The sequence below is a fragment of the Nicotiana tomentosiformis genome, chromosome 4 (assembly GCF_000390325.3).
Source record: "Nicotiana tomentosiformis chromosome 4, ASM39032v3, whole genome shotgun sequence".
NCBI classification, from domain to species: Eukaryota; Viridiplantae; Streptophyta; class Magnoliopsida; order Solanales; family Solanaceae; genus Nicotiana; species Nicotiana tomentosiformis.
Window position 1 is genome coordinate 1,900,601 of NC_090815.1, and position 64,878 is coordinate 1,965,478.

A 64,878-nucleotide genomic window follows, 5' to 3' on the forward strand; every position below is an offset into this window, starting at 1 on the left:
CGTGCTAACTTAGAATAATTCAACAGTATCTGAGGCCTCTTTACAATCAACCTCGAATACTGGGGGGCATTACCCTCGAATATCAAATTTGATGCAAGGAAGTTACTAAATGGAAACAAGGTCTCGATAGAAAAAATTTGTAAGGGCCAAACGGTAAACCGAACCATGCCCGCGTAGTTTGCTCGAGCCCTGGCACAAAACATGTACGCATGTATAATGATTTATAAAGAGAAATTTCTTCTTTACCGATATCTCATATCTCAGAAAAGTTTTTCTACTTCATATTCTCGATCTATTATGCAAACAGGCTCAAGGGCCGACCATGACCGGAGTTCAGATGATTACCCCCATAATGTGGACTGTCGTCCAAAAAATAAACGAGATCGAATTATATAAACTCTAAAGATCATAAGACCTCTTAGGCAATCCTCGATTTTTATAGGCCCAAGAGGCAAATCTCAAACTAAAGAGGCTACGGCTAAATTAACTCGGATCGGAGACGTACGAATTCCGTAACAAAACAGGCCTTCGAAATCTTTCATAAACCAGTTAAAAAGGCTACCCCTAGCAAAATCATAAAAGGCTTCGATAATATCAAGCCTCGAAAACTCTAATGGGTACAAAATTGTTCGAACTTTCGAACAATTCCCTATTTCATGCTAAGGCATTACAAGTTTTGCAAATAAAAGTCGAAAAGGGGACAAAGCCATAAACAATCTTTTTACAAAAGCCTAATGGTTGTTTTCTGCTTTGAGTTCGAGAGATCATCCTCACTCAACTAAAAACCTAAGGGTTACCTTACTTCAAGTTCAAGCAAGCACTCACTCGATCGTAAGACCTAAGGGCTACATTAGTTCGGTTTTAATCAAATTGTCTGAACCCCGGACCTTAGAATACAACTTCATAAATTTATAAGGCAAAAGGGAAATAAAGGCAAGGTTTTCCCGAACCCTCGAACACAATTTTATGCTAAGGCATTTTCGAACTTTGTAAAGTACAGAAAAGCAAGGAAAAACACAAAAAACCAAAAAGGCAAGAAAAGCCTTACGATTATATTCAAAGGTTTTTACAAGAGGCCAAATCGGTCCCAGAATAAATACAAAAGAAAAACAAAGAACTTAATGTCCTAAGTGGCTTGGTCTTCATCGGAGGCCGTGTCCTCGAGATTTTCCTCGTCTTTAGATCCGCTCGAGCTATCGGCGTCTTTCTCAGGGAAGGCCAGCCTTCGAGCCCTGGCTTCCTCCGACTTGGCATTTTCAATTTCGGCCTCAACATCGAAGCCTTGAGCACTGACCTCCTCGAGAGCTTCCCTCTGAGCCTGCCATTTAGCATGTTCAACCATGCTCTTGGCTTTGGCATCGATCCTAAACTGGGCTACTTTAGCATCAGCTCTTTTATTAGCCTCAGTCACCTCAAATCTGGCTACGACCACTTCAGATCTGGCTACGACCACCTCGGATCTGGCCACTTCGAGTTCATTAGCCAAGCTTGCTTTATCGGAAGTGGCCAAATCTAGCCGATGTTGAAGCTCCTTAATCCTCTTGACCTGCACCAAGGTGTTTTCTTTTGCAGCTCGAAGCTGGGCCTCAGTCAACTCCAATTGAGCTTGAACGACTTCCTTTTTCGAGGCGAGGATATCCATATTCTTTTTAAATTTTTCCTCCTCGGCCATTAGCTCATCTACTTGCGAATTTAGCTGTCCGATATGTTCAAGCCTCTGCCGAACCTGCAGAATTGGATCGTTAGTGGTTATCTCCAATTCATCTTTACTATCGTAGAAAATTCGGAATACCTGCACAGCCATTTCCTCGTGCTCTTCCCGAACCGCTGCCAAATTTGCTATAAGTTTTTCACTAAGAAGTTTGTAGGAGTCACTCTTCTTAGTAAGGTTCCGAACCTGAGCCTCATGCTCCTCTCGGATTCGGAGGAAGGCATCGTGATGCAACACCGAAACCTACAAACATGGGAAAAATGTTAGAATTATCTACAACTCTAAGTGTAAAAGAAACAGCAGAAGTGCCATCAAAGTTACCCGATTCAGAGCATATTGGGCCTCGTTAAAAAGGCAGGCGGGTCCTACCGCATTCATCACGGTTTGATCCTCTTTGGTCAACAAGGACCGAAGGTAACTAGAAATTCCCACGGGCAGGGGAAGGGGGGGAGAAAACTCGGGCATCCTCCGGGACGGAGAGTACTATTTTCCACCTACGGTCAGGATCAACACTCGGGGCCGGGAATCGGTCCACCAATTTTAGGCCCGATGAAGATTCGACAGTACCCAACCATGATGTTTTCTTCGGTACCGCGGTAATCCACTGAACCCGGTAATATCTTCCAAAGCAGCGGACTCGAGCCCGTCCAAAAAGCCATGGATATCGGTCGACTCCTGAATACCCTCGTAAGATCGACCTTCCAAGTTCCAACATGCTGGCCTCGCGGATCATAGCATCCAAAAACTGAGGGGATCCAGTAATATTAACTATCCCGAGCTCATCCCTCGAAATATCTTCTGCTGCCCGAGAAGTCCTGCCCTCGGTCTCTACTTCAACCATCTCAGCTCGAGACGGAATAGTCTCGGCTTTTCCTTGTTCAGGAATTATGGTCAAAGCTCCCTTATCTACCTCCGTCGATTCGGAGGATTGTTGTATCACAACATTAGCCCATACACAGGCTAATTCCTCTTCTCCTTCTTTGGGCTCGTACCTTAATCGGCGGATCGAGTCTAAAGGCATGACACCGGAGCCCCCATTTGGGCTTGCGAGTTCTCTTCGCCGACTTTTTCTTTTTCGAGACCGGGGAACTCGGTACATCTTTTCTCTTGTTCTCTTTAACCTGTTTTAGGGCAGGGACCTCTTCATCACCAGATGGATGCCTCATGACAACATCCTTCCCAAGTCCTACAAAGGTAAAAAGGGGGGTAAGCAAGTGAAGAAGATCGAATGACAAACAAATTAAGAAAGAGACTTACCATGACTACGGGCCTCCCATCGACCCTTTGATAGTTCCACCCAAGTGCGCTCGAAGTACTATCTCTGCAGCACCATACCTTCAACCCATTATTTAAGGTCCGGAATCGGTTCCCGTCATCCGAGCCATAGTTGTAACAGGAAAGAAAAAGTGGATGAATAAAATAAAAGGCAGTCACAAATTAAAACGCTCGAAGGGAAATAAGTACTCACGGTTCATATTCCATGTCTCAGGAAATGACATGTCATCGGCAGGGATCAGGTCCGAGATTTTGACTCGAACAAATCGGCCCATCAAACCTCGATCACGAGTCTCGTCTATACTCGAGAACAGCGCTTTGGTCGCTCGACGAGCAAGCTTGATTAACCCTCCTCGATAGAGTCGGGGACTATAAAGGCGCATAAGGTGATCGAGGGTGAAAAAACATCCCTTGATTTTGCTTGAGAAGAATCGGAGGAGAATCACTATTCTCCAAAAAGAGGGGTGGATCTCGCCAAGGGTCACGTCATACCTTTTGCAAAAGGCGACGATGACAGGATCTAACGGGCCCAACTTGAAAGGATAAGTATAAACGCTCAAGAACCTTTCCACATGGTAGTAATTGATTCCTGAAGTGATGGGACTACCACGTGCTTGTCGCCCCAGTTGCATTCCTGTTTTACTTTGTCGAGAATTTTCTTGGTGATTGAAGACTGGTACCTTGAGATCGGCTCACATCAGCCCGGTACCGAAGAAGGTTTTTCAACCTTAAAATCGATGACAGTTGAGCACTCTACCGAAACGAACTCCTCGGGGCGGGGCTCCACCGCATCCTCGCCTCCGGCAGGTCGTGATGAAGAAACGGCCTCTTTTTGCGGCACCGTTTTGGAGGTTTTCGCCATTGATGAATAAAGGAAAAGAGAATTAGGGTTGTATGCGATATAAAGTGTATGAAGCAGAGGGATTTTCTGAAAAAGATGCAAGAATATATATGAAGGTTTTTAGTGAAAAGTTTGGATGAGGATGAGAGTTTGAATATTTATAGCATGGTAATGACGGTTCAGAATCGGAAGTGACCGACCAACGACTGACAGACATTTAATGCCTTTGTAACTGGACCGATGGGATATTTTGTAACATACGTCATAATCGGGCTCGTCGCTGACATCATCATCCACCAAGTCGAAGTTCGGAAATTCATATCGTTTCTCATCATCTCCTTTCCGAGAAACGATGAGACTATCTGTATACGGTCAAAATCGAGTCTGTCCTTCTTATAACTAATCGAGATTGGAACATGATGGTCTAAGATTCATCATTGTAATATCGAGCCATGATACGAAGTTAGGTTATCGAGTTCGATCCCCAGAGACCGACCAATACCGAGACCGTCCAAGATCGAGACCGCATCAAGGTCGAACTCGAGACCTAGAGATCGACCAATACCGAGACCGGTCAAGATCGGGACCGCGTCAAGGTCGAGCTCGAGACCCAGAGACTGGCCAAGATTGAGATCAGTCAAGATCGAGATCGGGCCAAGAAACAAAAAACTATTATAGCCGCATTTGGGGAGAGAATCTCGACGAAAATCACGGCTTGAATCAAGGAAAAGCTAATTAATTAATATATTGTGGGATCACCACTATGTATTTTTAATTATATCCAAAGTAGGATTCCCCCACTATATTAAGAGTGGTTATCATCTGTACAAAGGAGATTCATTCATTCACACATTCCCATTTACTGAGATTTACATAACATCTAACAAATATTATCCTTTGTGGGCTTTGATATTTTTATCTTGTTCTCTTTGTACCAAGTTATACCACGTATCCTTAGAACTACGTATAAATTCAACTCCATCCGTTTTTTGGGTAAACACACTTCATTTCATACCATACCTGTAAGGTACATTACAATGTCATGTTGCTCTAACTAATAGCACCATTTGACTTGAATGTAACTCCTCACAGCCTTCTTTTCTTGTACATAACTTAGTAGTTGATATGTGATCTTGTAAGTTACAATTCCAATATGAAGTTGTTTAAGGGGGGGTAAAAAGGGGCAGCCCGGTTTACTAAGCTTTCGCTATGCGCGGGGTCTGCAGAAAGGCCGGACCACAAGGGTCTATGGTACGCAGTCTTACAAATATCAAGAACTCAAGAAGACTTCACTGTGCACATGACCATCTTCCATTCGAATCCATGACTTTAAAGAAAAAGGTTGCTTTGTTATCTCCAAAATCCTAGCTCCTCTTGGCCAGTTTCCATACCCTCCATAACCCGAGTGGCGAGCGTAGCACAACCACAGCTTCTTGTATGGGCAACACCAATCCAATCCATGGTTATGACCTACAAACACAGCCTGCCACCATCCGGAAAATCACTAAGACTTCTAATTTTTAGTGACAGAAACAGAACTACTGCAACATTATTCTTGTTATTTCTTGACAGCAATAACTCTGGGAGTACTTTGCTGTAAACATCTTTCTTGCCAAAAATTTCATCTTAAACAGAGGCAATGAATAAGTAAAATATGTAGCTTTGATACAACATAATGAAAATGCCCACACAGGTGAATATTAGTGTAAACAAAATCCTTTTTGTTCCTTTATTGATATCTTTTTTACAAGACTCACCGGGAGTAATTAGTGTTAACAATGGAATGCACTCATCTGGGCTTTTAAGAAACTGCAATCTTTGTAAAGAATCTTTTCCATGCACTTTTAAGCAAGCGAGAGCTTTTGAATTTTACTCTACAACAACAACTACGCCTCAACCCCAAACAAGTTCAGATCGTCTATATGAATCCTCTCTGTGTGTGTCGCTCCATTCAAATTCATTTCAGTCCAATATTATAAAAACTAAAAATAAAAAAAATGCTAGAATTTTTTTCTTTTTCTACTGATTTATAATCTCTGATATGACGAATTCTTAAAAGACATTGGATCAAAAGTAACCATACTAATTTGACTAAATCTTAATCCCGACTCTACGCATCTAATTTATCCAAGTTATAAGCCCCGTCTTGATTATTCAGGATTACTCAGCGTTGTTGAGTCAGCAGGTATGTGTAGATGCCCAAAGTCTTTCACTTGGGAAAGAAGAGACAGAGTTCGGGTACAACAACAACAACAACAAACCCAGTGGAGTTCACAAGTGGGTCTGAAGAGTGTAGTGTGCATGCAGACCTTACCCCTACAAAGTTCGGGTGCAAAAAATTAAAATGTAGAAGATGGAAAACTGAGGTCTGCAGTTCTTTACCTTCACAGAAGACCTTCCTTCAAGAAGCTCCATCATCCCCATTTCAGCTCCTTGAGCAGCGACTTCCTCCATAAACAGCGAGCCAATACAATTCCCGTGTGCATCAAACTTTGGAGCAACCTCCTTATAAGCTTGGCTTGGTATATGCCAAAATATTATCTCAGGCACCCTGTTCAATATCCTTATATGTTTAATTTCACACAAAATGAGGAAAGTATCATATAAGGCATTCTTTTAATTCATAGCATTGAAAGTATAAACAAAAAGAGGAAATTGATGCTCGGGCATGCTGTCTGCTGCCTTTGCTTCTACTTCTATAGATAACATCCAAAAGAGCGTCGAAATTATACAATACTTCACTTTTTTTTTTGGCGTCAATGAAATGGATTGGATCATTACTGAACTCTGATTCGGTTCAATGTGCATGGTGTACACTTGTGGAAGTGGAAAATTTAAACACAAAATGTAGAGGTTAACACTCGAAATTTGATTACCTTGAGTTAGGATTGATCTCTTGAGATGTGCAATTGAACCATTCTGCTTGGGCATTTGATATAACCTCAGGGTATGAACCACCACCAGAATCTAAAAAATACATGTATGCTATGACTGATTCACGGTTATTTGCATATGAAAGTTTAAGGACATAGTTGGAAACACTTGGCCACAAATCTTTAGGACCGAATTTCGAGTAAGATAATTTGTTCATCTCCAGTTCATTCATCATCAGCTCGGAACGCGTTGTGCCCTTGAAGCTGCAATCACCTGACACAGAAACTTTCTTGGATTGAGCAATTTCTTTCAAAATCAAATCTTACCAGCAAGCAGAATTAGGATTTCTTTCAATCAATCAAGTCCACTTTGTCAATTCTTAAGGGGGACGAGAAAATGTGCATGTCAAGATTCTAGGTTATGCACAATAACATATGAATAGCACTGGAATCTAAGACGACAGATTAAGAAATAGTCGGAAACACTTGGCCACAGATCTTTAGGACCAAATTTTGAGTAGGAAAATGTGTTCATCTATTGTTCATTCAATATCAGTTCCAAACACTTTGTACCCCTGAAGCTCAAACATTCGCCTACTTATCCGATATTTTAGTCTAATCCCTCTCAACTAGTATCCGACATTTTAGTCTAATCCAAAAGTTCTCTTTGTCTGAAACCTGCCTCTAGAAGAGAAACATAACATTGTGAACTGACCCTTCGAGCGATAAAAAGGTCATTTCATAAAAAAGTATGGAGATGCAATAAGCCAATAATCAAGTTTCAAGCAAAAACGGAGATTTATCCTCTTGCATCTCTATCTACTTTGCCAAGTCAGAGAAAACATAGGAGAAAAGTAACATATATCATTCTATTTACAAAATAGCAATCAACTGAAATCTTAACAAATGAAGTATTAACTATAAATGTCTTTTTATGCAACGTAAGTTCATTGTAATACCTTCAGATTCACAAGGGCAGGAAACATTCACTCGACAATGAAGAGGAGGAATTCCAGTGGATGAAAACCACTCCATTGGCCACTCAAAGTACATATCGTCATGGTTTCCAAACACGCTAGCCCATGGAATCCCCCTATCTCTGGTTGGAGAGATAGCTTGATCCCAATATAAACTTGCATTTTTTATTGGTATGTTGTTAGCTGTAATGACATCGCCAAGATAAACTACAAAGTCTGCCACAAAATTCTTGAATTAGACAAGAGTTCAGAGAACATACTGATTAATGAAGAACATTTTAACTCCAAATTTAAGCTTTTAAAAAAAAAAAGCAGTCTGGTGCACTAAACTCTCGCTATGCGCGGGGTCCGAGAAAGGATCGGACCACAAGAGTCTATTGTACGCAACCTTAACCTATATTCCTGCAAAAGGTTGTTTCTACGGCTAATTATTTCACATAATTTTCAATTAAAATCCAAAACTTGAGTCTCTCACACAAATATACTCTCTCCGTTCCGTTTTGTATAACAATTTTACACATTTCTATATTTTTATTTTACCTTAATGACGTGATTTTACAGCCACAGAAATGTAACGGTAACACAATCGTCTTTCTTTCTTAAATTTCGTGCTCAATCGAAACAAGTTTTCACGTAAAACTAAACTGAGGGAGTAACTGTTTAACTGTATTAAACACAAAACTTAAAACACATTGCGGATAAATATTACCTGGGTGTTCTTGATCGAGCACAGTAGACATAACTTTAATGGAGTTCACATCTTGACGTGGGCCCCAATCCGTCCACGTGTCTTCTCCAAAATGCAAGTCAGCAAAAAGAACAATCTTAAACGATGAAGAACCCGGCTGTACATGTAGAGTATTATCTGAATGGACGGTCAGGATTAATCGGAGTATCAGAGAGATTAAGAAGACGATGGATATATGAAATGGAAGAGACATAATCGGAAGTGTGCAAGGAATTGATAATTAGCCGTTAGTTACAAGAGATATAATTAATTAGTGGTGGAATGATATAATTACCTTTCACTAGTTTCGATTTAATTTATTACTCTGTATGTCCCAATTTATCTTGATATATTTTCCTTTTTAATCACTCCCAAGAAATTTTTCCATATTTTAAAAATAGTTTATTTTAATTTTTTTCTATCTACATTTGACACGTGCAGTCATGCAGGAGCATATTGCTCAGTGACAAAGGAATATGCTAATTAGCATTGCAATACTTAATATGCAATGAGCAACACTCATAATCATAACTATTTTTTTGTTAACATAAATATTAAAAAAGATTTAAAAATTCACACCATGTGAGGAAGCACCAAATCGAAGGGTTCATCTTCCTTTTTATGATCGTAATATTCGATTCAACTTATATGCATCTCAATTTATTTTCTTGAATATGTAAAAAAATATATAATAGACGAAGCATTTCCGTGTATTTCGTTGAATATGTAAAAAAAAAATATAATAGACGAAGCATTTTCGTGTATTCTCTCCACGGAATGAAAATTTTCTTATTATTACGCCACTAAATCTCTTAACCTTTTGGTGCCGTCATCTTCATCTAGATCACATATGGGTGGAAAGAGGGGTAAAATTGAAATATGAATGGAGAGAATTATAAAAACTAAAAAGGGCTAAAGTTGCACAAAATTTTAATTTACGACCATGTTTTAAATATTAGCCTTAAAAGTGCCTATATTAATGGGAGCTCTGGAAGTAGGTCTAAGCTCCGGTAGACAAGTGAATCTTAATAACATAAACGAGGATGCTGAAGTCTTGTCAAACCTTTTACTGATTGTGAAACACCATAAGCAACATGATGTTGATGAGGTTCGAAATTTAGAGTAAAAATAAAAAATTTAATTTATCTATCTAATAGTAATATATAACTTTGCAGGAATATACGACACCGTGAAAAGATTGAGAATGGAATGGAGAGAAAGTTAGGAAAAGTTTGTCACAAAATTTATTTTCGCAATTAATGTCATAAAGGGCTTTTTGTGAAACAAGATAAAAAATTCATCTTTCTAGTATGTGACTAATATCATAACAAGAGGGATTAGTGTTATCAAGAAAAACTTAGAAGGATGTCTCCGAAATTTTTCTTTAAAAAAGGTACCAAGAAACATGAGAATATGATTCATGGCTTTGTCAAGAAAAACTTACAAGAATGTCTCCGAAATTTTTCTTTAAAAAAGGTACCAAGAAACATGAGAATATGATTCATGGCCAAATATATTTGTGTATATAGACATTGAAAATGACACATATTCTTAGGGGTCGTTGGGTTGAGATTTAAGAAGATTTGATCTCATAAAAATCAACATTAATTAATAAATTATTTGATTGTCATTTTTATATTTATTTTTGATAAGGAATACCTAATATCAGTTATGGTGATGGCAAGGGCAGATTTGATCAAGTAGGGGCAACTTGATCCGGAACAAGCGACTGTGACAGCAGGCGCATGCGGCTAAGTCATGGAGACAAATTGTACAACAGACATGGCGAAGCTGTGTCAAAAAGGATTGCAAGGTTGGGCGCAATGCCAGTTTTGGGTGCGTGACAACTAGGCTCGTGGCAGTGCACCTGATGGGACTACTAAGTGTGTTGAGCAAATGATTAAAGTGGCAGTCTTATTCAGTGCGTGGGGCTCACAACTGAGTGGAAGACAAGCTTAAGTGTGAAGGGCACTATTAAATGGAAGACAATCTTAGTGTGCGGGCCTACGGCTAATTGGCAGACACATTGAGTGTGCGGGGCACACCATTAATCATGGCTGATAATGGGCAAAGTTGTATGCACGTTTTTAATATTGTCCTATCAGTTGGGGGTGTCAACTGAAATAGGATGGGGCTGACTGCACTATAAATATGTGTGTCAGCAGCTCATAAGAAATTGTCTAAGTACCTGGTGAGGGAAAAATGGGCAAGATGTAGGCATAGGGTTGTCTATGTCAAGACTTGAGCATGGAAAATTTTGTTCCATTGCCTTGTCAAAATCCGAGGGCCGGAATGATCTTCTTTAGCTTAGGAAGGGTTTCCTAAGTGTGTTTTCAACAGTAAAAATACCCGAAGGCTAAGAGTTAGTCTTGAGGAAAAATATGAGGGCAGTCTTTCTTTCAGTGCAGGTGCAACTTAGGAAGGGGTTCCTAAGTGTGTTTTCAAGAGTGAAAACACTTAAGGCTAGGGGTAGCCTTCTTTTTGTACGAGGTAGTACTTAGAGAATGAGCTTCTTTGTATGCTCGAGTTAAATACAAAGTTGGGAAGAAATTCCTGTAAATCTCGTGTGTGCCTTTACTTTCCTTGCTACCTAAATTCATCTTCCAAGTCTAAAACGTCCCTGAAATAATCCAACTGTTGGATAGGCTGATGTCAAGGTTGGGCTTGACTGTCGCACAAAGGGTGAAAACTCGGACGGGACTCGAGTTGCCAACCGTGACACCTATCATGGTGGTGACGGGTGACGGGGAATTAAGGTTCGATTCCGGAGAGGGAGTCTGAGAAACGGCTACCACATCCAAGGAAGGCAGCAGGCGCGCAAATTACCCAATCCTGATACGGGAGGTAGTGACAATAAATAACAATACCTGGCTCTATGAGTCTGGTAATTGGAATGAGTACAATCTAAATCCCTTATGGCAGAAGATTCTGGATGTTGGAATTTTGCTCTAAGCCTAATTTGACTAAACAAAAGGGGAATCTTCAGATTTACTCGAGCCAGTGTGCTCAACTGAGTTGTGGTAGTACGGGTAGGTGCATGAAGTGCTAAACAGTGATTTCGGACAACTCCAGCGCAGTTCTTAGCACGTCGAGGACGAACGTATATTTAAGTGGGAGAGAATGTAACGACCCGACCGGTCGCTTTAAGCTCTAGCATGTCGTTCGACGGTTTAAGGCCATGATCAGCTTCACTTCAAGTATTATGACTTGTACGTGTAGTCGGGATTGAATTTCGGGAAGCTCGGAGTTGAATTGGAAAGAAAAATTCTCATTTCAAAAGTTTTAAGTTGGAAGAATTGACTAAGACTGGATTTTAGAGTAAACGGCCTCGGAATTGAAATTTGAAGGTTCCAGCAAGTTCGTATGATGGTTTCGAACTTGGGCGTATGTTTGGATCGATTTTTAGATGCCACAGGAGCGTTTCGGCACCTATTGTGGGAGTTAGCATTTTGGAGGAATTCCATAAATTTGGGTTGAAGTGCATTTCAATGTTATCGATGTCCGTTTGGAATTTTAAGTCTGAGAATAGCTCCGTATGGTGATTTCAGTATTAGAAGCGCACCCAGAAGTGGATTTGGAGGTTCGTAGGTCATTTTGGAGTCGTTTGGCGAAAGTTAGAAATTTGAAAGTTTTTGAGAAGTTTAACTGGAAGTGAACTTTTTGATATTGGGGTTGGAATCCGATTCTGGAAGTTGGAGTAGGTCCGTAATATCAAATGTGACTTGTGAGCAAAATTTGAGGTCAATCGGACATGATTTGATAGGTTTCGGCATCGAATATAGAAGTTTGAAGTTCTAAAGTTTATTAAGCTTGAATTGGAGTACGATTCATGGTTTTAGTGTTGTTTTATGTGATTTGAAGGCTCGACTAAGTTCGTAATGTATTTTGGGACGTGTTGGTATGATTGGTGGAGGTCCCGAGGGCCTCGGATGGAATTTGGATGGTTAACAGATTGAAATTCAACTTGAGGGATCTGCTGAAGTTACTGTCATGACTATTGCTGGTTTCCTTATACGCGATCACGAGTGGAAGTCCGCGATCGCATAGAGTTGTTTGGGGGCGACTGTGAAATGTGCTATGCGTTCGCGATGATGGACCTGCGATCGCGGTGCAGTGGGTAGTTGTGCTACGCGAACGCGGCTGTGGTAATGCGTTCGCGAAGAAGGAATGAGGAATGGCGTGATGCTACGCGTTTGCTCATCGCGATCGCGTGAGAGTGCGATCGCAAAGTGTTGGGTTACAGGACGTCGCGTTCGCGTGGGCTTGTATGCGGTCGCGTAGAGGAAAATGTGGAGGCAGTGTGCTTAGCCTTCGCGGTCGCGAAGGCACTCCCGCGGTCGCGAAGAAGGGCGAACCTGGGCTGGGCAGAATATTTTAAAAGCGGAGTTTGAGTTCATTTCACCCATTTTCACACGGCTTGGGCGCTGTTTGGAGCTTTTGAAGAGGGGATTTCATCATCAAGCATGAGGTAAATGATTTCTACTAGTTGTGAGTTACATACAAGGTTTATACATAGATTTAGGGATGAAAATTTGTAGAAATTTGGGGTTTTGAAGAAAAACCTAGAAATTTATATTTTTAGATTTTTACCACGAATTTTGGACATGGAATTGAGAATAAATTATATATTTGATTATGTGATGTCATGGGCAAAGTTTATCTTCGAAATTTTTTGAAATCTGGGCACGTGGGCCCGAGGGTGATTTTATCGACTTTTCAGGCGGAGTTGAAAATTATTGTAAATAGGATTATAATGAGTATTTGAGAATATATTAATGGGTTTGCATAATTATTGACTAGTTTTGGAGCGTTGGGCATCGGTTTGAGTCGTCGGAAGGTCTTGGGAGCCGGTTATGGAACTTCGGAGCGAGGTAAGTCTCTTTTCTAACATTGTAAGAGGGAATTTACCCCATAGGTAAAATAATTCAATATGTGCTTCTATTTGTGGGAGCTACGTACGTACGAGGTGACAAGAGTCCGTGCGTAGCTACTATTATACTTATGTTCGGGTAGTCTAGGACCCAAATCATATTATACTCGCGATTCTTATATCCTACTTGTTAATTTAACCATTTAAAAACATATTGGAACTTGATAAAGAAATTTCAAAAGGTTAAAATTCACCTACTTGGGTTTCAGATGGGTCGCTTGACCATTTATGAGAATTGATATTTCTTTGAACATCAAACCTAAATAAATCCTTAATTTGGTGGTTTGAATGTGTTTATCTTTGTGGAACGGGCCGAACGCCTCAACAGATTAAATAGATGCATCTATGGTTCGCGCCATTCGACCCTCTGGCAGTGCACAATTTAAATATTTGTTGGATCGGGTCGTACGACCTCGACATGATTTGTGCATGCTTGTATTGCTTGCCTTGAAATTTATAAATAATGATATTGCCTCATCGGCCTAAGTTAAACTGTTAAATAATGGGAGATAAATTTGGAGATTTCTTAATTATAAAAGAACTGCTTACTTACTTCAAAATAATGAGCTTTCAACCGTTCATATAATCCATACTTAATCATATCATTGATATCCTATTTATAGCTCATAGTAAGTGTCGAAGTCAACCCCTCGTCACTACTTCTTTGGGGTTAGGCGGGATACTTACTGGGTACGCATTGATTTACGTACTCATACTATACTTGCTGCATATTTTTGTGCAGGTACACATATGTCTAGAGGCCTAGTAGTTGCGGGGACTTAGGCGAGCTGCATTCTCTACTACGATCCGCAGTCAGCAGAGTCTCCTTCAGAGTATTTATATTTCTCCCATCCAAATTTGTATTTTCGGACAAATGCTGTATTTTATTTTTCTTCCAAGTTGATGCTCATTACTTGTGATACCGAGTTTTGGGATGATTATGGGTTGTTCTGTATTGAATTTGTTAAAAGCATTATGATTTACTCTGTAAATCCCCATTTTTTACTAATTAAATTGAAGGAAAATATGGTTTCAAAAGTAACAAGAAATGAGAACCCAATTAAATATTTATTGTTAGCTTGCCTGATAGCGGTGTCCGGCGCCATCACAACCTTTATGGATTTTGGGTCGTGACAAGTACTTTTATCACAATTATACAAAGATTTATCAAATAAAACAGATTAAAAATGAATCTTTTGGCCTTTTAGAAATGTGAAATGAAAACACTGGACCTGTCATTTGTTGGAATAATGCAAAAAGAAAATAAATTTGATGACAACTCATTTAGAATATGTGTTTTCTTCTATTTCATGCTTATTGCTTCAAGTTTACCTTTTTTTATCACTGACTCATGATATAATACTATAACCAGTTTTGCTCTATCTTCTAGTTCCTTTCATCGTTCTTCTTATGGAGACAAATTTATGTATCCTAGGGTTTTATCAACCTGAAATATAATCTTACTTGTATGATGAATTTGGAAAATAATTAAAATAATTTTTTTTTCTATTTAGTTTATGTAAACACTTAATTTTCTTCTTAATATTAAATAAAGTTTAACTATTTTTTTCTCAATATTAAATATAGTTTAACTTTTTTGGGTTCAAATTCTTACTATTAGCTTATCCTTTATTTTAAATATTTAATCGTAATTATTCTTTATTCAATAATAATTTCTATTTTCAAAGATAAAAATTTATCGAATATTTTACTTTTGACTCTTGCCAATCACTTTTCTCTCTCCATATATATATATATATATATATATATATATATATATATATATATATATATATATTGTGTGTGTGTGTGTCTAATTATTACGTGTAATTTTTGCATATTATAAAAACATTAATAAACATAAAATATTGTATAAGTATAAAAGTAGTCCCAATATTATGTTAAAATGTATTATCAATATAGGACGTTCTAAACAAAATGTTTGATTAATCTTTTATTCTTATATTGGATTAAATGGTAATTAGTATGATTTTTTAAAAACAATATATCCGTAGAGAAATATTATACCAAAAGTCAAGAATTTTTTGCCCGATAGTATCAAGGACTTAAAATCCAAAATTTGATGCCAACCACTTGTACTTTGATTTATGAATTCACTGCTTGTTCTTTAAAAAGAAACGAAAAGTTGGGCATATATATGAATGAAAATTAATATGAAAGATATTATATAAGGTAAAATCTTAATAGAATTTATGGTCCTAAATATTAGGAGTTTTTATTTAACTCAAATAAGGAAAGATTTAATAACCATAATTTTAGGTAATCTCAGGTTCCTAAATATTAGGAAAATAATTTAAATTATAATTTTGTCCAATGCGAAATCTAATTTAGGGGGTAAAAAAGACGAACGACATTTCACTAAAGGCCTTCGTGCTTTTAATATAACTAGCTTTAGGGTACGCACGATGCGCGTGAATTCTGTCTCAATGAGTATAATTTTTTTAAAAAATAATATTAAATTATAAAATAAAGTGTATGTTCCTAGAGATGATCATGAATATCAATGTGTATAACTATCTCAATAATTAAAAAAACTATCTTAGAAGTCCTCAACATCAATAATTCAACTTAAAATTTGTTCCAAGTTTATAATTTCGGAATTTCAGTTTCACGGGCAAGAACTTTGGAAATCTAAATAATCTTGAAGTATACAACTTACAACATATAAGCAGGTAATTAATAATCTACGAACTTTAAATAACACAAAATCAAAGTGCAATAATAAACAAAAAAAGGCATTAAAAATAAATAAATAAATAAAGTAAGCTAGTAAGATATTCTACAATTGAAAGCTAGCTAATAAACCCACTCATATTTAGCTAAATGTATCATGGATTAAAAATCAAAGAATAATCTCATAAATTATATTGTTAATTTTGTGCCCTTTATTGATTTCTGCTCAACATTTTTCATAATTATAATAGCTCATTTAAATTTTTTGAAAGTTAAAAGTATAATATTGAATAATATTATTAGTGCAATAGCCTTATATAATTTTAAAAAGTGAATTATCTATGCTATTGTCCAAGAAATCGTACCTCTTATTTCTTAAATATTTTACTTCCTTTTTTTTTTTTTTAATCATTTATGTATAGTTTACGTGTAAGACTTATACAAAGTTCGAAATGAAAAATAAATAAATTTTAACTTTATTCATGGTTCAAATAAGAAACAAATTAATAAGTAATTCTTAATTAATTTTAGGCTCTAAAATTTTAAAAATAATAATTAAATAACTATTAAATGAAGTGTTTCTTATAATATTTAACATAAATTGAGGGACTTCGGAATATTTATATTTGAGTGATTAAGATAAAGTTTGAAATGAAACGAAAAGGCATTAATTTTAAATTTTAGTCCTTTATTGTAGGTAAATATTATTTCCTAAATAGTATTCTATTTGGTTTAAGAAACTCACGTTTTCTTGTTAATAAATATGTTATGATGGCCAAAGGCTAAAAATTAGGATTCTTACTTAGTTTAATAAGGAAATATTTAATAACCAAAATTCTAGGTGATTTAAATACCCTAAATATTAGGAAAGTAACTTAAATTACAATTATGTCCAATGTGAAATTTATTTTTAGAAGATAAAAAAGGCGAACGACATTTCGCTAAGGGCCTTCGTATTTTTATATAGTATAGACTAATCTCTATGTACGTGCGTTGCACGTATATTTTTTGTCAAATATTACAACACGCGTGCCGAAAGTAATAAACAAATTAATTCAAGTCAATACACAAGAAACACACAAAAAAAATCTAAGAAACACACAACATAATCCTAATCACCATTTACATATAATATCAGATATCCATATACAAAATATAATTATATATCTAAAACAATGAAAATTATTGTATCATGTATAATTCCAACAATGCATGAATATATATCAACAAATAGTACTTATCAGATAAAATCATTAAATCTGTATAAGTGAATGAAATAAATAAAAGAGATAAAATTAACCTATTAATTAAGAGTCAAGCTTTTGAATTTTCTTCCGGAAAATACTAATCACACTAACTACAAAAGAGCATATGTAAAAGTTAGATAGCGAAAAAAATAATTTAAGAAATATTCATTCTAAGAAGTTTGTTCTTACGCAGCCATACCATAGGCTAACAATAGAAAGCGCAAAAAGTAGTAGCAGATAAAAGTTTAGTTGATTTTAAATTTTAATATTACCGGTTCTATCCAAATCAAGTTAGTTTTTTGAATGAATAATTTAATTTTGTAAGGGCATAAAAGTCTGTCAATATTTCAGAGATATTTTCGTCGATCAACATTTAGTATTCTAAAATTTATGCTTTTATAATAATAACTAGTTTCTATTCACGTGCGTTGCACGTCATTTTCCGCGTTAATCTATAAAAATATATATGATAAGAAAACATTTTATAAATTCATATTAAATTAAAAAAATATAAATGACAAGAGATATAGTTCTTTCAATAATTGTATCAATGAGTGGCAAAATTTTCAAATGAAAAGACGTTTTCTAGAGCATCAAAATCAACAATTCGGCAGTACTATTACTTGTATAAAAATATAATTAAATAATACTTTTTACATCGAGTTGCTAAATATCATTAATCATTTATTGGGGTAACTAAAGGAGAAAAATTATTGTTTGAGAAAAATTATTCAGTTACTCAACAATAGAAAGTGTCTGCTCTTAGCAACCTCAATTTTTATTTTTAGAATTATCGCAAAATTTCTTAAATATCTTCATTTTACTCTAACTTATAAACTATTAAAAATCGTTAAAGCGCATAACCAAGCAAACAAACTCAAAGAAGTCCTTGCACCCAATTTCCTTCCAACAAATCATACTCATATCATATGAAGTAAAATCTTATATAAACTAAAATTTTTAACATTAAAATATGTACTTATGATTTTTAAATTTATAAGTGAAATTTTACAATCTATTTTTTTAATCTTTAATTATTGATTCCACTATATGCTAATTTTTAGCTCTAATTTAGAAGTTACCAGTATTTTAAGTTACACATTATCCATTAGCGTCTAGTCTGTATAGAGTTTCATGCAAATAGTATAGTAAAAATACATTCCTAAGTATTACAGTAATTTTTGTTAACTTTTAAATTGCCTTTTCAGTTCGATATTGGTATTAAACACACTATAAAATATTTCAGCCTACGAAAATTTAAACTTATAACCAATTCATATGAATAATTTGAAGTTACTAAAAATTGGATGAGCAATTACAATCCGTAAAAATCACTTAAATTTCAAGAAGTATCAATCACCAATGATATTATATATGTAATTCAAAAACTAAAATATAAAAATATCAAGCTCCGAGAAAATACGCAGAGGAGTAAAGAAATAATAAGAGAAGAGAACTTATATAAAATAATCGGATTTCCCTTGAACTATGTGGCACATGACAAGAATTCTAAGTGTATAAATTATAAGAATCCTAGTGAAAAGTTTAACTTTGATTGAATAATGTAAATCGTATCTAATATGAATCCTAATGGAAATAAACTATAAACTTTGTAGGGTTGCATATGTGCAATTTAAATCTAAAAATAATTATAACCCTGAGTAATTAATTACAATTATCTTCTTAAATTATACAAATATTTAAGGGCATAAAAGTCAATCAAAGTTTCAAGGATATTTTTATCGTTTAACATTTAGCATAAAATATTCATACTTTTATAATATATATATATATATATATATATATATATATATATATATATATATATATAAAATAAGAATATAAAGATTCGTAACTCATGGATTAAAACACTAAAGTAACAAAAGTAACCATCATAATAGATACAATACTAGAGGGGTTGAGATTATATACATTATAATAATCCTAAGTGGGTTTACTAACTAAACTCAAGCTTAGGAGAATTTTTTTCAGCACAAAATAACAAACTGAATAATACCTAAAACATTATCTCCTCATTACACTCTCGATTGAGTTTTAGGAGAAGAAAGACGAATGCATTGCAACCTAAAACCTTCAAATGTTCCGTTCCGTTATTATGAGTTTACTTCTTTTTTGATTTCTTTATTTATTAAAATATGATCTTAATAGACTTTAATGAGTTTATTTCTTTGATTAACTTAACTCAATCATAAACATCCGGTTTGAATAAATTTTTTGTCATTATAATATAAAGGATAGTAACAAATCACACTAAATATTCAACAAAAAATAATCACTATATTACTAAAAACAACAATATAATATTTTTTCAGTTATATTTCTTTAAGCTTCAGCGTTATATTCTCATATTTTTTCTCTCTCCTCGTTGATAAACCCTCCCCGCTGCCCCTCCGCCGGACCGCCACCGCAAATCCGCCTCTCCTTATCAACACCGGCCAGTATCTTCCGGTGAGCTCGTAAGTCTCTCTCTTTGACTCTCTCTGTTTATAAACTTCCATGGTAAAAACTAATTGCTATTTCAAGCCAATGTGAATCACACAGCTTTGCTATTTTTTTTTACTTTTTGCTGATTATTGTGGTGAAATAACGTTAGTATAAGATTATTGTTGATTCTAAACAGTTTGTGAGGTTCTATACAGATTTACATATATGCAACAGAGACATGATTTGAAACTTATGAGTTCGAGATTCTAGTCCATGTTACGGGGTTATAAATTAATCATTTGTACATAATTCAATGTATTTCTTAAGATAAATATAGAGTTTGAACTAAATCTACTAGACCCGTACCAGCATTCTAGATTCGTCCCTGATGCTGAAGCAGTGGGTTTTAGAAGAGGGATTTCTCCAGTAGTAAACTTTGGATCATTATAGGTATTGGCAGAGCCAGGAATTTAAATAAGGAGATTCAAAATATACTAGTATGTCATAATTTAGGTTTGAACTTGTGACTTAAAAGCAGCTTTTGAACCTAGCTTAGCATAGGTGCATTTTATTTTGAAGTTTATTGGTTCCTACAACGACCTTAAGTTAATATACAATAATAACTGGATACACAGTCAAATATTTATAGATATTTAATGGATTTCTTAATACATTTACGGGATTTGAACAAAAGCAATTGGATTTACGTGAACTTGTCGCTAACACTATAGATCCGCCCTTGCCCTTTACCACTTCACTATAATTTTCACCTACGTCAATGGGATTCAAAAGTGTATATATAATAAAAAAAAATTTCTCTATTTGCATAGAATAATCTTTTGACAAATGGGTTCAATTGAACATTTGAACTCCCTTTCTCCAAGCTAACTCTGATTATAGGATCTCTTTTATAATTTTTGAGGCCCATATGCTTGGTTATTTCCTTTTTTTTTGCTCATATGCTGACAATGGAATTTATCAAAATTGAAAATTGTAGTACATTGGTGCTTTCCCCAGACCCCATATATGGGATCAAACTGGGTGTGTTGTTGTTGTAGTATATTGGTGCTTTCATTGTTACATTGTCTATTCAGTTGCAAAACTTGAACATTGCCGTTGATGCTGTTATTGCTGCTACTATGTTGGTATTTGTGTAGTTTCCTTCACTGCTCAGATGAACATGACCTCTATGACATTTGTGTTGTGCTACTTGAACCAGAGGCGGATCCAGGATTTCAAGATGATGGGTGCTCTATTATGAAGATGTGGATCTAGAATTTACATTTGACGAATTTAACTTTAGTCTCTTACTATGAATCCACTACACTTTGAAATTACCGGTTCAAAATTATATTCTTTTTGAAATTTTAGTGATTTTCCTATATATATATATATATATATATATATATATATATATATATATCTCTGTGCCGAAAATAAGACCGTTCGAAGTAGGATTTGAACCGTCAATTCACTTGTAGAGGTGCGCCTAATAACTATTATACCATATGAGTCTTTAAGCATGGGTGCACACACATATATTAAGTAATATTAAAAAAATATAATATTGTTATATATGCCCCTGACTTGAACGTGGAGGACTTATTCTTATTTGGGGGGGGGGGGGGGGGGTAATTGTTTTTTTTTTATTGGTTGAGGATAGGGGTATTGTTACGAACATAAATAGCCCATTGGAGGACATGGATGGGAAATTGGCAAATTACATGTCGGACTCGGGTTAGAAAATAGCTAAATAACAGTAAGGTAGAAAAAAAGGGCAAGCTATTGTATTGTGAACTCTCTAAAACCCCTCACCTCCCTTACAGTTTCTCCCGCTTTTTTCCATCATCTTCCTCCTCTTTCTTGGTTCTTCTCGGTCTCTCATCTCCTTTCTATTTCTCTATTGCGTATTTCCCTCACAGTTTTTTTTTGATAAGGTAATAAAATTTATACAAGAAGTTCCCTTTACAGCTTATTTCCCCTCTTCACTCTTGTTATCGTGATTTTGTTGTATATTTTCTAGTAAATTGCGTCTGTTGGAATCTATTGTTACATTGTCTGTTGTCAGTGTGCTTGTTAAGATTTGGTTTATTACACATTTTTTTAGGTAAGATAATAATTAAGATTGTAGTATTTTACGAACAATACTTATCCCAATTTTTACTGTGAATTATTTTTTAGAATGAATTTTTACTGTGAATTTTCTGAGTAAGTACTTTTTTTGGGAGGAATAGTTGGTAGTTTAATAATGGTTTGTTGTTTTTCTTATTTGTTTGTATTTGAATGCTGCATTATAAGTAATGTTTTATTATTTTAATAATTTAAGTATCAAGTCTCCTTGCCTAAATTCAGTTGGTGGGTGGATCACAGCCATGTTGTTGATTCTAAGTGAGAACTTGTAATGGAAAAATCTCTTTTTTGCTTCTTTGTTTTTGTTATCTCTTCTTGTTTTGGGTTAGGTAATTAGGGGCCTTGGTAGTAATTGAGAACTAAGTTTAATATTGATGTAAATTAGCCTGTTCAAGATTTTTTTTTCCTATTAAGGTTTGGATATTGGCTTATCTTAGTAGGACCCTGATGTTTGTCATTTACCGCACTTGTCCAATACATGCCACTCTAATATCCCTTGTAAAGTGTTTCTCTCAGTTTTGATTCATCTTGAAAATTAGACTGCTTGCTCCCATTTTTCTTTTTTCCCCCCTCCTTTTTATGAATCTTTGTCATGTACTATTTTGGTGCAACTTTTAGCTTGTTCCATCCACTTCCTACAGTTGATCTGAACATTGAGCATTATTGTTCCTTTAAATATGCTGCACAAGTGTTCATTTAGCTGATTAGTTTAACAAATTCTGTCAAAACTCAAAAGAACTGAAACTTGAGGGAGATGAGTTGGGAATTCTTTATTTTGTCTGTGGGATGAATTGCATAAATCAAAGAGAAGTGACCAACTAGATATTCTGGAAAAATATAGATAGGGCATAATCTGAACTAAATAAATTCTTAAACTTCTCAGACAGCAAGTAGGTTTATATTATTGCTGACTGATGTCTGAAGTGAATGGTTCTGTTTACCTAAATTTATGTGTTCATTGTTTGGACTTCTCTTTGATCAGGGTATGGACGCTGAGGATGAAATTCCTGCTTCAACGGAAGAACCTTCGACTCTAGTTGGTGATAATTCGACTATGGTTAATGCTATAGGAGCGATAAATCTTCAACCAGTTCCACCTGTCACTCCACCGGTTGCTCCAACAGTTATCCTTCCTCCAGTTGTGCCTGCAATTGCTCCACGGCCTGCAGTCCCTACCCCTATTCCTCCCCCATTAGCTCCGTTGCCTGGTCGTCCACCTATCCTTAGGCCTCCAGTAGCTCAGAATGGAGAAGTGCGAGCGAGCGATTCAGATTCTGATGAAGAAATGGGATCTGATCGTGGTACTGGGGGCTCAGCTCAAGAATATGAGATATCCGAGGAGAGCAGACTTGTCAGAGAGAGGCAGGAGAAAGCCGTGCAGGAGCTTCTGATGAAGCGACGTGCAGCTGCGCTAGCTGTTCCTACAAATGATATGGCTGTTCGGGCTCGCCTTCGAAGGCTTGGTGAGCCTATAACTCTCTTTGGAGAAAGGGAGATGGAAAGAAGGGACCGTCTGCGGATGCTTATGGCAAGGCTTGATGCAGAAGGGCAGCTGGAAAAGCTGATGAAAGCGCACGAGGATGAAGAAGCTGCAGCTTCTGCTGCACCAGCAGAGGAGGAGGATATTCAGTACCCCTTCTACACTGAAGGATCAAAAACACTTTTAGATGCAAGGGTAGAAATTGCAAAATATTCTTTAGTTAAGTCAGCCTTACGTCTCCACCGCGCAAGGAGGAAAAGGGACGATCCAGATGAAGATGTGGATGCAGAGGTTGATTGGGCTTTGAAGCAAGCAGGGAGCCTCGCCCTTGATTGCAGTGAAATTGGAGACGATCGACCCCTTTGGGGATGCTCGCTTTCACATGATGGAAAGATGCTTGCTACCTGGTAATCTTCTGTACTTCTCTCTCTTGCTTTACCTGACCATAATTTTCTTTTGAGGGTGCTTTTTTCCTCGTTATTTTCTTTTGGGGATGGGGGCTTCGCAGGTGGGGTGGGTAGGATATATGACTGGTTATTTGTTGGGTAGCTGCAGATTTTCAGCATAGATTCATGCACTTAAAACTTGTAAATGTTTGATTCTGTTCTATTTGGAACTTATTTTTTCACCTTTACTGACTCATATTAGTGTAACATACTAGCATTTGCTGCTTTAATTTTTTTGCAGAGATTATCATATTAAATCTAACAGTTGGATGTTCTTGGATTGATTCAATGTCTTACCAAATGAACTGGACAGTGGGATTTTATGTCCCCGTTGGCAAATGCTGCCACGCTTTTATTAGTGTCTGTAGCGATTATGAGTATTGGATTTATTCAAGCAGCACCATGACGGCTTTTCTTTTTTTCCTGTATTTAGTTCTCTGAGTGGAATTGCAAAGTTATGGAGTATGCCTCAAGTGCAAAAGCTTTCCACCCTAAAGGGTCACACCGAACGAGCTACTGATGTTGTGTTCTCTCCGACAAGCAATTATTTAGCTACTGCATCTGCTGATAGGACTGCAAAGTTATGGAACTCAGAAGGGTCTCTTCTCAGGACGTTTGAGGGACATTTGGACCGTGTAGCTCGGATTGCCTTCCATCCTTGTGGGAAGTACTTGGGCACAGCTAGCTTTGACAAAACTTGGAGATTATGGGATGTAGAAAGTGGTGAAGAGTTGCTTTTGCAAGAAGGTCACATTAGGAGTGTGTATGGATTGTCGTTTCACCATGATGGTTCATTGGTGGCATCATGTGGGCTGGATGCACTTGTTCGAGTGTGGGATTTAAGGACTGGACGAAGTATTCTTGCTCTGGAAGGTCATGTTAAACCGGTGAGTCCTCCTTTGATATGTGATATCCTTTTTCCTCATATGCTTTAGGGATTATGAAAAGACATAGAAAATGAATTCTATTACTTATTTTATTTATTGGTTCCAGGTTCTCGGTGTCAGCTTTTCTCCCAATGGTTATCATTTGGCAAGTGGTGGTGAAGATAATACCTGCCGTATTTGGGACTTAAGGCAGAGAAAATCTTTGTACATCATACCTGCTCACTCCAATCTTATTTCTCAAGTTAAATTTGAACCTCAGGAGGGATACTTTTTGGTTACAGCGTCCTACGATACGACGGCTAAGGTATAGTTTAGTCTTTTTATGATTGTGCTGCTTTTTGGATTTTATTTTATTGCTTATGCTTATGTTCTTCAATCTTAAACTTATATTTTAGGTATGGTCATCAAGGGATTTCAAACCGGTGAAGACACTATCTGGTCATGAAGCAAAAGTCACGTCATTGGATGTAGCGGGAGGTAAGTTCCATTGAAGTTCAAACTGTTCTTACCTTTTCAAGGAGTGAAACAGTATCTTCAAGGAATCTAAGAAGTGTATGGCTGTAGCTTATTTTATATTTTACATCATTGGTAGTAAACCCGCAATTCCTCTCAATAGAATTGTTGTGTCTCATATACTTTCTAAGTCACACAGCGATATAATAATCTGGGACTTGACGACTCTGTAGCTATTGGTGTTAGTTCTATTTTCAGTCTGAGATGTCATGCCTCATGATTGCAATTATATGTCATAGCGCACTTTTGATGCTAAGGCTGATCTCTGATTATTGGACCAAATCATATAATAATCTGGGACTTGACAGACTCTGTAGCTATTGGTGTTAGTTCTGTTTTCAGTCTGAGATGTCATGCCTCATGATTGCAATTATATGTCATAGCGCACTTTTGATGCTAAGGCTGATCTCTGATTATTGGACCAAATCTTGTCCTCATCTTCTGTTATGGTTGTACTAATGTTTCAACGTTAAACATGCCTTATAATTTGGTACATTGGCACTTGCTCAAGATTTACATTCTTGAAATGCCCTGCCCTCTGACTTTTTCCAAGCAGGACCCAGAAAATTATATGAATAAATCTGGTGTTTTGACAATGCCTCGTACCCGAGGAGTCATTTGAAAAAATGTGAAGTATTTGCTACTTTCTCTGCTTTTCAGCTATCACTTCATAGGAATTTAGTTATTTAATGCTGGTCCCTTAAGTTTGTTTGGAATCTGTTTTGCATTGCTTCTCTTAGTTTTAATCAATAACCTGTTCAGCTTAACTTGAAACTTTTTGAGGTCGTAATCACCGAATGAGGCTTGTAGGTCTCTTAATAAATTTCATTGTTCAGGAATCAGGAAGCTAATGAGTCAAGGCTCAATAGCAAATGATGATGACATTTATTTTTTGGGGGATGGAAAGCAGAAAATTGACATTTCCTTGCTCGTAGTTTCTGTGGGTGCAGAGTCTAATATTATCCATGAATTTGGCTTATCCCATCCTACCTCACCCGGTGCCAAAAGAAAATGCTAATATTTCTCGAATCTCAAACCTTTGCTTCACATTTCGCGTATGTTTATTTGTCTATTTCTCTTCTATTTGATGCAGATGGGCAACATATTGTCACTGTATCTCATGATCGAACAATCAAGCTATGGTCAGGCAAAAACATTGAGAAGGAAGAGAAAATGGATACCGACTAGATTTTCACCTTGCTAAGTATGAGAGAGTATCATTTCGGATCATCAGGAAGAAATTTGAATGTTAGCTTTAAGTTTATAGAATCTCTGTAGAAAATTGAAGTGTAAGGCCTTTTGATCATCCTGTAATTTGAGAAGTTCTCGACTTCTCGTCAACTAATGAAGTAATGGCATCCTGTTCTATTCAAGCTTGTACTCCAAGTACTTATACACAAGTTTTACTGTTTCCTAGCAAAAACAAATATCTTGAGTTTGTTGCTTTCCGTTTATTTTCGTGCATAGCAATAAACTGGAATGCTTCACTATGACAGTGAGTTGTTGATGGGTTCAAAGTCATCGCTAGAAGCTTTGATGAAAGTACATGGTTATGCTAATATTTCATTGTGAGCAATTGCAGTGTGCAAGTATGATTTTAAGTGCATTTCTTTGAATGACTTGTGTCTATAATCTCAAATGAGTTCAATAGGATGACATTGCTGAATGCATTGTTGGTTAGCCACTCACCCAAACACTTAAAACTTAAAATAAAAGCGGATGTATAATATATGTGTAATTCATATATAATATGTGTATAATCATGTATACCAGACATGACATGTAACAGAGAATCAGGCCGGCTATGCATTGTGTTATGTGTATATACGAAAGAAGTGAGGGAAAAATTTAAAAATAGCCAGATTTATAAGTGGTAATTGAAAAATAGCCACAGTTTAGAAAGTAATCGAAATTCGGCACTTTTCATGTAAAGATAAATTTGAACGAAAACACTGTTCAAAATTCGAAAAATATTCCAGCATAATATACTGGAGTTTCAGTATAATATACTGGTCCAACATAATATGCTGGAAGTTCATACACAAGTGGTCCAATCTCTAGTAAATTATGTTGGAACTTTTCGCGTGTTGGAGTTCCAGCATAATATGCTGGAAGTTCATACATAGGTACACCAATCTCCAGTATATTATGCTGGATCGGTCCGTGTTGCAGCAAAATAGTGGCTATTTTTCAATGACTTTGCAAACCATGGCTATATTTGAATTACTAGTCCGAAAACTGGCTAGCCCATGCTATTTTTACGAGAAGTGAACGAATGTAAATCAATAGTTTAATCAATATACAGGAAAAACAGGATGGATCATCGAGTGATTTCTGCATCAAAGCTTGTATTCCTGGTACCCAGTAATGTTAAATATTTAATTTTGTGAGAAAAAGAGGCAATATAAATGAGTGACTTGATACGGAATTGAAGTATTCAGCTATCTAACAAGTCCTAGGACTTAAAAAAGGAGCATTCAAAGATTTCAATTTACTGATTCTAAAAGATGTTACCAAGCGTTAAAAATAATCGAAACAGACATAATTACCAAGATACACGCTTTGCAACATCAAAATCTGACAAAAAGAAAAAAAAAGAAAAGAAACTAAGTATGACCCGTGCCAACACGGTTTCTAACAAAATTCTCCTACGGACTCAGTATAGGTTACAAGATCCAACAACATTGGTTCATTTCAACAGCCATGCCTGAATATATAGGCTATCAATTTCTTCCAAGTATGGCTGGCATCGTCGTTTCTTCATAAGAGAAAAACCTCTTCATGCAGTGTTAAGTTACTCTTTCCTTTGATGTTCGTCCAAAGTGAAATAGCTCTTCTAGTGTCGCAGCTTCATTTGTACCATCCTGTAAGGAGCCACCTCAACAGAAAACAGAAGCAGCAGCAGATCGCCTGTAAAACAAACATTTGTTACCCTTCACAATCCTTCCATGTATAAGAACATATCTGACGAGAGATCGTGTGAATAGTTATGCACATGAATAGCAAGAATGCCACTATGTGGTTAGTCAAAACAAGGAGGGAACATGCAATTCACGAGCTCAAGGATTGTGGACGCTATAATCAGCGTTACTATTAGCATAACTACGTTGACTAATAACAACAATAACAAGAAGAAGCCCTGGGGAAGGTAAGATGTACGCAGCCTTACCCCTACCCTGGAAGGGCAGAGAGGCTGTTTCCGATAGACCCTTGGCCGGAGAACGGATGGAACTACGTTAACTAACTACAAAATATATCACCCTTTTTGTGATTTAAGACCAATCATCTGTGGTAACAGGCAATGACTGCAGATGAACCAGGAAGTGACTGAAAATCCATGTGGTTTAAATAGAAAAAGCGTAAAAAGGAAAAATGAGAAGAGAAAGAAAAAGTTATTTACCTGGAAAACCAGTAGCACAACACAAAGGGACTGTTCTGACATTCTGCCCAATTGCCTTAAGAAAAAGTTCACTAGCGTCCCATCATTTGTTCCGGTCAATAAGCCAGTCTGAGGGTCAAACCTGAAAGGTTCCAAGATTAGTTAGTTCAGACACGGACTGGAAACCCAAAACTTGAGCAACTGCAATTAGAGAACTTACTTAGGTAGCCGATGCCTTGGACAAGGTATAATACCAGCTAGCTGAAAGGAGTTCAAGAGACTAAAATGGGTCCTTAGAGATCCAAAATTAATTGAGAGAGAGAGAGAGAGAAGAGAGAAGAGAGAGAGAACCTGAGGTAGTGATAGTAGGAAGTTCAGGACTTGCGGCAAAAAGAATATAAGCAGTGTTTCACTGAAAGGAAATCGACAAAACTAAACTCATTAGTCTCAAGTTTCAAATGAAGAAAATTAAACAAATATCTCTACAACTATAGAAACTGAAAGTCATTAGCACATATAATAGTGACACTCGCTTTGTCACAGTCTATGTGATACTTTAACTGTGTCTATTTTGGTACATCTGAAGACGTTTGATGTACTTCTACTGTTATACCATTCTATGATTTTGGCAAGTTTTAAGATTACACTTCAATTAACAATTCACATATTCCCTATAAAACCGACATGCAGCAAAACTAGTATTCGCAGTTTTCTTCTACTACCATCATAATAATATGCATGTCATGTAAAATGGAAGAGGGAGAAAACTAGTGTTCACATCTGTAGCACGCATAGTTAATCCTGTGGGGGTTTTGGAGCTCAAAGGAAAAAGTAGTTCATAAATATGGGCATATACGACAAAGGGAAGAGCGTCATCTCTAATACTACATTCTCAAGAGTCCAGAAAGAAAGACAAATGATGCAGAAAACAAAAAGAGAAGATAGTCTGATTAGCTAAGACCAGAGAAGAACAAACTAGTTGTTCCATATCCCTTTTAAGTTTTGAAGGAAGGACAAGTCTATGCAGAATCCACTGTACTCTCACCATATTTTTGCGAAAAAAAGTACACTGTATAAACATGTGGGCGTGCATGCGTGAATAACAAGCATTTTAGGGGCGAAGTAATGTGATTCTCCTCTTTGAAAGCTGGTTCTTGAGAACTTCTTTATGGATTAGTGAGTCCAAAGATCCTTCAATTTCCCCCCCTTCAAATATGGGTACTTTATCCCTGGTATAGGCTTGTCTGGTAAGTCCTTCATGAACAGGACTAGCATCCTTTGGTGCCACTTTTGTGTTGCTCACACAATAGTCCAGTCACTTTTTTTTTTATATTTTAAATAAAGACAATACTCCAGTCACTTACTGGAAAAACTTAGGTTTCAAGTCATTAGCCAGACAGCCTCCATTCACTCTTGGAGTCACTATGAGAAAAGTGAAACTGACAAGGGAAAATGGGACAACCTTTTCTTTCCTAAGACAGCAAGGAAGCAATCAAATGGTTCAAGAAGCAGACTAGCAGAAGCACTGCTGAATTTAATGACAAGAAAGAGGCACGAAGAAGAGATGTACCTAAAGTGACCCAAGATTCCAGCCACTGCCATGGTCATTCCAGCAAAATATGTAAAGGTATCACCAACGAAAACTGAGGAAGGATACCTACAATGACAGTGGAGAGAGTAAGTAAAACATATTGCTGAAAGAGAACTCTGAGGTTATTCAAAGATGAGATTTTACCAGTTGAATGAAAGTAAACCCAAGGAAGTGGCAAGCATTGGCTGAACAAGGTAAATAGAGAAAGCATGGGCTTGTTTGTATTCAGGATCGGCAGATGCTCCAATTTGCATGATGTTGTGTATCAAAATCTGTAATACACTAGCGTTAGATGACTTTCAATCGTCAAACTGATACAGAGAACAGTTCTAGCTTACAGCTGCTGCAATAACGACTGTCTGCCCAACTTCAAGGCCATTGATACCAGCGTGGATATTGATAGAATTTGTGCAAAATATTGCCAGTAGCCACATATATAATTTGTAGATCCGTCCTGTTAAACCAAAAGAGAATGAAGAATCGTGTCGAAGTAAACAATTGGAGATGATGAAGGTATGAAATAGTAAAAAGTATGTCCATGTAAGAAATGACTACTTTAAGCATGTTAAATGTGCATTTCAAACTTTCGAGTGCTTCCAGCAAATCTAGTAAACTCCAACTAAAGGACTTTATATAGAAGCATGACGAAATCATAGGCTGCTTACCTAGATCCAAGATCTCTAATCCAACATATGATACAAGGGGCTTTGGAATAATAATAGTTGTATGCCCAGCATATGCCATCAACAACGGAAGAGCTGCAATGGAGGGTAATAGCAGTTTCCTGTTTCAAATATTATATGAACTTCATAAGAATCTCAGCTGAAATGATTACAAAAGTCCCAGTTGCATCAGAGAAAGCCTTTTAGATATGATAGAAATGCTTACACTCTCCAAGGTACATCAAGGACATCATCCACAAAACCAAGCAGCATCATGAAGCAGATTGAAGATAATGCAGCATTGTACTCAACAAGCCACTGCCAAATTCAAAGTCAAGATGCAAGCAGATCATCTTCGACAAACCTCAAGCAATAAAAAACCTCCAAAACCCACAAAGCTTGCAACTTTACTTACATTTGAATCAGCTGTGAAGTTGAAAGTTTGAAACAAGATAGCAACGACCAAGAACACACCCCCAACAATAAGACCTAGTGACTCAGGTCTGCATTAAATCAATACGGATCACTCATAAATTGCTTCAGAGTACCACTACAAAACTTAATTGAGGTTGATTTTTAACGATAAAAACTCTCTTTCTTCACTAAGTTGAGAAATCACTCCCCTTGTCCCGGAAAAAGAACAGTCCTACCTTCATTTTAAGCCGTCCCGAAACGGTCCCAGAAGACATTCTCATCACTAAAAATGATGTCTGACATTTTCACTCAATTCAGAAAAATATCTTTTTTCCTCTACTTCGCAAAAACAAAAAAGGTTCTAGATGGACATATGCTCGGCAAAATGCTACTTCCTCCTTTTCAAATTGAATGTCTCTTTTCGACTTTACGCAGATCATACAACAGGTTTGAAATTTACAATTATGTAGTACTTCATCCCTCCCTATTCATGTAATACTCTTTCCTTTTTAGTCTATCCCAAAAAGAATATTATCTTTCTATATCTAGAAATGATTTAACTTTATACTTCCCATTCTACCGTTAATGAGATGATTTAGTCATACAAATATCGATAGCTTGTTCTAGACCACAACTTTCAAAATTCTTTCTTTCTCTTAATAAACAAAACAATTCAAACAAGGACTATCAAAATAGAAGGTATAATAAATTCGCATCAGTACTAAATTCAACTACTGCATTCACAAATTATGCGTGAGCTTTAAGTAAATTAAACTTCAATTTCTTTTTCTATCCAAAAAGAGAAACTTACACTTTGATAGAGCCTTGAGGAGTGCCTTTTTTGTTGATATCTAATCCAAACAAACCCCTTCTCAACATATACTTAGACGCAACAGGAATCATAGTTACCGTTCCGAAGAATCCGATTAAACTAATAACCGCATTGATGAGAATCGATCGCCGGAGCTCCGATTCGATCTTATAGTGATAAAATATTAAGTAAAAGTACGGGATTAAGAATATTAAAGAGATTTTGAAAATTAACGAAACTTTAGCCGGCGCTATGGGTGACGAGTCATCCGATTTAGGTTGTGGATTGTTTATGGATGATTTCGGCGGATTTACGGCGGTGACAGTCGCCGGCGCCAACTTTGACGGCCGTTTTTTAGCTGCCATGGCGGAAGATCTTTCACTCTGTGTGTGTGTGTGTGTGTGTGTGTGTGTGTGTGTGTTTATTTTGCGGTCTTTTGGATCTTTTTATAATTTGCTTATTTACTTAATTGTTTTTGGTTTGGGATTTTTAGTGGACCAATTGAATTTGTACACGTCGGTTGAACTTGTCATATGTGGGGTCCATATGATTATTTAGACTGATGAAGCAAGTCCTTTAGTAGAAGCATGAACTGTGCTAATCTTGTCAAACAACTTGGACAGAAGACCACAAGCAAGAAGTGTGCTAACATGATACTCTGGTCTCGGGTTTGAGCCCTAAGAATAAAGTCGTCGTTAGAAACTAACACTACAATCGTCCACGATGAACTTTTTACGATACAATCCGAATTAGTCAGACTAGTGAATTTCAGACCAAATAAACTCCGAGTTAACCACATTAGTGAATTCGAGTACCGGATAAAATAAGAAGCCTAAAACCAATATAGTAGATTACGTAAGACGATCATTCCAAATTAGTCGGATCAATGAGTTCTGAGCATTGAACCGTTAAACCAAAAAGAAGAAGAGATTACACGAAAGCAGAAGAGTTGGAAAAGAAAAAAGGAAGAAAATATCAAGCCAATAATGGGCATGCTAGCAAACGAGCAGAGGCCATTCCTTTATAAAATTCCAAAATCAACCTATTATCATCAACTGTATTTTTTCTATACGAAGAAGACACCATTGGAACTTTATAAATATTGCATTTCTTGCTTCCTGCCAAACATATCATTGCGTTTATATATGCAACAAAACTTTTATTGAGTTTTCTATCTGGTGTTCCGTATTCGCATTGTAACCTGATTAAATTCGAATTCGCACAGAAAATTCTCACAATGGGAGCATGTTTCATCTTCAAATGAATATGCCTCTTCCTATTGTTATCCCTTAATGTTGCATCTTCTAACCTTTGGTATTTTTTTCTCTTCCAAAACCTCTTTAGACTAAAACCAAAAAATTTCATTTTTGGGCTTTGTTTTTTCTTGATGTTTTATTTTTGTTTGGCTAACTTTGTTTTTTCATTAATATGAAAATGGGAACCCTTTATAGAGTAGAATCAAGTGGTGAGAGTTTGTTATGTAGAAAATGTTTATTTCAATCACAATAAAATAAGTATTGGCCGTCTGGCCAGCAAAAATTTGTGCAAATAGCGCAATAGTCTTGAGTATATGTCTTAACGTGTTAATAAATCGTCTTCGTCTTATTATAAATACAGATTTTTTCATAAGCGGTCAAAATATTTGGAGAACTGAACAAATAAATAAATCACTATAACGACAAGGCAATGATATTTTTTTTATATTTATACACGATATTCTCATTTTGCTTACAAACTCTTCTTTTACAAACTCTTACGGTTCCAGTGAAACTATTAACGAGCAGTGGCGGAGCCATATTCAACCAAGGGGTGTCGACACCCCTTCGCCAAAAAATTACACTGTATTGTTAGATAATTTTTTTTATTTTATATATATTTACTATATGCTGACTTCCCTTAACTTTTCGGTGTATTTGGTAAAAATTCTGGCTCCGCCACTGTTAACGAGGAAGACAGGAAACATACCAACAGATCAATTGTTACTACTAACAACATCAGTTGAATTGTTCATATTGTTAGAAAAAACATATCTAGAACAAAGACAATAGACAAATGGATGTTGATATTTTTAATTTTCTACTCTCAGCTACTGATCCTATACTGAATATCTGCTGCTAATACTTAAAGGCATTTAAGCAATCAATAACAGAAAATAATCAAAACAAAATGGTGCAATTACTGTGGTTTCTTCAGAATCAGTGATGCAAATACTCTTCCCAAACTGGCAACAAGATATAACCATATCCGCAAAACATGTATAAGTCGCAGCAATTTATAAGTTGCATTTATCAGTTACAATTAATAAGTCGTATTTGTCAAAGATCTTCCTATTACAATTAGATGTGTGGGTTTATTGCGATTTGTAAATCGCGTTTTCAATTTATACATCGCATTTTCCATTTGCGATTTATAAGTGGCATTTGACCATTGCAATTGAAAATTCACAAGTCTCATTTATAGATAGAATTTGAACGTGAATCCTCATTGATGTCCACCAATTCATCGACTACTAAGCCACACTTTTGGGTTTATAAGCAATGAAATTTTATTTTTATAGGCAATGTAAAATTGCAATAATGGTATAGTTGGCATTAAAATAGCGCTGGAAATTATATTTGGATATGAAATGTTTAAAGTTCCATTCTACTTCTTCTGCCTTCCCCCAATTTCAACACAACTTCCATTTGACAATATCCATCTTTAATTTCTTTTGTAGAATACTGCCAATGCTTGTAACTTTTGGTTTAAGCACCAATAATTGCTAACTGTACATTAATACTCCTCTTTCCTGCCTCTTTTAGCTTTATAATTGTAATAATGTTTAAGAAACCATAAGAAGTTGTATAATAGAATTACACTAAGGACGCGGTAGAATGGTTAGAGTTTCTCTACCTTTAACCAAAAGCCTCGGGTTTGAGTCCTAGAAATGAAACCATCTTTGGTACGGAACACTTAAATCCCCTAAAGTGGGCTTTCTAGAGAGCAAATCCAAGTTACTCAGGCCAGTGGTTCCGTGCACCGGATGAAACATGATGCGGTAAACCAACATAGTAGGCTTTCTACGACGCAAATCTGAATTAGTCGGGTCAACCTATTCCAGGCACACATATGGTTAAACCAAAAAAAAAAGGGCAGGACAGGATTACATGACACGATATGGTCATCCCAAATTTTTACTCAGTGCTACCTCCAGGATCTTGTATGCCACTTCAAAAATCAGGATTCACCATTTATATGTCAAATCCTTAACTGCAAAATATCTACTCAACATAGCCTCTTGAGAATATTCTCGTCGCGTTTTTTGCTATGGTACCATCTTCAGAAAAACATCAAGATGTTGGAATCAGCAAAAATGATGGTCGGAACCTACAGCTTCAGGATAAGGCCAATGGGACTGTGATCACTGCCATCTACATCTGGCAGAATGTAGGAGTCGTGCACGTTGTCAGCAATGTGTTCTGAGACAAGGAAGTAGTCGAGCCGCCATCCTGAAATTTTATACCCCAGATGGGAAAAGATGCAGAAAACGTCAGAGTAAACCCTATGCCAAACAACCTGAAACAACAACCTTAATTGCAAATGATATTTAACAAAAATGTGATGTTGGAATTATCTTGTCAAGGAGTGACAAATACGGAAGTCCACCATGTAGCGAGAGATTGGAGGAATAGAATGTCCGACGAGTAGTTTAAGCAGATCGATATGTAAAAAGCGAAAACACAACTATTATCACGACCCAAATACCTAGTCAAGTGCTCTTCTAAATTGCAGATTGATGTAAGGAGTTCAAACTCCTCTTACCTAGGTGGGACAGAGTATAACTTTCACAATCACGCTATCAAATGAGCAATGTTCTCATTTCACTAGACGGTAAAACACAAAATGAGATACACGAAAATATCTAATTTTAGGGGCTATGGAGAAGAGTATATTGAGGAAAAACTGAGGTATATTTCTGGTTTCTTAATTTGTCATAATAGGAACGGCCCAAGGAAGCAGAGGACCAAGTTACATAGCACCACAATAGAAAAAATGTTCAAATACCTTTATTAGTTTTACGTCCACCATGGCGGTAACCCCAGTAAGTATAACCAACGACACCAGGATGCTGCTTCCTGAATGTATCTACAAACCCCTTGTTTAAAAAGTTTGTTTCAAAGGACTGTCTTTCTTCATCAGTAAAGCCTGCACTTCTTTTATTTCCCTAAGCACAGGAAGGGAAAAATCAGAACAACGAATCAGAATTGATATCAAAACTAAACCAGCAAGTAACTTTGATAAGTTAAGCTAAAAACTGAAGACAATGTAAAATCCACAAGCAAATATCACGTGAAAAATCCACAAGCAAATATCACGCCTTAAGTTGCAAAGTCGAATCATTCTGCTATTAGCAATGATATTTTCCACCATTTTATTGTGATTCTTTAACAAATGCAAGAACTTTCCTAGTAGATGAAGAGAGCCGAATAAGTTTCCATGGTGCTAGGTCAGGCTTATAGATTTGAACACAGGGACAAACAGTTGCCAAGTTTTGATCTTTTATGTTTCAAGCAGTTTGTCTCTATTTGTAGTGCATCGCTTTTAGATGTCAGTTAAAAGAGGAGCAAGAAGAGCCCCATACAACTTGCAATCAGCTGCTCCATCAAGGTTCCTTAGTCCTTATTTTTAGGTGCAAAAGATGACAACCAGGAATACTTGCAAAATTGATACTCCCTCAGTTTTAATTTAGTTCACTCCTCGCTTACCTAAGGTCAAGTAACCTACTTTTGAGCAGAAGTGTTCATTCTTTTTAGGAATTCAGAAAATACACCAAGGACTATTAGTTGCATATAAAAATCACGAAAGAATACATTTAACGTGCAATCAATGACCACTCAATTTCATTTTAACAAAGCAAAATGTGACAACTATTTATTTTTTTTGATAGGAGGAACGTTCTATTGACGGTATCAAGCAATTCTCCACTTGTTTGTAAAATGTTTCCTGCTAAAAGTCTAAATCTTGAATCACAAATCAGATGTTCTTGGTGCTTTTACTTTTCCATTGCTTCATCTTTTCTTCATAAAATAGACAATTATTTCCCTCCAGTAGATATTTCGAACACTTCCTACGCCTATTAGCTTTCAAAGAATATATTGACCTGCATATCGTAATTGCAAAAGATTTCTTCATTTTGATTCCAATGCTATTCTTAAAGCCAGATGCTAAGATAATCATCTTAAACTGTAGTATCTTAAATTGTAGTATCGTTTCAATCTGCTAATGCTTGATTAGTTTTAGCCTTCAATTTGTTTTCTTGGGGCATTATTGATTCTATTTTGTATCTTCTCTTACAACTATATATCAAGAGTCACTTAGCGCCATGTAGCTTTATTGATGCTGTCTATTTGGTTTGTTCTTATCGAGTACTAACTTATGTGCATACAACTGCAACAACAACAACAACAACAACCCAGTAGAATACCACTAGTGGGGTCTGGGACGCAGACCTTACCCCTACCCCGAAGGAATACTTAAAATCTTTCGCGACTTTGTCCTCCTAGAAAAAGTAATAATGCCCAATCTGTTCTTATACCTCCCCAAGTCCAACACAAACTTACTTAGACCTGTAACTTATAGATTTCTCCAACCTTACAGAAGGTGAGCACATCTGTACGGTCAGTAAGTAGTAGTGAGGCTATTGATGTAAAGATTCACTGGAAGCGGAAGTAGAAAACAGATTTGGAAGAGGATCTCAAGCAGCTAGAGACCAATAAAATTACCATAATATGAAAGAGAAAGAGAACATGGCAACTCTACTTCATGTTTCGCGTAAATTATACAGTAGAACAACCAGGTTCATCTAAAGGAAGATTACAAAACGACAAATTAGATATAAAGAAAAAAGACACATGCTATCACTGACTGCTCTTTCTTCTCTTTTCTGGAATATACACTATCATTCACATAGCATACACTGCTTCTGCATCATATACATGTTAAGACGTGAAAGTAAAAATACTTACAGCAGGATTATAAATATCTATCTCCTCGTGGGCGCAATTTAGATCACCGGTCAAAACAACAGGTTTTGACTTTTCTAGCTCCTGCAAAGCCACAGAAGAATTAAAAATGTTCTGCAGATTAAGGGTCAACAAACCCAAACAGTAATGTCTGGAACAGAATAAACAAGATACACCCAAAAAATAGGGAAAGAAGAATCCAAGAATTTGGACGACAATAGCAGCAAAGTAAGAACAACTAGGACTTGTAGGCAAAAGTGGAAGTATCCCTGGCTGGACCTAATGAATGAAGGTTAAATGTCTTGAAGATTTTAAATTCATGAACTTCAAGAAGCCTATTCGAAAATGAAAATCTAAAAGAACTTAACCTCGAAAAGGATGTACCTGTAGACAAATAAATATATGGTGCATAAGATGTCACATAAGAAAGCAACACTTACTTTCATGTAATTGCTGAGAGAAGGATCCCACTCTGTAATTCTGTACGTCTGGCAAAGTACATCTTGTTAGTCATGTCCGTAAAAGGAAATGCATAATATAACAAATGCAAAGAAGATATATAAGATGTAGCGGACTACCAATCGCCGTAGTCCATCGCCAGAATTTGGAACATATCCACACAGTAAATAGAAGTTATCAAATTCCACCGTGACAAGTCGTCCTTCAGTATCATGATCAGGTATACCGAGACCATATCTGACAGAAAGTGGCTTGATCTGTCAAAAGAGGAAAGCAGAAGAATATTGATTATAACCAAAGAAACCAAAAACAATTCAAGGAAAGAACACATAGAGGTTCAATCTTCTTCCTCCTCTATAAGAAAAAAAAAATCTCAGAGACCAAAGTATGGCACCCGACAGAGGGCCTACATAAAGAAGCAAATCTGCTACTCCCAATCAAGGATACTGGAAAAAAAATTATTAAAAAAAAAAAGAGAAGAAAAAAAGAGGGAAGGGAAAAAGGTTCATACCCGAGAGATGATTGCAGTACCAGAATACCCAAGCTTAGCGACACTGCATGTCCAAAAGCTATTCTCATAGCCACTGAGACTTTCTTTGATCGCTTCAACATCTTTATCCTGCTTCCAAGAATCAGAAGTTAAATTAGCTAAGACAACGCAAAGATTTTGTTGTATGAAGGAACAAAGTCTCTACTAGTCACATAGTAATCTACACTGTGTACAGAAACTATCACTGATGACCTAAATTCATAGATGGCTTTGTAAGCAGTTCTTAATTATTACATTAGCACGTAATATTCCAGATATTTCAAGGTACACCAACAACTAAAGTTTGTAGAACTTAGTTTAACAGGAACAAAATCATAAAAGAGAAGTCCAGTTTATGCTGTAGTCTCTAGATTCTGAGAAGACAGTGCACCTTAAATTTGAAGAATCGTATCAACTAGGAAGCAAGTAGACTTAAGGAACCTGAGAATACACACGCACGCACATACACACACACACATGAATATGTATGTGCACATGTGTGTGAGAATACTGATTACCAAGAATTTGAACAATGGTTGATAAAAAAAACATTATCAACATAAATTGATGAGTTCTTATAAATTCTTCCTTCAACCCTTGATCAAATAACCTACAAAATCTTCAAGTTGTATCTGATTAAATCCAAGTATTTTAGATATTCCCTGATTTCCATCCCCGAGCATTCCAAGCTAATGGCGTTTGTGTATCCATACACACACATATAGCTAGTAAAAGACACAGAGTTCCTTTCATCGAGTTAAAATTAAGAGGAAAAACATAGTGAGACATATCTGCCATGAAAGCATTGACCAATGCTTCCATTTCACGCAATTTCTGTTGTTGTGCAAATAAGGACCATACATTTATAAAGTGAAGCATCACCTGCATCCTATGTTATGTTTACGAGGATCTCAATACGTTGTAAGGTTGACGAGTTAGATAATCGACTGATATACTGTGCAATTAGATAATATCTATTATAATATCAAGTCGATTCCTACAAGCAGAAAAAAGATAAAATGAGAGCTCGCCTGTAATTTAGTTTCCTGTAAGCATAGAACATCAAAATCTTCTCTATCGGCAAGCTGCTGTATCAAAAGATTCTTTAACTTCAATAGAGCCCTCAAACCATTGACATTCCATGACAATAACTTAACATGTTTTGTATCCTTAGAAAGAGGAGGCGGCCTCATTGTTTTAGGATTGTATACAATCCACCCATCTTTTGGCTTCTTGTGAGCGAAAATAGTCCAAGGTTCATCTTGATTTACAGAAATATCCACGCCCTCAGAAACTTCAATGTGTGCCGAAGCAGTCGCCGCTGAAACTTTTCTCTTTGCTCGTACAGTCTTCTTGCCTATCAAAATTATTCATCATTTAATACACTGACAAAGCAAAGCAAAGCAAAGATGTACTGTAAAGCAAGATGCAAAATAACCAGACATAAGGATAAACACCAAAGCACCTTTGATGTCATTAGATTCAGCGGAGAGCTCCTGGGTAATTTCAGCTTGTTTAACAATAATGTCAACACTGGTATCCTTGGTGTTGTCTTTTTTCACCCGTTTTTTCGTCTGCCTGGTACTAGAAACCTCTGATGCAGCAACATCGCTTTGGTTACTTGACACTTTTCTAGCCTTCCTTTTTGAAGTGTTATCGGCTACTCCTAGACTCTTGTCAGATGATACTTGATCCTCCCGTGCCACAGCTCCATTGCCTACATCTATAGCAGAAAGTTACGGGTTATAAGTATCTTTCTGCTATATTTTGGATTTTGGAGAAGTTCACAGAATAATAACAATCACCTAGACAAATGTCGTACATCAGTTTCCAAATTAAAGAAATTATTTCATGGGCTTGGTTGCAAGTTAAATGACACAAAAGAATACCATTAAGTTTGCTGTTGAGGAATGTCGTCAGAGAAGCAACAAGCTCTTGTTTAGTACCTCTGGAAGGAATCCCAAGACTCCTAAAAACAGAAAACTGGCTTTCATGTCACAGGATCAAAGTGAAAGCTGCTGCAAAATACAACGTGATACATGGCACAAACTTTTCCAACACAAAGCATTTCTGAAGTGGAATATCATCAGAACAGAGGTTTTAGACCAACTAATTCAAGTTCCAGTGGAATCACTTAGCGCTGTATACAATGCTTCCAGCCAATTGCTTAGTGGCTTCCAACCAAGGGTCATGACTCGTTTAGCTCTACTAAGGCAGCACATCTTTTTCAGACTTCTAAGGATAATTTTAAGAATTCACTACAACAACAACAATAATAAGCCTCAATCCCAGGCAAGTTAGCTAAGCTATATGAATCCTCATAGTCATGTTCTAAGAAACCCTAATTTGGACCCTCATGATCGAGCTTATGATAGTAAAGAACGTGGAGCCATAGTCAAACAATCCAAACCAGGTTGAGAGTACCAAAGCTTATCCACCGAGTTATTCTCTATAACCATAATATAAAACAAGTACATTTGGAAGCTTCGAAGCTTTTAAAGATGAGGCCTTTTGGCAAAGCCAAGTCAATTTCGGGCCACCAAGCCCTGAATGCCACTACAACAGCTTTTACGCCTCAATCCCAGGATAATTTTAAGTATTCACTGCTTAAGGAAAAACTTCTCCGCAAGTATAGACTTGTTATGGCTGTCAGGTAATCATTTTCGCACATATAGTTTCCCTATATCTAGCACGGGAAATTATGACAAGAAGCAATTTAGAAAAACCTTTTCATATACACATCCTTGTCACACATATAGTTTCCCTATATCTAGCAAGGGAGACAAGAAGCAATACAGAAAAATCTTTCATATACACATCCTTCTCACGGCAGACGGCATCCAATTATATTTGCTTGAAACAACAAGCTAACAGCCAATGTTTTTCTGATTATTTTCTAAGAGACTAAATCAGGCATTTAATGGACCATAGGAAATTATTTGGTCAAATTCCATCTTCCTTTCATCCATTCTCTACAGAAAACAAACATAATACTCCTTCTGTCCCAATTTATGTGATTCACTTTCCTTTTTATTCAGTGTTATCAAAAGGCGCGCTTAAGCCCTGAAGCAAGGCTCAAAACATGTTGAGTGCTTTGCCTCGCTTAGCGGGCGTTTCAGTGTTGTCATCAAGGCTCTAAGGCATATATTTCCTTGCCAACATGCGTAATCCTGAAGAGGCGACAATAAACAATTGATATTTCACTTTATTGTAAATTTTCTTCAATTTCTTTGTCCATATATTTGGTATACATGCCTATAGATATTAGTTTGCCTTTCTACCTGCTCAGGTAAGGATAAGGTCTGCGTACACACTTATGGGATTACACTGGGTTTGTTGTTATTGTTGCTTATAGATATTAGTCTTGGACTACACATACATAATTATAGTTTTTCTCCATTTGCGCCTTTTTTCATTAAAGCCACACTTTATTTGCGCCTTGCACTTAAAGGCCCAACATACCTTAGAACTTTTTTGTACTTTTCAACTTTGATAATACTATTTTAGTATGTCCCAAAAAGAACGATACTTTTCTATACTTTTCTATACAAATAACTGCGACTTATTTAAGACCACAAGTTTCAAAAGTTAGTCTTTCTTTCTTTCTACACTCCGCCAATCAAACAACGTCACATGAAACATTGAGCACATACCTAAGTTTCACTCTGAGCTGTGGAACTGTCATTTTCTCTACCGTTTCCATATCCTCCACAAGAATCTCCTTGTCACCATTTTCCTACATTTAACAATAAAAATTCAAATAAAAAACAAATCTTTCCTGCTAAGCATTAATTTGTCAAAAAGATTCAACCTTTGAAACACCCTTTTCAACTGCAACGCTCATTGGTTCATTTGACTTTGCAACAGCTGATAATCTTGAAAAGGGTCTATTTTTAGACCCCATTATCGTAAAATTCACAGAAGCCAAAACTTGAAACTTGGGTTTCCTTAAAATCACTCCAACACTGGGAAAAAAGCAACAGTCATTAATCTAAAAAAATCAAGAAAGCAATAGAAAGATAAAACAGAAGTGATAATATAACTAATACCTATTCGGATGAATGAAATTGTATAGGCCTAATTTGAGAGATTGTAACATTGATTGTAGTGTGGGGGGGGGGGGGGGGGTGGACCGCCAAAGGAGGCAGCAAATGGAGGCGCGAAGCTGGGTTGGGAAGCTAATACCTGTTTGGCCAAGCTTCTCAACATGCCGAAAGCACGTGTGTGCCAAGCTTTTTTGAAAAAAAAAAAGTATTTTTCGGAAGAACTAGAAGCTTTCTGAGAAGCAGAAAAAAATAGTTTTTTCTTAAAAAATAGAAGTAGAAGTAGTTTTGACTTTTCTTCTTATCAAAAATATCCTTAACAAAATATAGTATATACCAAAATAACTGTTAAACTTAATACTTAGGATATTAATGTATAAATATTTCTTATTATTTTTAGGATAACTTTCTAATATATAATGACTTTAGGGGTGAATGCTTTTATATTTGTGGACTGATTTTTAATATATTTAACTTATATTAAAAGAATTAGGTACTTTTAAATTTTATTTTTATATTTTACTTAAATAAAATGAAAAGATTTAATTATTGCCTGTAATAACAAATTTTTATTTATTTACTTATAATATTAACTATTAAGTAAATCTATTCATGTCCTTATTCGCAATTTGATACTTAAAAATACTTTCTGAAAAATTTGGCCAAACACAAATTATTGCTCAAAAGTACTTTTCAGAGTAATTAGCCAAACACAAACTGTTTCTCTCCAAAAATACTTTTGAAAAAAATACTTATCAAAATAAGTTGATTTCTCTAGTTTGGCCAAACACGCTATTAAGCCACGTGGTTAGGGACAGTAGGAAACTGGGAAAAGGAAATATTGGAGGAATTTTCTACCATAGTTAAAGAAACAAAAAGTAAATTAAGAAAAGAACAACAAAAGTTTTTTAGAAGGTAAAGTAATTAAAAAATGAATTTAATAATGTCTCAACATTAGCACACATAAAGGGTAAAATGAAGGGAGGTCATTTGTGATGTTTTGGTAATGTGTCATATTATGGTGATTAAAACTATTAAAAGCGACAAGGCAGACTTAAAAGCAATGCAAAATTTATATGTATATGATACTAAGTTGGGATCCTGTAGGAAATATAGAAAACTTCTAGTATTTTTTTTAATTCTTATTTCATATAATATTGGTATAAAATAAATTTAAAGTGAAACGGATCAATGAAAATTTATATAATCGATCATAAGTTGTTTGGGGACTTTGTTGTTTTTATAGTATTAGATAAGAAACATACATGTTCTTTAGAGATTGTTAATAACTTCATTTTTGGAAAATTTATTTGTAAATTTTTTGTATATAACATACCGAAATGTAAAAATGTATAAAAAATATATAATTTTTCGATTATTATTTTAAGAACGGCTATACAACGACATTTTTTCATAATTTTTTACCTAGTTATTGGATCAACATATTTTTTTTTCTTTTTCAGAAAAAGAATCAATATATCTTACACCTCTATATTTTTCTAACAAGGTAGTAGAACGGTTTAATTATATTTGTCTGTTTGCAAAGAGGAAAAAGTGACAAAACGTCACTAGGGAAAAGATCCACTTTTGCAAATAATGAAAAATTGTCCACAAAAAATTTCATATGTTTTTTAAACAAACGCCACCCTCAGTCATTGGATATTTCTTGTTCAATCTTAATTTTTTAAGTTCAGAAAATCAATATATTTTTCTCATACTAGAAATTAGATATTTATAGAATATTTTGACAAGAATAGTAACTTCTAATCATGTCCTCATAGTTTTTTTTTTCTCGTCTCTATCTTATCATGAAAATCCAGAAGAAAACACATCTCAAGTCTTTGCAACAACAACATAACCACTATTATCCCACACCGTGGAGTCTGGGTAGGGTAGTATGTACGCAGACCTTACCCCTACCTTGCGAGGATAGAGATGTTGTTTCCAATGGACCCTCGGCTCAATGCCTAAGTCTTCACAGTTTTATCATTTATGGAGACAAAAAGCGCCAGCTTATTTCTTCCCACTTGTCTAAAGTTTTAATGCATAGTGTTCCCCGATATCAATGCTGGTGGAAGATAACAGATACATGATTAAATAATCGAGATATGCACGAGATGAACCAGATACTATAGTTATATATAAAAAGAAAAAGTAAGAAAACAGTTGTATTATTCTCCATCAAACAGGCTATACAAAGTAAGTCATCTTATGCTCAAACAATACAATTTATAACTAGAAAATAGCAGCTTCATGGATAGAAGGATTTCAAAGGAATAACACAGTACTGAGAGCTGTCAAATTATTGAAGTTGAGCAACTTCATCAATGCCACACAATCTCCAAATTTCAAGATAAAACATTGTCTGCATAAATTAATGAACATGGAAATAAAACTATAACGATGACAATACAATGGAACAAAATTCAATTTCCAGGAAAAGAAGAATATTGGGTTGCGTCGCATGAAAAACTCTCAAAAAGGTTCCAAGGATATCACATTCTCCAGTCTCCATCAACTAAACCCCGACCACCTGGGGAAGGAAATTAGTATTACCTCACCTCCTTAGTAGCTTCAATACATCGCCAACAAGGTGCAATGAACCGGTGACAAGAACCTGGAATAAGAAGTATATAATGCTTTAGCAATCATGGTGGTATCACAAATTTGTCCTAGGTTTCATCTATGGGAAGTACGTAGTAAATAACATGTGGAGTAATAACCGCCATAAGCATGATGTTATCTTCCATCAGGAAGGCGTAAGTGACATTTATGATCGAGTTGGTTGTCACTCGTCATGTTTCATGTAGGTCTAGTTGTAGGGCGATTTTTTCGAGTTATCTCAAGGCAAATCAAGATAAAGCATTCATCTCTATCAACTTGTAACTCTAGCATCTTCACTTGCAAATAAACTTATGATGTCATCTGTTACTAGGATATATGAAAACCTCTGAAGTCTAATGCAAGTAGGTTTATCATGTATGTCAGAAACAGTTATAATGTATGTGATATTCCAGCAGTATTACGTACCTGAACTCTAAGGGAAGGGTTTTCTCTAACACAATCCCTCAACCAATTTATGGTCAATGGTAATGAAGGAAAAACCGCACTACAAGCAAAATATCCATCTTCTGGACCACAACGAGAAGCCTCTTTATAAAGAAATTCACGGGGTGGTACGCCTACTGAGGCGTTTAACTTGAGATTCTGATCAAGAACATCTGCATTAGACAGGAAGATATATGAGGTTCTATATGGATAAGCACTGCAAAGCTTTGAAAGCTATAAGCAAACATTCAGGAGGATACTAAACCAAGAAACAAGCCATGGTGTCAAGTTGGAAAGGTTGATCACTTTCAAACATATATTTCTTACTTTAGTGACAATGCCCTAAGATTAAAATTGGAGTTCTCACGCCTCTCGTTATCGAATTTCAAATGAGGCTGCTATACAGTGCTTAGGCAACAGCTACTGCAGATTAGAAACCTATTTGAGCGGAGACAACCAAAAGATCGAAGTAACAAAATTAACAGAACCTGTTACATCAAGAGTCTCTTTATCAAACTTATGTGGAGCCTTCTTTTTAGGGATATGTTTCAGATGCACTGTGCTTTAGTCAGCTATTCAAGACAGACGACAATCTTGCTCTAGAGAAAAGCAGGCTACATAAGATTTAAGAGAAAAAAAGTAAGAGAAGCCAGTTACCAAGGAACAGGCAGAAGTTACCTTTGCCATGAATGATTTTCTCCCAAATTCTCTGAAGGTTAAACTGCCACGACAAATCCTTTCCAGGGATATATGAGGGAATAGCAGAGGTAGCAGAAGTAACCTTGGTATATGCCGAAATGCTTGGCACAAAAATAGCTTTTGAGAAGTAAATACCTGCAGAAGAAAACATTCATATTGCCCAATTATCACTTTTCAATAAAACCTCCTTGTCATTTAACAAGAGAAAGAGATTTAAATGAGACACCAAAAGCTTTTCTGTGATTTTCCTTGAACTAGACGGACAAAGGTGTCCGGGCACATTCTATTTGAACTCTACATGAATCCACCATATGTTGGTAAACATCAATAAAGTCAATAGTGTTACTGTGAAGTTAGATGCTATGAAGAAGTTAACTTTGTGCGTTCAATCAATCATTTAACTCGTTTATGGTGTGCGATGAACAAAGTTGTGGTTCATGGTATACTGAATAGGTGTAACATAGGAGGAGCATTTATGGTAGTCAGTTGTGCCATCTTTTCCAGTCTCGAAGAATCCATATGGATGCAATTCCCAGTCTGCAGAGATAAACATCAATGACAAGTTGACAACAACAGATTGCTGCATGATTATCTTGTTCACTACCTGATGATGCACAGGTATTGACAAGCTTAGGAAGAAGAATTTGAGGATCTCTTGCATCCATACAGTTGAATAACAAAATCTGCAGTAGAGAGACCATCTTATTCATGAGGCATGCCACTCCACAAAGACAAGAAGTAGAGGAAAGGAAAACACATAACATAAGATTTATCAAATGCAGATGAACTGAATATCATGTATCAATATGATAGCTCTTTTACCCGCTTTGGTATTTCATCCGAATCCTTGTTATTACAAGGTTTGATGTAACCGTTTGTCCAGGCTCTCTCCATTGTATTGACTTTTGAAGAAACTGATGAAAGTGACATGTCTTTTCTTTCTACCACAGAAGCAGAAAACCATCTCGCACAAGCATCCATGCTCTCAGGACTATGAGCTCCATCTAGGTAGAAGGTCAGATCTCCTGACAACCTTTTATGTCCTCCAGATGTGTTGATCAGAGGGTCAACAACAATCTGACCCCTGCCAGAAAGACGTGCAGCTGAAAGACCCCTCAGGAATTCCTCTGGTAGACCATCTTTCTCATATGCCTGTTTGATGCCAAGAAAAGGTCGAGCAGCATGATAATAGAGCCAAAGAACATAAGAGTAAAAGAAGTGTGGATCACTCTTCTTAAGCCACATTGAATAATGAAATCCCCTTCCATATGTTACCATCTCAAAAAAAAAAAAAAACTTCCGTTGCATAGCAAGATGAGATACAGTAACATTAATGAAGGGCATAAATACCCGTATACAAGACGTCTACCAAAAATAGAGAGACCTAACCAAAAATATGGTTTTCTGAAAGACACCCAATCTTCTATGCTTAAAGAAATCTCATGGGTGCACCAAAACATAATAAGGGAAAAGAGGCTACTCCTCAAATGTACAAAGTCCTTCTCTATTCCATCAAAAGCTCTCCTATTTCTCTCTCCAAATGGTCCACATGATTGCAAGTGGAGCGACATCCCAAGCCATGCATCTTCTTCTCCTCCTCCTGAAAGTCCAGCTGAACATTACTTCTTAACCGTGCGTCCGTGCCTGGCATCACCAATGGAAAGCCAAACTAGCCCAATACTTCATACCATAAGCAAGATGCAATATGACAATGTAAAGAAGGTGATCAAAATCTTCACCCGAGCACTTGCACATGTAGTACCAACTAACACGGGTAACTCTCCTCTTCCTCAAATTCTCAGCCGTTAGAATCACCCCTCTCGTAGCTAACCATGTAAAAAAATTCATCATGATGTTTGGAGTAAATTAGAAGACACAAAATGGTTTAGGTGTGAGCGTACAATTATCCATTGATTTCTTAAAAATATGAAGGAAACTATAAATTTCTTGGGAAGCGCTATAAAAACTATCAAATCTGCAACCATGCAGAAGTATACCAGTTGAAATCAAGGTTTCTATGAATCAGGAGGAGGGGGAATTCGCACTTTATAAAATATTACTTTTTTTATGTTGGGACCAGCTTGCGTGCTCCTCGACTATTCTACCTGGTACCTACTACCTCCCACCAGCACAGGCACATGGTAACTCTACCCACCAAGGCTTGGACAGATGGGAAGAAATCACCTAGTAATTTTTGCCTCCGCTGGAATTTGAACCTGAGACCTCATGTTTCTCCTCCCACTTTATTGACCACTAGGCCACACCCTTGGCTGCTTTGTGCTCTATATAAATTGTAGTCTAATTTCAATGATACAAGTCAATGGAGTCTGGCAAAGTTTGGAAATAGTCATTCAGCAGCTTGGCTCGACAAATTTTGGCCATGTTGGATTTTGGATCAAGTAGTTACAGTTGACTCATATCAGCTCAAATTAGGGCCTAGATGCCAAAACGGTAAAAAAAGCAGTAGGAAATGTTTATTTATCAAATTTTAAGCGACGAAGCAGTGCGAAGGAAAGGGTATCGCTTCAGAGAAGTGTACGATTCAAAGGATGGTGCTGCAAAGTAATCCTAAGGAGGAGTGATCAATTCTTTGAATCGCACCTTTGAGGAGTTGGACTAATATCAACATTATTGCAAATTGGATGCTAAAGTTAATAACTTTAACCACAATTTGATTAATATATTGCATTCACATTTTTCTAAAATAATATTTTAACTTGTGCGCTTCACTTCAAAGAAGCACACATTTCATTTCTCGCATTTCACTTCAAGCACTATGGACCTGTCACTTTTTTGCGATTTTCACTTCTAAAACCACTGGATTCTGCGTATCATGTCACTATAAGCACAAATCATCTTCCAGGTGGAGTGGCATTAATACAGCTTGGTTAAATATTCAGAGCCGCTAGCTATCAAGCCTAAAACCCACTTTTGAGTCTCAACAATTGCATGCAGAAAAACAAAAGAGAGAGATTCTTGTTCATTTTTGTAGTTAACATACAAGATGACTTCTTATATCGAATTTTCAAGCTACATGAATCACGGATAATTGTTAATACTTGACATTCAAATTATTACAACATAATCATTAAGATTATCATACACATTATTCTTAATCATTCTCTTCGGGAGCTTTTCCGCTTGCTTTTATGATGACCTAGAATTCACATATTTGAAGCATGGATATAGCCTTTTTGAAGAAATGCAAGGGAATAATTGTGTATGGCATGTACCAACTCTCATCCTACCCAAGCAACTTGACAGAGCAATTTTTGTGTAGTTAAGCTCTATTTCTCTTGACTAACCTAACTGATAAGAAAATAGACAATGTCTAACTCAGCTCTGACTACTAGCTCATGAGGTGAGGATTGCCCAAAGCCATATAATGGAGAAAATAGCTCATTTCCTCGACCATGTCAGACAACTTAACACCCCTCCCCCACATGCCCAAGCCTGGATAACTTGAGAGTGAACATAACATGAGGCCCAACTTAGGAAACACAATAACAGGGGTAGGTCCGGCCTTCGACTTTGGTACCATGATAAAAAAGTGGACCTAGGCATAACTCAACCCCAAAAGCTAACTCATGAGATGAGGATTGCCAAGACAATATAAGGAGACAACCATCCATTCCCTCAACCAATGCGGGTCAATCTAACACTATATTAAGAATAGTCTACACAATATTCTTCACGGTTCTCTCAATTTTCAACAAGAGGAACCACTATGGACATTTTGCTATGACTATGAGGTGCCTCCCAGTAATTTCTAGACTGCAATACAGATCCAAAAACCACATTTTTCATAATCAAAATGAAGGTTAAGTTTATCATAATAAACAAATTTTAAAATTCAACATGACATGCTTTACGTAATATTAACACCTGACTGGAAACAAATCATGAACGTTAATATCCGTTGAGACATTTAAAAGTGATTACCATATGCACAGACTAATACAAGAGGAAAGAATAAAGAGAGTACCAACATCTTCAAACAGCCTTTTCCAGTTTCCTGTACTTCTAAGCCAACTTTTACAAAGGGATACAGCAAGGGCAGCATTACTGAGCTGGTGATCACCAGACAAGCTTAGCCTTGCTCCATTTAACTTTTCCAAGTTTAGCGGTGCGACAACTTGCAGCGAAACCTGCATGGACAGAGAGATAATAGTCAGAAATTTCTGTGTAGTACACACACCGTAGTTAGTGGTGCTTGCATGGAAAGAAAAGATATCAGTCAGATATTTGGGTATAACTACATACAATGAGTTACATGATGATGGTCGATAAACTAATAGCTTATCCACATCTTTCCAGGGACTATATGACTGTTTTCTGCATCTAGTTTTGATTTGGGTGCCCATGTATCGCATATTTATGTACATGAAAATGAAATTCTGGCACCAATAGAAACACTCTAAGGTAAGTGAAACTTACTTGCCATCGGATACATATAATATTGCATCCAATCCAGATAGAGAGGATAGTAGTGAAAAATTAGAGTATACTCACAAATAACGTAGTTACTTGATGATGGCCAACAAACTAATATCATTTAAAAATCTTTACTGAGAGTATATGTGTCTGTTTTCTATATCTAACTTTTATTTGTATACCCATGTAGAGTATGTATAAATGCAAGGAAACAAAATTCTGGTGCCGATAGAAACACTAATGAAACTTACTTGCCATGGAATACAAATGTTATATTATCCAGTCCAGCGAGGTAAATCTAACTTCATAGAGTTTTTCATGGAATAATACCTTTTTCGCCAGAAACCCATTGCTACAGTCGTTTTACAATCTTTTCAGAAAATAAAAATTATCATTTGGAGGAAAAAAGAAGAACTATCATTTGAAAAATACATTTAAGAGTAGTCGCTTATTGGATTGGCTATTTTATCCTTTATTTTACAATTTGTTGAAATTATGTTTAAAAGAAGATAGCAACTACTACAAGATTTAAGAGTTCTACATCACTGTAACTCCTAACTCAAACACTTATGTGCTCAAGCTCCACTCACATCCAAAATGAAGCCACTTAAGCAAGATGCAAGTTATGGAGGCATAGGTGTACATCACTGTAACTTTGAAACAAATGCAAAGTAAATGCTTAAATCGCTTTTTTTTAAGGACAGACTTCTACTTATAGTCACTTTTTCAAATCATGATTCTTCTATCCATGGAAATATTTTAGACCAGTTCAAATTACAGGATTATGGGTAAAGAAAATATAGCATTACGAAAAACTGCCTGTATGTGTAAGTAATTAAAATTGAGTTGCGCCAAAAAGGGTGTGATCCCAGGCACATGATTTTATAGGTAAATAAACATTAGTCACTAGTCTTATGAATCCAAGAGGTGATGTTACAGTAGATTACCATCAACTCTTTAGCCCTTTCTTGAAGAACTTCCATTGCTTCAGAAAGTTGCAGCACAGTGAATGCAGGAACTTGAGGCTTCACGAGCAGGAACACCAACCCAATTCAGAAAATACTTCATAATATAACTGCGGCTCAAGATATGGGCAGGAACTTTGCCATAAACAATCCACTATAAGAAAAAACTATCATACACTTACGAAATTGCACAAAACTAAGTACCTTAAGAATTCCGGCCTTGTGAGAAGCAATCTGGCCTAGTGTATTTCCTACACATCATATTTGGCAGATAAACAAGTCATATCAAAAAGGTTTTCTAGTAGCCATCCCGCTAAGATTTTCATTCTTTCATCAAAAAGAAGAAATTTTTTGACAATTAAGCAAATTGAAGAGCTAATGGAGCATCCATCTCCCGCCAAATTAAAGAATGTGCCAAATGGATTTGTTTGAATAAAACATCGTTTGAAGATACGTCTAAAGAGTTTATATAGTTACGTAGTTATACTTAATGATAATATTAGTCTCTCGTGAATACAAACTATGTGGAATGTAGAATGGACCTAAAAGGTGCTTCATGCTCAAGACATATGTTGAAGATATAATTAAGAAAATAGAAGTGTGTCAGCCTATTCTCCTTGTTTTCTTATTGCTTTTTTATTTTATTTATCAAGTCCTTATTTTCTTATTTCTCATGAAATCTTTGCATAGAAAGTAACAAACACGACTATAGAGGAGAGAGACGCACCTAAAGTTTCCATGTGATCCATACCCAGAGAAGTAATACCACAGACAACAGGTTCCTTAATCTGCAAAATTGTTTTATCAAGTGATTCAGTCATTCAATGCCAAGGGTCAATATATTATCTCCCAACAAAAGAGCAGAAAAGATCTCTCCAACGTCTATGCTACCTTGCATATTTTATATGTAGGAGCAACATGATCAATACACGATAAGATGCATTACCACATTCGTAGAATCCAGCTTTCCTCCAAGGCCAACTTCAATGATGGCAACATCAACCTGTGAAGGTATAGTAAGTCTTGTTACATAATTGTTGAGGTTCACTTGTTTTGCTCTTGTTGGGAAAACCAAACATAGGCTACAGACTTCGAGATGCAATTGAGAATAAAGTTATCAGCTATCTGACTCAAAAAAGAAGTAAATCATTCAATATTTTTTCTCACATTTGTTAATGAATGTTTTCTTTACCTATCAAAGAAAGAGTAATCATTTCTTCTCCTGCTTAAGACTTTTAAGTATAAATTAATTCCATAGCATTACTCATCGGGTCTATCGTAAGCAGTCTTACCTTGCATTTTTGCAAGAGGCTACTTCGATGGTTTGAACATGTAATGTCACGGCCATACAGTGACAACTGCTAGCGTAAAGCCGAGATTATTTGGTTGGGAAGAATAGGACTTTTGACTTCAAGCCTACCCTAATCAGAAAAACGTTTCAGCTATTAATGAAACATTTTGTTGATACTACTAGTCTTCTCCCCTTCATTAGCATTTAGCACAATATATCATTTATCAACAAAAAGAAAAGTTTATTCAATTTTTTTATAAGTTTTAATTCAGTAGTTTTTTTATCACAAGTTTATTCAATAGTTCTTTAACACCACAGAGGTAATATAAAAATCATTATACATATTTGATTTACAAAGTGCCAGAAATGGAACAATTTGGTCAAGAACAGAACCAAGACCTGTATGTAGACTGTTTGTTAATGAGATTTAGATAGAAATTTGAAGATATTGAAACAATTGTATGATTAATCCCATAGCATTTGAAAGCTTGAAGTATTTGTGATATAAACTTATACTTTGGTCATACCTAACACTATTCACGAAGACTTATGAAAATCATCGAAAAGTTTAAAATGGAATTGTATGTTCTAGATATCACAGTATACAGTGTCATGATAATCATTACATGAGGATACAACGCCTTGTCAAAGTCAAGATCTCAGAGGAACTATATCCAATCTGGAAGTCAAGGTCAGCGGATAACTTAGTCTTATTAATTCAGTAATTCTGTTCCAGGTACTGGTTTCCTATAACCGGGTAAAAGGGTAGCCTGGTGCACTAAGCTCCCGCTATGCGCAGGGTCCGGAGAAGTCCGGGTAATGGTTTCCTATTACCAAGATTTTTTATTGGCCAAATACCTATGCGGCCCCTTAAACTTGGTTCCAGTTTTCATTTTAACACTTTAACTAAGGCCAGTACCTATTGAACACTTAACCTTGTCTTACTTACGCCTATTAAACACAATAGCTGACATGGCAAAAAAGGTGTATTTCACCACTCTTAAGCGCGTGAATGGATCTGAAATTATATTTTTCCTTCTTTTTTATTTAAATTAAAACCCTTTTTTCTAAAGCAATCGTATCACCACCTTATTAACTCCATTACTGTCGCTCCTCCACCATTAGTACCACCATTCTCCTTCGTTCTTCTTTTTCCTCACACCACTCTCCACCCTTCCCCTTCCCTCCTTACATGAAACGGAGAGAAAAAGATTTAAAAACTCAGAGACATAACACGTTGACTCGGGAGGTTGAATTGATGAGATAATTAAAATTGATCAGAAATTGGATCAAAGAAAATTGGTGAAGCTCTGCAAATTTTCCATGAACTTCAATTTATTTTTTGTCTTCAGATATTTATTTTGTAGCCAATGGAACCAACCTCATACATCGTCAATCTGCTTCAGAGCTTGACAGAGATCAGATTCGATAGAAGACTCTCCCCAATACTCGCGCTTAAACGGATGGAATGAAACCCATTTCTCTTTCTCTTTTTTTCTTTCTAGATTTTTTACTTTTCTTTTTCTCTGCTAACTTGTGTTTTTCTTATTGGTGTCATTTGTTAGGTCAATGGCAAGTAGCTTCACGCGTTGAAGTCTGTTTAGGGTTTAAAAAAATGTGTTTAGGTATAAGTAAGATAAGGCTTAAGTGTTTAATAGGTAATAGCCTTAGTTAAAGTATCAAAATGAAAACTGGAACCAAGTTTAAGGGGCCGTATAGGTATTTGGCCTTTTTTATTTTTTTTGAAAGGGCTGGTTTTCCTATGGCCATGAGTTTTTGAAAGCAACTTCGGGTATGAGAATATGGTAATGCCACCAGACTCAAATAGTAAACAACTTCCAAGCACATCTTAGAAAAGAGAAGATAAACAGCAGAACCCAAATCAAACCACAGCTATGAAACTTCAAATCACGCAGTGTGTCATTTCCAGATCAAGCAAAATAGAGGGAATAGATCTCTACCTTCTCGCTCACAAAAATTTTAAAAGCCAACACGGTAAGGAACTGGAAGAGAGGAGGCATAGGCAAGTCTTCAGAGACGTTTGCCTGCAAATTAACATTTCTGGAATCAGTAAAAATCCACCATCATAGATTTTACTGAATGCAGACTACTTCAACTGACAGTAAAAAGTTTCAGATGATGTGCCAAATTTTATTTTACTCTCATCCAATACAAACCATTAAAACAAACTAAAAAGAATTTGCTATCATGAGCTTAAAGTAAATCATTTATACTTATATCGGACAGTATATATCAAAGAATGATGAAGTCGAGAGATGTCAAGCAAATGAAGGATTCCAACTAAAAAGTGAACCAATAAATTTAAAAGATTTAAATATCTCCAGCGGTAACATGATTAGTTCCAATTTGCTGTAACTAGTGTAATCCCACTGCAAGGCTGAATCATAAATGAAAAAGAACTTCAATTTAAACCAGAAAATTACTTAAGACTACATAAACATGAAAAAGAGAACCAACTGAGATGTAGTCAAGGTAAACTCGGAAGATCCACTAGCATACTTAGATAGGGGCATCTTGTCATCCAGCACAGAGACTAAATGAAAGAATACCTTGAGCTGATTCCAACAATCCCAAAAGTATTGCAGAAATTTTTCCTGGCATATGTCCATCCTAAGCAATAAGGTGCAATGGAATGAGAATCTTCATTAATAACTTAAGGACAATCAAGTAAAGGAAAGACATCAATCACATAAGAAAACCTATTAACAGCAATGAAGTTCAGCTTGAAATTTGAGTGGGGACCCCTTGTGTGCTTCAAGACATACTAAGAAGCATGTTAAAATCAACAGGGTATTAAGTTATTCCCTATCTGTTGTTTCTGTTTTACAAAAACCTCATTGGGTGCAGTTAGTAGATGAAAGGAAAACTGGGGATAGGAACATGCAAAACTTTGGCTTTTACTCCTTTCTGAAAAGTGAAATGAGGGTGGAAAATTTGATCGATTACTTAAATTCATCTACATGGTCGGCGAGAAAGTATTGAAGTCAATGAAAAGGAAAAGATTGAAAGCCTCCTGGATACACAGTGCAGCCAGATTCCACATGAAACAAATCCCATTTTAACATACAAAATACAAAAGTAGCACTGACACTGAAGATGCTCTAATATACAAAAGTAGGGAAAATAAAGTAACAAGAATGCATACCCATCAAGGCGATATCTTTCTCTAACATCGATCAAATGAGGAGAAGTGAAAAGTCCTGTTTTGAAACCGCACTCCCGTAAAATTGCTTCACAGAAGGCACATGTTGAACCCTGAAATGAATTACAGAAATGAAGAGACGGAGTAAAGGAATGAAGCTAGAGAATTCCTGCTCTTTGGAAATATCAATAATTGAATCAAATAAGACATGGGATTAATTTTCCAATTATAAGAACATGAAAAGTCATAACTTCTTAAGAAAAGCTTTTCCATTCTGCATTTGTTCTGAGCTACAAGTGAATCTTAGATGCTGGACAACTACAGCCAATTAGTAGAAATTGTTAGAGCCACACGTTGGTTGGAAAATCCTCAACTCATGAATTAACTTTGGATTTAAGTTAAGCCCAATGTCTTTTTCTTTACAATCAGTCAGACCCAACTCTGTTCTAGGTTTAGCCAATGTTGGACCCCTATGTTATATTGTTCAAGCTCCAAATATCCAGTTTTAGGAGTGTGGACTGTAGAGACTAGAGGGGAGGGTGGTTAGAGTCCTCACGGACTAACTTTTGGAGTTGAGTAAAGCCCAACGTTCAAATTCTTATCAGAAGACAAATATAAAATACTCAAAATCAAATTCACTTAGCTATGCATAACGTTTGTCCAACACACATCATGTGCACCGAAAAAGTAAATATCGTAGAAATCCTGGAAACCGACAGAGTTACCATAAAGATGTATTTGACATGCAAAATAACTTAAGCCACTTTTTTTTTATGAAGAACTTAGCCACTTAACCATTAAAAGATAATCCTAAAATCCCAAAAGCTAGAACAGAATCTAGCACATACTTTTTACCCATTTTTTCTTCTTCTTCTTCCTTTTCTTTTTTGTTTTTGGTTGGGTGTTGTGGGGGGGGGGGGGGGAGGGAAAAGGTCCACTAGAGGTTCTAGATACACAGACTTGATAAATGAAACTATAATTCAACAATAGATAACTCTTTTATATGAAATTGTGTCTCACCTCTTTCAGAAAACTTGGCTATCCTTTCTAACTCGTACATTTTTCTTTAATTCAAAAAAGTATTTGATTCTCAAATTTTAAAGGGAAAGCATCACATCAAATCATTAAGGCAATCGGGAATGACTTACATTAAATGTCACAGAAAATAACAAGTTAAAAAAAAAGCGGTTAATTTGACGACGAAAATGGTCCAGATACCTTTCCTTTAGTGCCAGCAACATGGATAATCTTAAGGCCTACTATCTTTTCTTCCAAGCCCAAAATCTGCAACAGAAATGCAATATATTATCACGTCCACTTCTACTTTTCAAAATATATTTTAGGACCAACATTCTTGTAATTTCAAAGATACGAAGTTCAAAACTTCTAACTGCCATCATATAATCTACAGTAATTTTCATTTCTCTTTCTTTTCAATAGATTACAAATTCAATGCTAAAATGTTTTGACTTTTTTTTTTGTTTGTTTTTTTTTTGAGAAGGTAACATTTGTTGTATATATATTAACTGCACCAAAGGTAGTGCAATCATCCATAGTTACATAAGGTGGAATAGAAGTGTAATTAAGCCTTAACCTACTTACAAGGATCCTAAAACAGCAACTAAAGATTCTAGATCTTCCATGTATTCTTGCTTACACCAAAAATAGAAAAGGGATAAACATTGCATTTTCAGTTTCTGGATAGAGTTGTATTTATCTTCGAAGCATCTTCGGTTTCTCTCTTTCCAAATTGTCCACCAAATACAAGCTGGGGCAATCTTCCATCTCTCTTTCTGGTTGGAGGAGCTACTATATATGTTCCAACATTCTAGAACTTCATGGGTATCCCTTGGCATAACCCACATGATTCCTTTCAGATTAATGAAAATCCTCCATATTTGTTCCGTTATCCTGCAATGTAAGAAGAGATGGTTGATTGTCTCTGCTTCAATTCCACATAAATAACATCTGGAGCATAGGTGGAAGCCCCTCTTGATTAGATTATCCTGGGTCAAAATTGCTTTCTTGTTCAAAAGCCATGTGAAGCAAACGACTTTATAAGGAATTTTGACTTTCCATATTAGCTTCCAGGGCCAACATCCAATCTGATTGTTAGAAATATTGAACTCCTTATAAGCTGACTTGACTGAGAATTTGCCTTGCCTAACCCCTTGCCACAAATGTTTTGACTTATAATCACTCCGTTAATTAATTATAAGATCACTATGACTAAACTGCACATTCTGGAAACAGCAAACAAAAGTTACACCGATAACACCGATTTCAATTAGTTTGTGGCATAAACAGATAGGCAAGACCGGTACCACCAAGATGCACATTTATCACGCAGCTCTTAAAGGCGAAACAGTCTAAGCTAGAAATGGCACTACCTTAATGTACCTCAACATCCTGTCCAGTTTCTGGTTTTGACCACTAATGGCTGGTATGCCATTTCTTTTTTTCTGAGTAATGAGAGTCGAAAGAGCTTCCATGGCAGATTCATATGCGGATGGAAGCTGGAAGTCTTGTGAGATATCTTGACTATTTTGACTGAACTTTCCCATAATCTGAGATGACATATTCCTATATCTGAGTCCTTCAGGGACATAAAGCCAAAATATTAGCTTTAAATTCAAGTTAAATTTTTCTCCACTGCAGTGCAGAAAATACTAATTCTTAACTAATATCATCCTAAAAAGAGTTGAAGTAAAAGACATCTACAGTGATTGACATAAACCCGATTGTACACCTAACAATTGTTTATACATTCAGCAATACGAAAATTTGCGACCCCAAGAACTATCACAACTCAAATGCAAATATCAAAAGCGCTAAAGAAGTTTCCTTTCTAGAAAATGAAAGACACACTGTTTACTTAAACTATGACGTGACTGCAGCTTAACAACCAAGTCAAACGGAAAAAAAAAATGCCAAATGACAATTCAAAGCAACCATGAACATGTCCACACTTCCAACTAACTTTCAAGAAAGGATTTTTATATTATTTCAACTATTGCACCTTCATAGTTTATCACAACTGCTAACTAATTCTTTTAGTAGCAAAGTATGTTGCATATAACCAGTGACGATTCAAAAAGATACTAAAATGTCACATCTAGGATTTAAACCTATGACCTAAAGTAACTTTTGGACCCCCTTTGCCACTACCCGAAATTGTTAAGGGGATTAAACATTTTTTTTGGTTTTTCATCCGGTGTCTGGTACCCGCATTGGAGCCCGACTATATCCGGATTCGCACCGTGTAGGGCCCCATTCAGGGAAGCGTTCCCTACATACGATTTTTCCATACCCAGGGCTCGAACCCGAGACCTCTGGTTAAGCGAAGAGCGGTCTCATCCACTGCACCACATACTTTGGTTGGGATTAAACATTTTATATACAACAAAAAAAATTAGTTTTTTTCCGCTATTTACACAGTAAAATTTTCAACTAAGGGAATTCAATTAAACCTCTTTCCTGAACTTAGCTACGCCCCTATTCCAAACGAGCTTAAAACTAGTCAATTTATGATGAAACGAATCCAAATAAAGCAAAATCAATATAATAATCGATCTCAACTAGTTTAATAATTGTTGTAAAACTAATTTGATGTAAAAATGTAATAAAGGGGGCTAAGAAAAATTGCACCTTGGAACTGTTTTACCCCATCAGTGTGTGCACAAGAAGGTGAACTTGGACCGTTCCATGTAATTAATCCACTGAGGAAATGGTCTCTTTTGCTAGCATTAATTTTAGAATGACCCATAATTTCTTGACCAAAATAAAGATTGTTGTACAAAAATATCATTTGGGGTTATTTATTTTTCAGTGATTAAACCCCTATGACGTTGAGGAAATTCTGAAGCTATGGTGGTGTAGAACTGTAGATGACCAAAGAGAAGATGCGAAATACTACGTGAAAAAAAAAAGTTATAAAAGGGGGAGTTAAGCAACTTTATTGTCCATTTGATTTTAAATTTATCCGTACCTATTTATCATTTTGCATTGGCCCTAGCATGCCAATCTTCTAAAATATGCCTATTTTGAGAACGGTGTTTAAAAAGCGTTTTTCAAAAATTACTTTCGGCGAGAATCGGTTTGTATTTGATTAATTAATTTAAAAAATACTTTTGAGCAATAATTAGTATTTGGACCACATTTTTGAAAATTACTTCTAAGTGTATTTTTCTCAAAAGTACTTCTCAAAAAATTACTTTTAGAGAGAAAATACATTCTTCTGCTTCTTCTTCTCAAAAGTATTTTTTTCTTCTAAAAGCTTGGCCAAACACTTCAATTTTTGGCCAAAAGTATTTTTGGCCCCAAAAAAAAAAGCTTGGCCAAACAGGCTATAATATGTGAATCTAGCCACATTGGGGCGACGTCTGAAGTTTAAGATGATATGCATTGTGGCGTCAGTTTTAGAGATTGAAACGGAAGAGGAACTTCACTGTTGGATTTTGCTAGCTAACTCGAGTTTTCTGAAGAAGATGGAGCACTTGATCACTTTCCAGAGTTCGGTGGCCAAGACCAAAATTGATTATCTACTCCTCAGGAAGTCCAATAAAGATCCTTGCATGGACTGCAAGGTCATCCCGTGTGAGAACCTTACGATCCAACATAGGTTCTTGGTCATGGACCTTAAGATCACGAGGAAAACGGTTGTGTATGGTCATCCTAAGATCAATGGAGCCTTGACTGAGGACAAAGTTTAGGAGTTTGGGGTTAAGCTTCTGGCTATGGGGGCTTATAGGAGTAGTGTGGACGCGAGTGTTATATGGACCACGACCGCAAATTGCATTAGGGTAACTTCTAGAGAGGTATTAGCAGTCTCGAAGGGATACTCCAGTGGTCACAAAGGGGATTAATCGTGGAATAGAGAGGTCCATGAAATATTAGAATCCAATAGAGCGGTGTATTTAAAGTTATTGGAGAGCGTGGATGACGAGAAAAATAGGACGAATAGGGAGTGGTATAAGATGGCTAAGAAGGAGGTAAAGTTAGTAGTTACGGCGGCTAAGACTACAACATTTGGTCATTTGTATGAAGAACTTGAAGGTGGGGAGGGAAAAAATTGTTCAGGCTTGCTAAGGCAAGAGAAAGGAAGGCCCGTAACCTGGACCAAATAAAGTGCATCAAGGACGGGGATGGCAGAGTTTTGTTGGATGAGGCACATATTCGTCGGAGATGGCACACTTACTTCCATATACTCTTGAACGAAGAGGGGGACAAGAACATTGTGCTGGGTGATTTGGAACACTCCAAAAGTCGACAAGACTTTGGGTATTGTAGGTCTATTAAAGTTGAGGAGGTCGAGGGGCTATGCGTAGAATGAGCAGGGGTAGAGCGACCGGGCAGACAAAATTCCGGTGGAGTTTTGGAAGAGCGCGGACAGGGTGGGCTTGGAGTGGCTCACAGAGTTATTTAATGTCATTTTATGATGAAAAAGATATTCGAGGAGTGCAAGCTGAGTATGATAATCCCATTATACAAAAACAAAGGGTGATATCCAAATTTGTAATAACTAGGTATCAAGTTGCTAAGCCATACTATGAAAGGTTGGGAGAGGGTGATGAAGCTGATGGTGAGAAAAAATGTGTCTATTCTCGATAACCAGTTCAGATTTATGCTAGGGCATTCGACTATGGAAGCCATTCACCTTATTAGGATATTGATGGAGCAGTATAGGGAGAGGAAGAGGGACTTGCATATGGTATTCATCGACTCATAAAAAGCTTACGATAAAGTATCGCGGAAGATTCTATGGAGTTGTTTGGAGGCTATGGGGGGTACCTAGTGTATACATTTTGACGATTAAGGATATTTATAATTGAGCTAAAACCCAAGTGAGGATAGTGAGAGGGGACTCGGATCACTTTCCAGTTTTGATAGGGTTGCACCAGGGGTCGACCCTCAGCCCTTTTTATTTGCTTTGGCAATCGACGCACTGACGTGCCATATTCAAGTGAAGGTGTCGTGTGCATGTTATTTGTAGATGATATTATACTGATTGACGAGACGCGAGGCGGTGTCAACCCGAGATTAGAGGTTTAGAGACAGACACTGTGCAGTCTAAAAGTTTAAACTTGAGCGGGACCAAAGACATAATACTTGTAGCGCAAGTTCGCGGTGCGACTCATGAAGCAAACATAGATGTAAGACTGGATTCATAAGTCATCTATCAGAAAGGAAGGTTCAAGTACCTTGGGTCAGTTATACAGAATGGTAGAAAGATTTACGAGGATGTCACACATCGTATTGGGGCGAGGTGGATGAAATGGAGGCTTGCTTCCGATATTTTGTGTGACAAGAAAGAGCCACAAAAACTTAAAGATAAGTTCTACTGAGTGGTGGTTAGACCGACTATATTGTATGGGGCTGAGTGTTAGCCAGTCAAGAGCTCACATGTCCAGAATATGAAGGTAGCAGAAATGAGGATGTTAAGGAGGATGTGCGGGCATACCTGAATTGATAGAATTAGGAATTAAGTTATTCGGCACAAGGTGGGCATAGCTTCTGTAGATGAGTAAATGCGGTAGGAAGACTTAGATGGTTCAGACATATGAAGGGAAGAGACACAGATGCACTAGTGAGAAGGTGTGAGAGGTTGGCCTTAGAGGGTCTAAGGAGATATAGGGGCGGGCCGAAGAAGTATTGAGGTGAGGTGATTAGAGCTACAGCTTACCGAAGACATGACCCTTGATAGGAAGGTATGAAAGTCGAAAATTAGAGTTAAAGATTGGGTAGCCGAGTGGGTTTCTTGTTCATACTAGTAGTATTAGTATGTACTCTCGTATTTTTTTAGTCTTAGGTTTCTATTATTGCATCTTATTTCGGCCATCTTGTTGTCTTGTTGTTACTAATACTTATTTTCCATGGCTCCTCACTATTGTTTCTAGCCGTTTTTCTTTTCATCAATGTTATGCTTATGCTTTACTGAGCCGAGGGTCTATTCGAAACAATCTCTCTATCTCCACGAGATAAGGGTAAGGTCTGCGTATATACTACCCTCCCCAACCCTACTTTGAGGATTACTTGAAAGTGGATAATTTTACTATTGAGTGAACTTCACGTGTTCAAAATTTTATGGTCCTAGAACGCTAAAAATCGAAAATCGTGCTGAATTCCTATTTTATAACCCTAAAACACCAAAACCAAGGGACGTCCATGGTAAGATAATGACCATGGTTCATTAGGTCGTTTGCGATGGGCCCAAGAAATTTTAGGTGATTCGGGGCCGATCGCCCGGATTCACAAAAATGACGTGGACATTAGCACAAGAAAAATCAAAAATCGTGCTAAATTCTCGTTTTATAGTCCTAAAACACCAAAGGACGAGGAAAAGTCATGGCAAAGCCATGATTATGGTTCATTAGGTCGTTCCTGACGGGCCCACAAAATTTTAGGCGATTATAGGTCGGTCGCCTAAATTCATGAAGATCGCATGGACATTAGCACGCGAAAAATCAAAATCGTGCTGAATTCCTGTTTTATGGCCCTAAAATGCCAAAAATAAGAAACAATCATTGACGAGATAATGACTATGGTTCGTTAGGTACTTTTCTGATGGGCCCATAAAATTTTAGCCGATTCAGCGATTGTCGCGCGAATTCATGAATATGGTATGGACATTAGCACACAAAAATCGCCAAACATGCTGAATTCCCGTGTTATGGCCCTAAAACGCCCAAACAAAAAACAAAAATAGCGAAGCAATGACTATTGTTCATTAGATCGTTTCTGGTGGGGCCACAAAATTTTAGGCGATTCGGAGCCGATCACCTGAATTCATGAAAATAGCATCGACATTAGCACACGAAAAATCGCAAATCATGCTAAATTCTTGTTCTATGGCCTTAAAACGTAAAAAACGAGAAACATTATTGGTGAGTAAATGTCTATAGTTCATTAGGTCGATTATGATGGGCCCATAAATTTTTAGGCAAATCGGGGCCGATTGCCTGAATTCATGAAGATGGCATGGACATTAGCAAACGAATAATCGAAAGTCGTGCTAAATTCCTGTTTTATAGCTCTAAACGCCAAAAAAAAGGAACGGTCATGGCGAGGTAATGACTATAGTTTATTAGGTAATTTCTTATGGACGCACAAAAATTTAGGCAATTCGTGGCCGGTCATCCGAATTTATGAAGATGGCATAGACATTAGCATACGAAAAATCAAAAATCGTACTGAGTTATGGTTTTATGGACCG

The 64,878-nt window shown here is 36.4% G+C and overlaps 5 protein-coding genes and 1 long non-coding RNA gene across 12 annotated transcripts; 2 read left to right on the top strand and 4 right to left on the bottom strand.

Moving 5' to 3' along the window:
* Positions 1–4,899: 4,899 nt before the first annotated feature.
* Positions 4,900–8,723, bottom strand: LOC104093764 (probable inactive purple acid phosphatase 16). Its single transcript, XM_009599579.4, has 5 exons — positions 8,387–8,723; positions 7,660–7,893; positions 6,704–6,974; positions 6,210–6,378; positions 4,900–5,310 (listed from the first exon to the last, which is right to left on the bottom strand). Exons 1-5 carry the CDS (start codon positions 8,616–8,618, stop codon positions 5,098–5,100), a joined length of 1,119 nt encoding a protein of 372 aa, XP_009597874.1. The 5' UTR covers positions 8,619–8,723; the 3' UTR covers positions 4,900–5,097.
* A 3,449-nt stretch (positions 8,724–12,172) lies between these two features.
* On the top strand, positions 12,173–14,383 carry LOC117276234 (uncharacterized). Its single transcript, XR_004506471.2, has 3 exons — positions 12,173–12,872; positions 13,205–13,275; positions 14,077–14,383. It is a non-coding gene; the product is annotated as an uncharacterized lncRNA (long non-coding RNA).
* Positions 14,384–19,613: 5,230 nt separating this feature from the next.
* LOC104093751 (U4/U6 small nuclear ribonucleoprotein PRP4-like protein) lies at positions 19,614–26,549 on the top strand. 2 transcript variants are annotated; one of them, XM_070199483.1, is made up of 6 exons: positions 19,614–19,752; positions 22,833–23,737; positions 24,210–24,663; positions 24,770–24,967; positions 25,059–25,140; positions 26,270–26,549. In XM_070199483.1, the coding sequence occupies exons 2-6, from the start codon at positions 22,836–22,838 to the stop codon at positions 26,362–26,364; spliced, it is 1,731 nt and encodes a 576-aa protein (XP_070055584.1). In that variant the 5' UTR covers positions 19,614–19,752; positions 22,833–22,835; the 3' UTR covers positions 26,365–26,549. The 2 variants fall into 2 exon arrangements, with proteins under 2 accessions (XP_070055584.1, XP_009597863.1); XM_009599568.4 differs by having other exon boundaries at positions 19,618–19,744.
* A 1,089-nt stretch (positions 26,550–27,638) lies between these two features.
* On the bottom strand, positions 27,639–32,463 carry LOC104093744 (uncharacterized). Its single transcript, XM_009599550.4, has 11 exons — positions 32,034–32,463; positions 31,224–31,311; positions 31,035–31,126; positions 30,812–30,930; positions 30,485–30,600; positions 30,291–30,418; positions 30,126–30,212; positions 28,907–28,967; positions 28,776–28,816; positions 28,577–28,697; positions 27,639–28,086 (listed from the first exon to the last, which is right to left on the bottom strand). Exons 1-11 carry the CDS (start codon positions 32,396–32,398, stop codon positions 28,027–28,029), a joined length of 1,278 nt encoding a protein of 425 aa, XP_009597845.1. The 5' UTR covers positions 32,399–32,463; the 3' UTR covers positions 27,639–28,026.
* Positions 32,464–35,071: 2,608 nt separating this feature from the next.
* Positions 35,072–43,221, bottom strand: LOC104093736 (DNA-(apurinic or apyrimidinic site) endonuclease, chloroplastic). Its single transcript, XM_009599542.4, has 12 exons — positions 43,073–43,221; positions 42,835–42,988; positions 42,677–42,759; positions 40,913–40,992; positions 40,489–40,746; positions 40,055–40,380; positions 39,006–39,113; positions 38,614–38,751; positions 38,476–38,523; positions 38,039–38,119; positions 36,078–36,237; positions 35,072–35,521 (listed from the first exon to the last, which is right to left on the bottom strand). Exons 1-12 carry the CDS (start codon positions 43,120–43,122, stop codon positions 35,400–35,402), a joined length of 1,608 nt encoding a protein of 535 aa, XP_009597837.1. The 5' UTR covers positions 43,123–43,221; the 3' UTR covers positions 35,072–35,399.
* Positions 43,222–45,221: 2,000 nt separating this feature from the next.
* Positions 45,222–60,617, bottom strand: LOC104093689 (folylpolyglutamate synthase). 6 transcript variants are annotated; one of them, XM_009599492.4, is made up of 16 exons: positions 60,315–60,615; positions 59,057–59,255; positions 57,885–57,950; positions 56,670–56,779; positions 56,074–56,134; positions 55,465–55,548; positions 53,159–53,215; positions 52,940–53,000; positions 52,417–52,463; positions 52,195–52,272; positions 50,803–50,961; positions 47,636–47,965; positions 47,418–47,496; positions 46,793–46,948; positions 46,097–46,287; positions 45,222–45,683 (listed from the first exon to the last, which is right to left on the bottom strand). In XM_009599492.4, the coding sequence occupies exons 2-16, from the start codon at positions 59,243–59,245 to the stop codon at positions 45,624–45,626; spliced, it is 1,728 nt and encodes a 575-aa protein (XP_009597787.1). In that variant the 5' UTR covers positions 59,246–59,255; positions 60,315–60,615; the 3' UTR covers positions 45,222–45,623. The 6 variants fall into 6 exon arrangements, 4 of the variants coding, with proteins under 4 accessions (XP_009597787.1, XP_009597779.1, XP_033511446.1 ...); XM_009599484.4 differs by having other exon boundaries at positions 59,057–59,262; XR_011415243.1 differs by lacking the exon at positions 45,222–45,683 and adding an exon at positions 46,392–46,537 and having other exon boundaries at positions 46,149–46,287; positions 59,057–59,262; positions 60,315–60,616.
* Between the last annotated feature and the right edge of the window lie 4,261 nt (positions 60,618–64,878).

Excerpts from the sequence above, each read along its gene's own strand:
- LOC104093764 (XM_009599579.4), bottom strand. The coding sequence starts at position 8,618 with ATGTCTCTTCCATTTCATATATCCATCGTCTTCTTAATCTCTCTGATA. Across the intron at positions 7,894-8,386 it reads GCTCGATCAAGAACACCCAG|ACTTTGTAGTTTATCTTGGC; the intron begins GTAATATTTATC and ends ATTTTGTGGCAG. Across the intron at positions 5,311-6,209 it reads AAGGAAGGTCTTCTGTGAAG|GCTGTGTTTGTAGGTCATAA; the intron begins GTAAAGAACTGC and ends GGATGGTGGCAG.
- LOC104093751 (XM_070199483.1), top strand. The coding sequence starts at position 22,836 with ATGGACGCTGAGGATGAAATTCCTGCTTCAACGGAAGAACCTTCGACT. Across the intron at positions 23,738-24,209 it reads GGAAAGATGCTTGCTACCTG|TTCTCTGAGTGGAATTGCAA; the intron begins GTAATCTTCTGT and ends TCCTGTATTTAG. Across the intron at positions 25,141-26,269 it reads GTCATTGGATGTAGCGGGAG|ATGGGCAACATATTGTCACT; the intron begins GTAAGTTCCATT and ends TATTTGATGCAG.
- LOC104093744 (XM_009599550.4), bottom strand. The coding sequence starts at position 32,398 with ATGGCAGCTAAAAAACGGCCGTCAAAGTTGGCGCCGGCGACTGTCACC. Across the intron at positions 30,213-30,290 it reads GGTTTACTTTCATTCAACTG|GTATCCTTCCTCAGTTTTCG; the intron begins GTAAAATCTCAT and ends CTGTCATTGTAG. Across the intron at positions 28,968-30,125 it reads GGAATCTTGGGTCACTTTAG|TGAAACACTGCTTATATTCT; the intron begins GTACATCTCTTC and ends ATTTCCTTTCAG.
- LOC104093736 (XM_009599542.4), bottom strand. The coding sequence starts at position 43,122 with ATGTTACAATCTCTCAAATTAGGCCTATACAATTTCATTCATCCGAAT. Across the intron at positions 40,747-40,912 it reads CCTCAACAGCAAACTTAATG|ATGTAGGCAATGGAGCTGTG; the intron begins GTATTCTTTTGT and ends TTTCTGCTATAG. Across the intron at positions 35,522-36,077 it reads TGGACGTAAAACTAATAAAG|GATGGCGGCTCGACTACTTC; the intron begins GTATTTGAACAT and ends ATAAAATTTCAG.
- LOC104093689 (XM_009599484.4), bottom strand. The coding sequence starts at position 60,474 with ATGATATTTTTGTACAACAATCTTTATTTTGGTCAAGAAATTATGGGT. Across the intron at positions 53,001-53,158 it reads AGCTGGATTCTACGAATGTG|ATTAAGGAACCTGTTGTCTG; the intron begins GTAATGCATCTT and ends ACAATTTTGCAG. Across the intron at positions 46,288-46,792 it reads GAAAATCATTCATGGCAAAG|ATGTTCTTGATCAGAATCTC; the intron begins GTAACTTCTGCC and ends TGTCTAATGCAG.